Genomic DNA, 72,089 nt, shown 5'->3' with positions numbered 1-72,089 from the left:
TTGGAAGTTTTTATTTGGTGGTAGTTTATGAATTGTCACAGGAATATTTTTGGTAGTTTTTTTTTTTTTTTTTTTTTTTTTTTTTTTGTAGTTATTAGTTATTATGCATTTAATGATAATTACCAAATGACATTATTGAAGGAAATCATTAGTTTAATCTTCTTTTGGAAGTTTTGTTTTTTAATTATTAGTCAATTAATGCATTTTCAACAAAAATATTAAATAGAAGTTGGAAGGGGGATGTATAGAAAATGAATAATAGTAGAGACACAAACTTTTTTACAAAAAATTTTACAAACTGCTAATGTGGTGAGTTGTTGTTGGTAAATGAAAAAGTGATGTTAATGGTAGGCTTAGATAAAAACCAATAAAAAGATGGTCACATCAACAGTTTGTAAAAATGTTATAAAATAATTTGTAATTGTAGCATTATTCTAGAAAAATAATAAGAAAATAACAAATTATTAAAAATTAATGGTTATAAAGAAGAATTAAAATATAAACATAAATACCATACTAAAGAAATGCATTTGCTTCATTCAAATTTTAAAATTAGGTCTAGATTCCAATATTTTTTATCCAACAATATCTCTCATTTATTTAGGGGTAATTATTTTTATACACATGTCTCTCATTTATTAGATTTCTAGTTCAATTTTTTTTCTTTAAATTATTTTTTATTTTTGTTAAACCTGATATGAACTCGCATTGTGCTAATATTTTATCACCGACATGGTGCTAATATTTAGGAAAACCAAATACCTTAAGATGCCATAGTCCACATAGAACAAGTAATCCAATTCCAAGTAGAACTCGTAAAGAGAAACCTTAAAAAGTCATAGTTGTGTTGATTTATATAAGATTGAAGACCCTGATCTCTCAGTCTCTCTCCTAGGTATGAATTTTTCTTGAAGCTTTAACTAGGTCCTTTCAAGATGAGTGATGAGTTTAGTAATTGTGATGATGACTGTACTAGTAATTGTGATTGTAGTTGTGACGGTGGCTCATGTGATTCTTGTTGTTGTTTTGTGGCGATCAAGGAAATTGTTGTGGCGAAAACTCGGTAAGTATTTGTGCTTCTGTTTATTATTTGTATACATAATTTACATTGATCACTAACCTTATTTTTGAAAACTAAGCACACATGTGAAATCACTACAATTTGAGTTTTTTTTTTTTTTTTTTTGTTTTTTGTTTTTTTTAAATAGAGCTTAAATTTGAGGAGATCTTTACTGATTTGGCAAAATAGTGTAAATATAGCATATTAAAATTCTGGATTTATAAAACATGAACAATAAATTGTAGAAACTTTCTTAAAAGTTTCAAAATTTTCCTTTAAACTTAAAATTTGATTTCAATCTTAAAGAACACCTTAAAGCTCTTTAGCGAAATTGTCAAGAGAGCCCTTAAAGTACAAGAGCGTTAACCCTTAAAGTACTTTCTGAGCCCTTCAAAAACAAATTATAGTGAATAATGTTTTAAAGATTTAATTTGGATTTATGAAACTCGTACAATAAATTACTTATCGCTTTTCTTTAAAGCTCCAAAATTTCAACTTTAACCTTAAAAAAGTTTTCAATTTAAAGGCCTAAATTTTTTTTATTATTGAAATTGACAATATCAACTTAAAGAGTTTTTAATCCCGTCAAAGTACTTTTGGACCCCTTAAAAAAAAATTAAATAAAAAAAACCAAAATCAATTTTGCATGGAGCTCGATCAAGTAATGCCTCTCCAACCATGTTAATCTAATCTCTTTTATACAATCATGTATAACTTCAAGGTGGTAAAGGGTAGGAAATATCTATCCAGGATAGATTATATTATTATACAACTCTTTCATGTGATTACATTATTCGCATGCATTTGACAATAAACACAAGAAAAATACAAACTACATCACACTAAATTTATCATGGTCCACCCCAACAAATTTGATTACAAGGGATGAAGTATATTGTTCATAATCAATGACAATGCTTTCTGTGCATCCTATCATCAGTCCTTTCTAGCAACACCAATAACTGCTCCAACTTCAGTCTTTCCTATTGCAAATCAGCATAAAGAAATAACACAAGTTAATAAACAAAAACAGGTCTAGAAATGGACTTACATCTAATTACAAACATCAAGTTTAGATTGAATTAAAACTCAAATTCAAATTGACTCAAGCCAGAACCACTTTTTCTTAATTAAAGTGACATACATATGAAATCAACCAATGGTTAATTCAAGATAATATAGGATACTAAGGATATGGTATGTAGACTTTGGAAAATTTGATCGAAAAGAAAGTTAAACAGAGCAAATACATCAATTTGGATATGATAAATTTTTGGTAACTGTTAAAAGTATTTGTCCACCAAAATTTCGAAAAAAAAAATATATATACATACTCAATACACACACACACACACAAGATTTTATTAGAATTTTGCCCCCTGGCCCTAACATAGATCTGCCAATGCAGATGCCATTGCTTTAGGGACAAAGCACAGGGGTTGTCATTGTAATTTATCCTTTAGGCAAGACCCTTGTCAATTCACAAAGTACAAAGAGGTGCACATTACTGCTCAAAATAGTACATCTCTCTCAAGCCCAATTCATCAGTATGGCATTTGGATAGCCCCTAGAACGAGTTCAAATGCTCTGCTCTATTGAACATAGCGAAGTCCATCCCCACCCCTCCCCCCCAATAGTACATTCATTTTGTTTCTCATAGCATTTGGAAGGACCATTAACTATAAATTTCAAAATTAATGAGAATTTGGTACAAGAAATGGAAATGATAGCGAACATTAATTATTTTGTGATGACTACTACTCCTATTTTGATAATGGACTGGTGCCTCCAAATGCTATGGAATATGATATGGATTCATTTGATTCCAGGAAAGCCCAAAACCCTTTATGAGAAGAACTTATCAAGCAAAGTTTATATATCTAGACAAAATAGTTGTAAATGGAATACGTGAACACAGACCTGCAATTGAGGCCAAACTAAATGCAGTAGGCACACTGGTTTCTGCCTCAACAGCAGCTTTGGTTGCCGCAATTCCAACTGCCACACTCTACATAAGATTTAAACCTGCGCAAATGGAAGCAAGCATCCCACCAACCAAGCAATCACCAGCCCCTGTGAGCCTAACAACTGATGCAGGAAGTGCTGGAAAATGCACAGCAGCGCGCAAAAGAACAAACACAGCAGTGCAAGACTGGGGATAAAATACAAAGAAAAACCCCAAAAAGAAGAATAACAATGACATTTTCTTAGAGAAATAGCATAAGTTCTTCAGAGCTTAGAGTAGCTGAAAGACATGCCAAAGCGTAATTGATATAGATTCAAGCAAAGCGTTACTATGGTTAAGTAAAGCCAAACTTATGATAGGCTGAGTTCCATAAACAGATAATTACAGCAGGAACTGCACATTATTTCATGAAAGAATGGTTTTTTCTTATAGTAATTTTCCTACAATTCTACTATTTATCTTCCTGTTTATATTTGAATATTTTGGTTTTATAGTTAACTGTGATAATTTCTTGATCTAAATTGGCCCTTATTATGAATCACCCAAATAACAATGACATTTTCTTCTGAAGCAATAGAAGCTTGACAATCCAAAAGCTTTAAGGGACATGTAGAAAATAAGTATGTCACTCTGATGGTTAATATCACCAAAGATCTCAATGCAAACATAATATATGATTTATTCATGTAAGAACTTGAAATACTAACTAAATAAATCCAATCAAAAGAACAAACACAACAGCCAAGACCGGGGATAAAATACAAAGAAAAACCCCAAAATGTTTCTTCCTAAAAAAAATCATGATTTGAAACCCAAACAAAATTAGCTGGAAAATGAAAACAAGATTCTCATAATAGACAAATCAGATTTGTTTAGGGTTGAACTTAACCACTTTGGAATCCAATCAAAAGGCACCAAGGTACCAAAATACAACAAAACCCATACCAAAGCAAGTGATTAACGTCCAAAAAACCAAACCCATCAAAATTTTGAAACCTAAATATTGGGGAGAACACTAATCAAACTGTAAGGTTGAATTTATTCAACCATCTAATTGGCTTTATTCCGTGCCAAATTTGCTTGTAATTCAGCATTTAGTAACCCTGTATTTAGGTGGGATTGTTGTAAGGGTAGTGAGTGAGATAGTGTGAAGATTGCTCAAGAGTGTGCAAGAAAACAGAGTGTCGCGGCTGGAACTCGCGGTTGGACTCGCGGCTTCAACCCGCCAGAATCTGCACACGTGCCAAGCATGCTGGAAGATGAACAGTCATGCTAGCTGGAGCACTACAGGACAAAACAGGACAACTGGCCATACGGTTAACTCGCGACTGGAACTCGCGACTTAGTCAAGCCGCGAGGTCAAGCCGCGAGCCACCCCTGTTTTGGAGAAAAACCTGACGTTTCGCATTCCTCTTCACTCCAGTATAAATACCCTTTTAACCCACAATTGAAAGAGAGCTTCCAGAGAGAATTTTGAGAGAGAAACCCTAAAGAAAAACCAGATTGTTTCACCCACAATCTCTACCTTAGAGTCTCATCAAAATCCCTCACTCTCTTCCTCTCCATTGTCAAATCCTTGAGAGGCCATTATACCAAACCTGGTTCTCACCATTATCATCTCTGTGAGACAGACGTTTGGAGTTCTGGGAAGCAGTTAGGAAAGAGCCAATCTTTATTGGTTGATGCTACGGTGTAGTAGCGGAATTCGGAAAGCTAGAAAAGAAAAAGGTTCGGCGCAACCTCGTTGGAGCAAGAAGCTTGGAGGGCTTAGGTGCATTGGGTAGATTAGGCTTGGAGGGTCTATTGCTGTCCTTGTATCCCAACTGTATTTTCTAGTGGATTGATTACCGCTTGGAGGGCGGCGGAGAGGTTTTTCGCCGAGGTCTTCGGTTTCCTCTTCGATAACATATCTGGTGTTATCGCTGTGTTTGCATCTTCCTTCCTCTCTATCTCTGCCTTTACATTAATCTGCTGTGGTTTATTTTGATGTGGCTTAGATAGTTGTTTAATCAATTCCATGTTATAGCATATGTTAAGTTTCCGCACACTAGTTGTTTAACATATTGCTTGTATTGATTAAATTGGTTTTTGGGGGTCTAAACGTTCAAAAGTGTTTTTGTACACGTTTTTGAACTTTCAATTGGTATCAGAGCGGGTACACAGCTGTTTGGTTTCATTACCATTGTGTGATCCTTGACTCCCTTTCTTTTGAGATGGATAGGTCTCAATCCCTTAATGCACCTCCATATTTTGATGGAAGTAATTATGCATTTTGGAAGGTTCGTATGAGAGCCTTTTTATGCTCTATTGATGAATCCGTGTGGGATGCTGTTGAGATTGGTTGGGCCAAACCTGAGGCAGCCAAATCCACATGGGATAAGGCAGCACTTACTGCATCTAATGCTAACAGTAAAGCACTAAATGCTATTTTCTGTGGTGTGTCTCCAGATGAATTTCACAGGATTTCTCACATTATTATTGCCAAAGATGCATGGGAGATTCTGGAAACAACTTATGAAGGCACGAAGAAGGTGAAAGATACCAAGTTACAAATGCTGACCACTCGGTTTGAGGAGCTCAAGATGAGTGAGGATGAGTCTTTCGACTCGTTCTATGGGAAGTTAAATGAAGTGGTTGTCAGCAAGTTTAACTTGGGGGAGAAGATGGAGGACTCTAAGATTGTAAGGAAGATCCTTCGATCATTGCCGGAAAGCTTCCGTGCCAAAGTGACAGCCATTGAAGAGAGCAAGGATCTTGACGACATCAAGGTACAGGAGCTGGTTGGATCTCTACAGACCTATGAGATGTCACTGCCAAATCAACGGAAGGGAAAATCCCTTGCTCTAAAGACTGTCAATGAGAAGGTGGAAGATCAAGGCTCTTCGGGAGAAGATATGGTGGACAAGGATGTAGCCTATCTTGTTAAAAATTTCAAGAAGTTTTTGAAATTCAAAAACAATGGAAAATTTGATGATAAGAGAAAATTCCAAAATTCTGGAAGGGAGAAAAGGGAGTTCCAAAGGAAAGATGGAAAAGAATCCCAATCAACACAAGGTGTTACTTGTTTTGAATGCAACGGGCATGGACACTTCAAGAGGGAATGTCCTAATTATTTGAAATCAAAAGGCAAGGTGTATGCCACGACCTTAAGTGATTCCGACTCATCCGACTCAGAATCTGAAGAGAGCTGTGATGGAGAAGGGAACTATTCAGCTTTCATGACTATTGCTCATGTTGAGTCTTCGGATGAATTGAATTTGCTTGTTCAAGACCTTGGAGAACATAGTGAGGATGACTCACTAGGTATTGTTGAAGAATCGGAAGCTGAAGAAGAAGAAAGCACAGCTACTCTTCAAGAAAATTACAACTCACTTTTGGAGAAATCTGGTGAATACACAAGGGTGGCCAAGGCTGCTGTGAGAAAGATGAAGAAGGCTGAGGAGGACTACAAAAGTCTCCTAATCCGGTATAGGGAGGCCAAATGCGAGATTGAAACTTTGAATGGCGAGCTCTCCGAAGCTTACACTAAAGTTAGATTTCTTGAAAGTGAGGTTGTTCAAGCAAATGCAAAAATAGAGAGGGTCACCACCAAGAAGCTTGATGATGTTATATCATCTCAAAAGAGCTTCTCAGACAAATCCGGACTGGGATATACCGGAGGAAGTAGCTCAACTGGAAATGTCACTAAAGAAGTGAAGTTTGTGAAGTCCAAAGATCCAGTTGTAGCTGACTCTACGAGTGTGAACCTCGAGGTGGAGAAAAAGAAGAATGTGGTGGACCAACGGATGCTGAATCATCGGAATCAGTCTATGGGCAGGTCCGAGTCTCGTGCCAAGTCACGCCCACGACCACAAAGAGGTCCTAGAGGAATGTATGTGTGCCATTATTGCGGACTTCAAGGGCACACTCGACCAAATTGCCAAAAGCTGAGGGCAATGAACAGTGCAACTCCTCAAAGGTCAGGAGGACCAAGAGTTGATAGGAGAACTTGGGCAGGTGATCAACCTAGAGAGCAACATGGAGATCCCGGAATGGTGAACGTGATGAAGATGATTGGTGCATTCACCAACTGCTTGGAAAGCTTCTCACGAAGGTTTGAAAGCCCTAACTCTCGTACCCAATCCTTTAAGGAAATCACCCCAAACGCAAGTGACGTGTGGGTGAAAAGGGGTACTCATGCATAAGCATTACAACATGTCCATGCATTAATACTTCCTATGCTTTGTGACTATGTTTGTTTGGTATGCTTGTTGTTTTTGATTTTGGTTGTTTGTTTGCGAATATTTCTTAATTGTGTTTTATCAATCTTTTTGTTTTTTTTTTGAGTCAAAAATCCAAAAATTACATAAAAATTTGAAAATCAAAAAGGCTTGTTTGACTTTGTTGAGTTTTGTCTTAAAACTCGTTTTGCCGTGTACCTTTGTGCTAATGGCTTTGTGCATTGTCGAACATTGCTTGTCTTCATGCACTCATATCACTATGGGAAAAATCTTGAATTCTATGTGATTGTTGTAAATAGATCTTCGAACTTGTCATGAATGATTAGTGAATGGTTATGTTGATCTTGAAACATGCATAGACTTGTGTCTATATCTCTTCCCATTTTTTATTTTTTTTGCTAAAAAGAGCTCACTAAATGTAAATCTCCAAATGAAAAGAGATATTGAGCTGCAAAAGCCTGTCGCACATTCTAGTATTTGACTAGGAAAAAGGGTAAGCGACCTTATATCAAAAGTGAAATTTCTTTCAAAAAGGCCAAAGGCCTGTTCTTCAAAGAAAAATGTTGTCTATACCTCTCACAATGAGAGATGATTGCCTCAAAAGATCATATGTTATGGCTGAAAGTGGAGTCAAATGAAAGGCTCGAAGTTATGTTATCAAGTTGTGTGGGAAGTCATATATTCATATTTCTATAATTGAGATTGGTCACATGATCTAGTGCTAATTGTGTATGCCTTGGTTGAATTGATCATTGAAGCTTCACATTAGACAAAGGACTATTTCATTGTTGATATCCACACACAACACACAAGTTTATGTTTGATAAATGCCGTATTCATTTGTGTGATTGTACTTGATAAAATGTGTTTTCACATGCTCAATCTTTGATAATTCAAGCACAAAAAGATTTTTGAGTGTTTTAGGTGTTTTTGGAAAGTATTTTGCTGGAAAAATCTGAAAATTTCAAAAATACAGTTTTGCCCTGTTTTGGCGGCTCAGTCGCGGGTGTGTCAAGTCGCGAGCCTCAGTTGCATCTTCGCTGGTCAGTTTTGGCGACTTGTTCGCGAGTGGAAGGTCCAGTCGCGAGATTCACTCAGAGATTTTCGCGGCTCGGCTCGCGACTCACTCGCGGGTAGACCTTCCAGTCGCGAAAAACACTTAGAAAAATTTTTTCAAAATTTTCCTCGACTGTTTTGGCGGCTTGAGCTGGCGACTGTGTGGCGACTTGAACCAGTCGCGAAAATCGCGTGTTTTGCAGAAACAGGAGCAGTTTTAAACCTCTTTCAGTTTTCCCTCGAACTTTTGTAACTGTTCATTTTCTCTTAAAACTGCTGTTTTCTCCCAAAACTCGTCGTGAATCCATTTTTCAAATCCTTTTGGTGCTTCGTTTCTTCTCCAAATCATCAAGAAAAGGTATGGGTTTTGCTTTCTCAAATCTCAGTTTCTGTTTCCTGCATATTTCTGTTACTGTTTTGGACTGGTTTTGTGTTTGTTATTCTTATCTCTATGTGTAATGGGTATGGCGTATCCTGTTTTGATATTGTTCTCACCCGTTTTCATGCTGAGCAGTCTATGTGTTTTTCATTGTTCTGATTTTTTTTGCTGATTATTGAATCTGAGGATCTTTTCTGAAATGGGTTTGGTGTTTATGTGACTTACTCATTACACTTGCCTGAATATTGATGTTGGTGTTTGGTTCTGGTTTCTGAGTTGATATGATAACATAATGTTTGTCTTTCCACGTGCTCCAGTGTGGATGTTTGGTTTCTTCATGATTGAAATATTTTCCCCATGTTCCTGTCTCTGATGGAGTGATTTATGTTATCTGTTCTAAATGCTCATATGCTGTTTCTTATTGCATATCATGGTCATGTTACCGTGTCTCAATGACAGTTGTGTTGCCTTTCTTTGTCTTGGTGCACTTTCACCAACTTTGATGCACGTATTAGTTTATGCGTCCTTTGTTGGAAGGATTGGTTGGGTCTGCACTTTATTCAGTCTGGGTTTTTATATTGAAATATTGTTTATACTGAATCTTGTTGACAATCTTTTGTGAGGTATTGTTGCTTGGTTCTTTTCTGTTGGCCTGTTCTCTTGCAGATGTCTCGTCGATCTTCCAGGGGTAAAGACATTGTTTCTGACGAACCAGCAACCCCAGTTGCTAAAAGGACTCGTCTTTCATCTCAAGCATCTCAAGATCCCAATGAGGATAGATTCAGAGTTCCCCTGAACTCACACGCCTACTCAAATGTGTTTGACAAGTCAACAACTATAGTGGAGCGGGTAGTAGAGTTCAACACCTTAGGGACTACTTTCATCCCTCGAATCTTTGAGAAACGAGACTGGGCAAACTTGTTCGGAAACTTTGATGATCCAATGGATGAGCTGGTCAAGGAATGCTTCTCCAATGCATCTGATCTTGGACCTATCCTCATTTTCTGGGTCAGAGGAACAGAGTTTAGTGTTACCCCAGACTCCATCGCAGATCTTCTCGGCATCACCAGACCTCAGAATGTGAACTTAACTCCCTATGATGAACGAAATCCAGAGGTTGGGGAAATTCTACAAATCCTAGGACACGATCATGAGGTGTCTAGTGCAGGAACTTCCATCAGCACCGCAAAGTTTGCACCTGAGTTGACCACACTGAAGTTGATCATGTTCACCAATCTCTACCCATTGTCCAACACTACATTCATCAATCTTGGGAGAGCTATATTTCTGTGTGATCTCATTACCGGAGCCCCCATTGATATATGTGCTCACATCTACTACAACTTGAGGAAGACCGCTTGTCGATCTACAGCTCGAGGAATCATTCCATTTTGCAGTCTCGTCATGAAACTCATCCTTAGTGCTGGCATTATTCCTCCTGCAGATGGTAAAATGTTGACTCGTCAACGTCCCATTTCTTTGTTAACTCTTCAAGCGAGCAGAAGTCACTCCTCCAAATCACTAAGACATGCTCACATCTCTCCGGGTCCTTCATCTGCCCCTGACTCAGAGACACCTGCACATACCACATCTGCATCTCGTGATGTTCCTGAAGCTTCACCGGCTGGTATTCCGCAAGCACAAACTGCTTCTCCTACTGACAGAGTTGGCAGTGTTCTTGAGCATATTCAGAAACGGGTTGATGAGCTTGTGGCACTTCTCTACTCCACAAACAACCATGTCCAAATGCGACTCGAGACTATGGAGAATCAGCTAGATGAGATTCAACGAAAGTTGGACGAGAGTCTTTAGCTATTCGTGACAAAAAGGGGGAGAGCATTCAGTAAGGGGGAGAAAAGTTCAAAGGGAAGTGTGCATAGTGATAGGGGGAGTACACACACACACATAATTTTGTTTTTCGTCTTATCTTCAAAACTTATGGTTATTTTGGTTTTGATACACTGTGTTTTGGTGTATAACTGTTTCTAACTTTCTTCATATACTCTTGGATAAACTTTTATATATGTTTGATGATGATTATTCAGGTATTTGTTGGTTTGTACCCATTTGCTTATGTAAGCTTTTAGGGTTATTGTTTTATGCATAGTTTGTAGGCCTTGTGGTATGTACCATGCTTAAGTGCAGCCTTTATGCTATGTGAAATCAGTATTTTAAATCTAAATGTTCTGCATTGTGGTTTATGTACTGTCACTCTTGTGCCCTTGTAAGATTGTTCCTAGATGCATATGCCATGTGAGCTATGCATTGGTTGAGTGTTGAACATACAAGTGTCTTGCTTTGTGCTTGTTAGCTTGTATGTCCTTGTGTTCATTCCAAGTGTGAATGAACACTGTGATCACTACCTTGTGGTGTTCACTTGGTTGATCAAGCCATGGTTTGTTCATTAACTCCATCTTATGCTTGATCTCTTTTTGCCTGTTTCATATGCATTAATAATTTTCTGCTTACAATGATCATGGTGTATTGTTGTGTTTCAGGAGTTTATGTTCATATGATTCAAGTGCTTCACAGCTTCTAGAATTAGGTGTGAGTGAGTTTTGATCAACTGTTCCCAACTCACATGTTAAGTCTAGAGTCTGTTTTAGGGTTTTGTCACGGAATAGCCAAAGGGGGAGATTGTAAGGTTGAATTTATTCAACCATCTAATTGGCTTTATTCCATGCCAAATTTGCTTGTAATTCAGCATTTAGTAACCCTGTATTTAGGTGGGATTGTTGTAAGGGTAGTGAGTGAGATAGTGTGAAGATTGCTCAAGAGTGTGCAAGAAAACAGAGTGTCGCGGCTGGAACTCGCGGCTGGACTCGCGGCTTCAACCCGCCAGAATCTGCACACGTGCCAAGCATGCTGGAAGATGAACAGTCATGCTAGCTGGAGCACTACAGGACAAAACAGGACAACTGGCCATACGGTTAACTCGCGACTGGAACTCGCGACTTAGTCAAGCCGCGAGGTCAAGCCGCGAGCCACCCCTGTTTTGGAGAAAAACCTGACGTTTCGCATTCCTCTTCACTCCAGTATAAATACCCTTTTAACCCACAATTGAAAGAGAGCTTCCAGAGAGAATTTTGAGAGAGAAACCCTAAAGAAAAACCATATTATTTCACCCACAATCTCTACCTTAGAGTCTCATCAAAATCCCTCACTCTCTTCCTCTCCATTGTCAAATCCTTGAGAGGCCATTATACCAAACCTGGTTCTCACCATTATCATCTCTGTGAGACAGACGTTTGGAGTTCTGGGAAGCAGTTAGGAAGGAGCCAATCTTTATTGGTTGATGCTACGGTGTAGTAGCGGAATCCGGAAAGCTAGAAAAGAAAAAGGTTCGGCGCAACCTCGTTGGAGCAAGAAGCTTGGAGGGCTTAGGTGCATTGGGTAGATTAGGCTTGGAGGGTCTATTGCTGTCCTTGTATCCCAACTGTATTTTCTAGTGGATTGATTACCGCTTGGAGGGCGGCGGAGAGGTTTTTCGCCGAGGTCTTCGGTTTCCTCTTCGATAACATATCTGGTGTTATCGCTGTGTTTGCATCTTCCTTCCTCTCTATCTCTGCCTTTACATTAATCTGCTGTGGTTTATTTTGATGTGGCTTAGATAGTTGTTTAATCAATTCCATGTTATAGCATATGTTAAGTTTCCGCACACTAGTTGTTTAACATATTGCTTGTATTGATTAAATTGGTTTTTGGGGGTCTAAACGTTCAAAAGTGTTTTTGTACACGTTTTTGAACTTTCACAAACAATAAAGGGTTAATCGGAACAAACCGAAGCATTTGGGTGCGTGGGCACCGGCTCCAGTGGCGAGGAGGAGCTCCGTTGGTCAGAGGAGAGGAGGCGTTGGTGTTGGTGCTGTTTTCTCCAGGTAAGGCTTCTGAACACGTTCTGTTTGGTGATTTTGGTTTTATTTGAGCTAGAATTCGTTGTGATAGAGTGTATTGAGTCCTCATTGAATATCTGACGTGGCAGCTCCTCATTGGTGGCGTAAAACCTCTCTTCTCTTTTGTTAAACCTGATATGGACTCGCATTGTGCTAATATTTTATGAGTTTAACTTCTGTCCGGAGGTAACTTTGGTGAATTCTATTTTTCTCCTCTCGTAGGAGTGTTTCCTCTCACCAAGGGTGAGCCCTCCTTCTCTTATCCTCTGACCGTGGCTCTACCGGTGGAGAGTAAGAGCGGACATATTCGTAACTTTTCCTCCTCATACAGTATACTTCTTTTCCCCTCCCTCTCTTCTTCCTAAATGGATTCTGACTTCATTGAACGGATCCAAAACATTTCATTAACATCTGAAGAGGAGGAGCTTATCACCATATGAGCGGCCGGTAGGGACGGGATTCTTGAGGAATACTCCCTTAGCCTCATCGGAAAATTCATGACCACTTGCCCATTCAATGCAAGAGCTGCAAAAAACCTCCTATGGTCTGTGTGGAAAATGGGTAGCAACCTCAAAATCGTAGAAGTTGGGGAAGGACTGTTTCAGTTCAGGTTCTCATTGGAAAGCCAACTATAATGGGTGTGGGACAACGATCCGTGGAGCTTCGAGAACAATATGTTGGTGTTGCAGAGATGGGAGATGGGTTTGACAGCCAGGTCAGTTCGGTTCACGTGTTTGCCAATATGGGTCCAGGTATGGGGTCTGCCTTTCGACCTCATCAACGAGGAAGCGGGGCTGGATATCGGTCGGGGTATCGGGCGAGTGATGGAAGTAGACTGTAAGGAACTCGCGTCGAACCAGGCCCGCTTTCTGCGGATTAGAGTGGAGATACCGCTTGAGAAACCAATACGGAGAGGCGGTCAGGTGGTAAGTCCAGAAGGCGACCAAGTCAAGGTTGCTTACAAGTACGAGAGGCTCGTCGGAATGTGCTTTCAGTGTGGTAAAGTGGGTCACGATGCAAACTGATGCCCTCATCTGTACGAAGGAACCACCGAGAGTAGGCCATACGGAGAATGGCTTCGCGCTAGGATTCGAACAAAACCAGGCAGTCCACAAAGTACCGAGGACAGCCCTCCACGGCACAGACCAACGCTGGCGACTTCGACGCCACTAAGGGACGCACAGGTCACGGAAACTCCAAGGTTGAATCTGAGTGATGTGACCGACAACACCGATTTTCGAGGCACTGTAAACGTAGACACCTGCGAAGGCGGAAAATCCAGAATTCATGGGACTGACAAAGACAATTTTTCTCCACAGATCAAGCAAAAGTTGCCACCAGAACCTAACACCTTGAAACCAAATCCCATAGAAGCCGACCATACACCGAAACAGACCTGCCAACCCCATGACAGCCCACACCGACACTCTATGGTTTCAGACATTCCAACACATGACCTTTTCACTGTACCTATATTATATAGTATGGATAAACAAGAAAGTAAAGAAGGTCACGTGACCCAATCCGTGCCAAAAGTGAAACCACATTCACGTGCATGGGAGAAGGGGTCTACTAGTAATTTTCCACAAAAAGCAACTACGTGAAAAACAACTTCACAAACCCAATGCAATGAAAAGAAAGACAAACCCACCAACTCTTTCACTCGGGTTGGTACTAAGAGAGCTGAACGAGACCACAAGCACAAAGAAGTTTCTAATGCAGAGAAGGAGAAGAATAAGCGGCAAAAGGTTTTGGCCGATGAAACTAAACCAACTATTCCAACGGCGGCGGCTGCCTCTCAGCCCCGCCGAACACCGTGATCATCATGAGCTGGAATTGCCGGGGGCTTGGGAACCGCCGGGTAGTTCAAGTACTTACTGATTTGGTAAGAAAAAAAGGACCGACAATTTTGTTTCTTATGGAAACAAAATTGAAAGTCAGTGAGATGCAGTCCATTAAAACGGAGTTGGAGTTTCCCTCGATGCTAGTTGTGCCTAGTGTGAACCGTAGTGGTGGGCTTGCTTTGCTTTGGAAGAATAAAGTGGTGGTCTCTACCCAGACCTACTCCCCTAACCACATTGACATCCATATTTCTTCCCCATCGCAATTACTTTGGCGACTGACAGGGGTTTATGGGCACCCTGAAGAAAGGCTAAAGTGTGAGACATGGCATTTGATGAGGCATCTAGCGGGTCGGGCATCACTTCCTTGGGTGTGTCTCGGCGATTTTAACGAAATCCTCAACTCTGATGAGAGGAATGGCTGAACCCCCAAACCGCTACGACCCATGCAGGATTTCCAGACCACACTTCTTCACTGCGGGCTAGTGGACTTGGGCTTTCAAGGCTATAGATACACATGGAGAAACGGAAGACATGGGGTTGACTTTGTGGAACAACGACTTGATCGGGTTTGTGCTTCGTAGGATTGGCGAGAGCTTTACCCACAGGCAAAAGTCCTTCACATGACAGCAGTCTATTCTGACCATGACCCCATCTTGTTAACCACTGAGCCCACTGGTTTACGCCATCACCGAAAAACAAAGCTTCACCGGTTCGAGGAGAAGTGGGTGGCCCACCCAGAGTGTGAAGACTGGATTAGAACCTCTTGGACACAAAATCAACCTATAGGTAGTCCTATGTTTTGTTTGTTTGAAAAAATTAAAAGGTGCAGGATGGACCTCGTGGCTTGGAGTAGGAATACCTTCGGGAACACCCGGGACAAGTTAAACACCAAACAGGGTGAGCTGGAGGAGCTAAGGGCAGTGGGTTTCGGGGAAAATTTGGACTAAATAAATGAGGTTCGAAGAGAGATTAATGACCTTCTACACCACAAAGAGGTGTTCTGGCGTCAACGATCTCGGTCCATCTGGCTTCCCGCTGGAGACAAGAACACGAAGTATTTTCACCAACGGGCTAGCCAACGATGCAGGAAAAATACCATCGAGGGCCTGCATGATTCAAATGGGGTTTGGTGCACAAATACAGGGGAGATAGCAGCCATAGCAGAAGCATACTACAAAGATTTGTTCACTGCTTCAACGGAACTTAGCATGGAGGATGTGCTAAGCTCTGTGGATAACGTAGTGATTGAAGAGATGGCAAGGAGCTTGATGTGTTCATACACCGAGGAGGAGGTCCGGGCAGCCCTCTTCCAGATGCACCCCTCTAAGTCACCAGGCCCGGACGGTATGTCTCCCTTCTTTTTCCAAAGATTTTGGCACGTTGTAGGGCACGACGTCACTGCAGCGATTTTTTCTGTCTTACACTCAGGGAGGTACTTGCATAAAATGAACTATACACATATTATGCTAATTCCTAAAAAGAAGGATCCTCAACTCATCACTGAATACCGTCCTATAAGTTTGGGTAACGTTGTCTCAAGGATTATCTCAAAAGTACTTGCGAATCGGGTGAAACCTATATTATCTAATGTTATCTCGGACTCCCAAAGTGCATTTGTACCTGACCGGCTTATCACAGATAATACTTCTGTTGCATATGAAATGATACACAGGATGCGGAATAGGCGGAGAGGGAAGGTCGGGCACATGGCAGTCGAGCTTGATGTTAGCAAGGCTTACAGTAGGGTGGAATGGGAATTCCTTGAAAAAATCATGTTGAGAATCGGTTTTCCAATGCAGTGGGTGGACCTCGCAATGCTGACAGTACGTACAACCTCTTACTCCATCATTATTAATGGCGAACCTTGCGGATATGTCTCCCCCTCTAGAGGCATCAAGCAAGGGGACCCATTGTCTCCATACCTCTTCCTTTTTTGCGCTGAAGGGTTCTCGTCCTTGCTGCGAAAGGCGACTGAAACCCGCCACTTGAAAGGACTTACTTCTTGTCAGGGTGGGGTGCGTATCTCTCACCTTCTTTTCGCTGACGATAGCCTACTGTTTAGTGAAGCAAAAACGGATGAATGTCGTCGGTTGATGGACATGCTAGCCCAGTACGAAAAGGCTTCAGAGCAGGTTATTAATCGCCAAAAGACTGCATTGTTCTTTAGCAGGAACACACGTCGAGAGGTTCAAGAAAATATTCAGTCTATGTTTGGGGCGCAGGTAATGACAAGCTGCGAAAAATATCTAAGTTTACCCATAATGGGGGGCAGATCAAAAGTCAGTACCTTCAAGGATCTTCAGGAAAGGATCTCTAAAAGGGTGATGGGGTGGAAGAAAAAAAAAATCTCTAAGGCTGGGAGAGAAGTCCTTATTAAGACGGTGGCCTAGGCAATATCTACGTACTTGATGAGCATCTTCAAAATCCTTAGAGCTGTATGTGATGGGATGAACTCAGTATTGGCAAAGTATTGGTGGGGGCAGACTCGAAATGAGCAGAAAATTCACTGGATCAACTGGGGCAAGCTGTGCACTCCTAAGAATAGAGGGGGGGTGGGCTTTCGCGATATTCATGCGTTTAACCTTGCGATGTTGGCTAAGCAGGCGTGGAGACTCATCCATGGGACACACTCGTTGTTCTACCGAGTGTACAAAGCAAGGTACTTCCCCACATGCTCATTCATGGAGGCCGAACTTGGGTGCAACCCCTCTTACGTGTGGCGTAGTCTCCTCAATGCTAGGGAGCTAATTAGGATGGGATCCATATGGAAAATCGGCGATGGGAGCTCGGTTGGTATTCAGTCTCACAAGTGGCTACCTCACACCCCGACTTTTCATGATGGGGTGGACTTGATGTTAAGGGTGGTGGACTTTATAAACCCACAAACTAAACAGTGGGACAGGGGGAAGGTCAATGCTTGGTTTCAACCACCGTCGAGAGATGAAGTTCTGCGGATTCGCCTGGGGAGTTTAGAGGGTCGAGATACACTAATATGGAATGAAAATAAGGCCCAAACGTTTTCGGTTCGAACTGCTTATCAAGTATCACTCCGGATGAATGGGACAGGGAACGACGAACACTCCAGGGTGCAAGAAGACAAGCCCATGTGGAACTGGCTGTGGCAGTTACCTATCCCTCCTAAGGTACGAAACTTCGTGTGGGGGGCTAGCTCAGATATCCTACCTACTCGAGCAAACTTAGCACGTCGGCGAGTACCCATTGACCCTAAATGTGCGGTGTGTGGTTCGAGTGATGAGACGGTTCTCCATATCCTGTGGCAGTGCCCTTTAGCACGAAATGTATGGGCTCTTGTCAAAGGAAAATTGCAGAAGAGTGACTCCTCGGCTAGGACGTTCTTCAGCTTAGCCCAATCTTTAAAGGGAAGGTTGTCCCGCAAAGAATTTGAGTTGTGGGCCATGGTGACATGGTCCATATGGAACGCGTGAAATAGATTTTACTTTGAAGCGTCTCAAACCCCGCCGCATGCAATACTCAAGAGTGCAGAAACGTTATTGGACAAATACCAACGTTTCACTCGTAGCAGGCCTACCATCTGAGCACCTGAGTGTGCTACCGTCACTTTTGTGATTCTTGCATACATTTTACTTTATAGTTTTATTTTCCTTTTGATTTATAGTTTTCTTTTCCTTTTGATTGTATTGACTGTTGGGGTCTGGTCTGTGGGAGCCACCCCTACAGCAGACTTTGTACTCCTTCAGTTTTTTTAATATACTTCTATCTATTTTCAAAATAAAATAAAAAACTTCTCTCCTCCTCTCTTCTTAGCACCGGAGCTCTACGCCGCCACATACACCGCCGCACGCGTCCTTCCTGCGTCTGAAAATTATGTCGGAGCCTTCGCAAGTGTGGTGTCACTACCTCAAGGTGTGTTCTTTGAAGATTTGTTATTTCCCCAAATTTTGGATTTCGAAATATTGATTTGTTATTATGTTTTAGCTCCAAATCATGATTCTTGTGTGCTTTCTTTTTAATTTATGAATTTTTTTTTGAGGTTTTCTATGTATTTGGATCCCCTGTATCGCTTTGCCATTGTTCTTTTGAAAGGATTCATTTATTTTTTTTTTTTTTGAAATATGAAAGGATTCATTTAGTTAGTTGAGTTGTTCTTTATGTTAATAGTTAATGCTTACATACATACCATTCATGTTCCTATAATATATACCGTGGGAAATGAGATTTTTTTTTTTTTAATTCTTATATGTTTTAAAAATGTGATATGAAATTTACTTAAACGAGATCAAATAATAAAAATTCGGTAGAATGCTATGGTACTCATCCTTCAGTTTAAATAATATGAATTATTAGTCAATATGTTTGCATCTCTCTCTCATTCTCAATTACACACCTGTGATATTAAGTGTTTAACTATCCCCTGAGCCCATAGGAGTTTTGTAAATTTGGCCCTTAAGTAGTTTGCTATCAAGTTGCATTTTGAACTGCATTCTACTGGAAAGGCCTGGAGAATACAGGGGACTCTCATTTGAGAGGATAACTGAATGAGTAATTGCGCTCAATATGCCCACCTACCGGCCACACTCCCCTCTCCCTGGCCGGATAGTTTTGTTTTTTCATGCCATCTAATTCAGACTTAATTTTCACTTGCTTGCTTTTTCATGCTATCTCTTTTAATTTAATTAAACAATTTCACGGTTTAACATGATGTCCTTGTGGATTTGATTAACGTGGGTCAGTTGATCTGGGTGGGCTTTTACTTTTAGTACTAGTGCCCCATACACTAATGTAGAAGAAATCATGTTTGATGAACTTGTGTTACAAGAAGGAAAAGTTAATGAAATTTTAACATATCCTCAAAAAGGATCCTGATCCTGAAAGTTAGTAAATCATTAATGTGGGTCAATTGATCTGGGTTTAGTACTATGCCCCATACAGTAATGTCAAAGAAATCATGTTTGATAAAATTCTGTTACAAGAAGGAAAAGTTAATTAACATTTTAATAAATATTAAAAATCTGATTGCGAGAATGTCATAACTAAAATTGAAGTACATCGGCAGATGCTAATGACATACTTTTAAAAAACTGCTAGTCTTTCTAAATGTTCCAGATCTATTGGTGAGAGTGTCAAACTAGGATTGATGATAAAAAAAAATTTTAAAAAAAATTGTCAGACTAGATTGATGACAGCAAGTATGACTAAAAGTTCACCATTAGGTTTGATATTTCTGTTGCTTTGTTGTGTAGTTATGCCCTTCGTTTTGTAATGACTTCTCAAGATTCAAGTTGTGTTTAAGTGTTTTTATTGTCTAGATTTTTCTTCTAATTTTGGCTGCAGCTTATTCTCAATTTTTTTTCCCAGCTGTGATGCAGATAGATGGTTTTGAATACTTCAAAGGAAAACTGCCCTACTGTCTTGAATGAATTCTTGGAGTATGTGGCTAAGATTAGTGCACAATCTGTCATCCAACGGCGGCATGGAAATGAATCCTAAAAATCCTGTTTTTTGGAGAGCAATTGAATCATCAAAACTTTCTGAAACTTTCATATTAATGTATTGTGAATTAGAAACTTTTAGAAAGAATTGTGATAGGTTCTATTTAAATATATTTCCAATCGTATGATCCTCTTTTGTATACTGAAACCGCGACAGGTTTTATTGCAAATGTATTTGCAATCCTGTGATCCTCTTTTTGTACAATATATCACGACAACTTTCATTTCAAATGTATTTCCAATCTTGTGATCTTCTTTTCGTACAATATATCATGACATGTTTTATTTGTTTCAAATGAATGTATTTTGAATTAGAGACAGTTAAATAGAATTATGACAGGTTTTATTTTCAAATATATTCTCAAACTATGTGATAGGTTATACTTTAGATTAAACAATAAAATTAAAAACTTTTCAACAATTGTATGGAGTACTTATCAATCTCATGATCCTTTAAATATTAAATTGTGACAGGTTTTATATTACTGGAAAGAAATGATTAAAAGTTTTTGAGATGTGTTGATAAAAATTTAAAGTTTTATTCACCTTCTTGTAAACTAGCCGATTCCTTCAACAATTTAATATGGAGAAATAATTGGTGGAAGTCTATTTTAGTGATGTCGAAAGATTTAATAGAGAAACAATTGCCATTTGCCACTAGATAGATCTCTAAGGCTTTGTTTGGATGGGGGAGTGGAAAAATGGGAGGATTGAAAATTGTGGGGCGATGGAAAAGTGGGAAGATGGAAAATATTTAGTTTTCCCTCTTATGTGTTTGGTTGGAGGGGTGGAAAAGTGGGAGGGTGGAAAACTCTTTTGTTTGGTTGGAGAGAAAAATGGAAGGATGGAAAATATAATTTATATGAATTGACTATTATACTCTTGTTACATAATATATTAGAAGTAAATTTATTTGTACTCATTAAATAATATAAAATTTACCACATCATATATATAAATTTATATTTACATTTTTATTATTATAATGTAAAAATTACATTATAATCTTTTTTCTTTTTTCTTTTTTCCAGATTTCAGCATTTTTTTTTTTTTTCACACGTTTCAGCCAAACATTACACCCTTTACAAAGAATTGGCTGGGCATTAACATGGACAATGGCAGGCAACAGGTAGGCAAGTGTCTTCCCTGACCCTGTTTCAGCAACACCAATTAGATCACGGCACCTTAGAGCCATTGGCCATCCTTGAGCTTGAATAGGACAAAGCCAACTTTTGTAATCTCTTCAATAATATAATCCGTTGTCAAGTGGGTTTGTGGGCAAAAGTCTTCAGCTGGGTAGGTGAGGGTATGAATGAGGGTAGGTGGGTGGGTATTTTGGTAAAATAACTTCTCATGCAGTTTTCCCTCACTGATTTTCCTCCCGTTTTGGGAGGAAGAATTTTGTGGGCCCGGGAGAGAAAAGTTTCTCCCGGTTTTCCACTCTCTCTGATTTTCCCCTCATTCCAAACAGTGGAAAATTAACTTTTCCACCCCATTTTCCCTCCCCCATTTTCCATCCTCCCTATATTCCACCCATCCAAACACAGCCTAAAAGATTACATCGCGATGCCAAAGGTACTATTTACACAACTTCTGTAATAAGTCAATTACCACTTGCAATATGCCAATTGCATGATTTATAAATTCAATTGTTCTCAAAAATACAAGGTTTTGCTGTGAAAAGAGCAAGAAGTAGAGAAAGTTCAAATATAAAATTTCCTCATTTCAGGGCTTTATCCCCTCCACAGTTATTTAAATAGAAAACCAAATCTAGGAAGTGACTTTTGCTGATTCAATTGTTCTCCAAAATACATGATTTTTAGGCTTCATTTCCATGCTAGCATTGGATGACAGAGTGTTCACTAACTCTAGCCTCATACTCCAAGATTTCAATCAAGATAGTAGGGCAATTTTCCTTAAAATATTCAAAACCACCTGTCTGCATCATAGTTCAGAAAAAAGAAAAACATAATAAGTTGCAGCTAACATTAACAAAAGAAATTAGACAATATAAACACTTAAAAACCCACTTGAATCTTGAGAAGTCATTTAAAAAAAAAAAAAAAAAAAAGAACAAGAAGTCATATACATCTTGAGAACACTCGTAACCATCAACAAAAACTTTGTTGGCTAACTCGTGAACTTAGCCGATACAAAGCCATATGATAGCACCCATTTGGCAGTTCAATCTATAATTTATCATTCATGGACGTTGATAAGCTAACACACTCAAAAGTTAGCCTTCATAAATCTTTATGTACAAATCTAGAATTGCATTTGTAGAAACTAAAATGAAGTGATAAAGACATCCTTTTTATGAAAGTATGTTCAATGCAAGACTATTTTGTGTTAGCAAGACAGATATCAAATGTGATTGTTATGCTCAATAATACAGGCAAGTTACCCAACCTTAAATATACTGCATTATTTGCATTCTACCAATCTCGATACCCTTCGTTGCCCTGTGGTCTAATTTTGTTTCATTGTTCTTTTTCTCCAACGATTTAAACGTGGTTATAGAGCTGAAACAAAATTAGACCAAAGCTGGTGCTACCTTGGTTTTACTTCATTGCATTTAATCAATCTCACTAACTCACATTCCCTCAGCAAATTCCCACGGTATATATTATAAGAACATGAATGGTATGTATTAACTATTAACATAAAGAACGATTCAACTAACTAAATGAATCCTTTCAAAAGAACAATAACAAAGCAATACAGGGGATCCAAATACACAGAAAACCTCAAAAAATTTTCATAAATTAAAAAGGAAGCCCACAAGAATCATGATTTGGAGCTGAAACATAATAAGTAAGAACCCAAGCTAGCTGGAAAAAAAAAATGAAGAACCCCAATCAGATTTTTTTTAGGCTTTGAACCTATAACTTAATAATCCGATCAAAACCCATGAAAATACAAAAACCAGGAAAACCCATACCAAATCAAGTGATTGATATCCAAAAAATACCTCAAACCCATCAATATTTCGAAATCCAAAATTTGGGGAAATAACAAATCTTCAAAGAACACACCTTGAGGTAGTGACACCACACTTGCGAAGGCTCCGACATAATTTTCAGACGCAGGAAGCGACGCGTGCGGCGGTGTATGTGGCGGCGTAGAGATCCGGTGCTAAGAAGAGAGGAGGAGAGAAGATTTGGGGTTTAGCTCCGGTGCTATGATTGTGTGTGCTGGGTGTATTGATTTGTCTATAAAATGATGACGTGGCTTTCATTAATTGGGTGAGGTAAATCACTTCTTTTTCGCCACCTCCGCACAGAAGTTAAACTCAAATATCACCGACGTAGTGCTAATATTTAGGAAAACCAAATACCTTAAGATGCCGTAGTCCACATAGAAATAGAACAAGTAATCCAATTCCAAATAGAACTCGTAAAGAGAAACCTTAAATAGCCATTGTTGTGTTGATTTATATAAGATTCAAGACCCTGATCTCTCAGTCTCTCTCCTATGTGTGAATTTTTCTTGAAGCTTTAACTAGGTCCTTTCAAGATGAGTGATGAGTTTAGTAATTGTGATGATGACTGTACTAGTAATTGTGATTGTAGTTGTGACGGTGGCTCATGTGATTCTTGTTGTTGTTGTTTTTGTGGTGATCAAGGGAATTGTTGTGGCGAAAACTCGGTAAGTATTTGTGTTTATGTTTATTATTTGTATACATAATTTACATTGATCACTAACCTTATTTTTGAAAACAAAACACACATGTGAAATCACTATAGTTTGAGTTTTTTCTTTTTTTTTTTTTAAATTGAGCTTAAATTTGAGGAGTTCTTTAGTGATTTGGCAAAATAGTGTAAATATAGCATATTAAAATTCTGGATTTATAAAACATGAACAATAAATTGTAGAAACTTTCTTAAAAGTTTCAAAATTTTCCTTTAAACTTAAAAATTGATTTCAATCTTAAAGAACTCCTTAAAGCTCTTTAGCAAAATTGTCAAAAGAGCCCTTGAAGTACAAGAGAGTTAACCCTTAAAGTACTTTCTGAGCCCTTCAAAAACAAATTATAGTGAATAATGTTTTAAAGATTTAATTTGGATTTATAAAACTCGAACAATAAATTACTTATCGCTTTTCTTTAAAGCTCCAAAATTTCAACTTTAACCTTAAAAAAGTTTTCAATTTAAAGGCCTAAATTTTTTTATTATTGAAATTGACAATATCAACTTAAAGAGTTTTTAATCAATTTTGCATGGAGCTCGATCAAGTAATGCCTCTCCAACCATGTTAATCTAATCTCTTTTCTACCACCAATGTCCTTTGTTTGATTGGTTAACCATATGCTACTGTTGGTTTTGTGCAGAATAGTGTCAACAGCAACAACGAGAACGATAATAGCGGTCAGTCTGACTCTTGGTTTTTATTTTTATTTTGGAGAAACAAACATGATGATGGTAAACCATCAAAATCATTTGAGCCTTCATTCAATTCATCAAAACAAAAGAAAGAAGAATTTGAGCCCAAAGCCAAGGACAAAAAAAGGCAGGAAGGAGAGAAGGCAGCACAACAGGGAAAGCAAGCATCAAAAAAAGAAATTTGTTGCTCATGTAATGGGCCAAACTCGTCCAAATATAAATGCACAGAGTGTTGTTTGAAAGCTAAAGCCCATATGTTACCTCCAATGCCACAAGAATTTTCGCCCCTGGATAAAGAGAAATATTTACGCTATGGAATGTATTGAACATATTTCAATTTGGTTTTCTTCTCAAAGAAAAAATATTTCAATTTGGTTTTTCAATTTAGAAAATAAAATTCAGGTTTGATTCTATCTGATACTTTTGATCAGTTTTATATATAAATGGATTACAATTTGTCAGGTTTGGTGCATGTTTTCCGTCTCTCACTTTTTTTTTTTTTTTTTTTTTTTTTTTTTTTTTTTTTTTTTAATGAAGGTGATTTTTTTTTCTTGAAAGGGAGATAGTTTTTTTATATGTATTAATTAAAAAAGAGATTAATTTATTTATAAATACATATAGTAGTGTCCACTGGGAGTTCCTTAGAGTTTAGACTACCCATGCCATAAGGTCCCATACAAAATAAGAGATACAAAAGTGGCACTGTAATCACATTAACACACTATTGACTAAACCAAAAGCGGATTGGCTTCAGAGTTTTAAATTATTCTCTCAAGTCAGGTAAAATCTATAATGCAGTTATTGTATTAGTTTTTCTCCGAATATGTGCTACTTATTGTTAAACTAACAAATGGTCTTGTACAAAGCCTACCGCAACATTTTCACAATAAATCCTAAGTGACAGGTTGTTACATGTTATTAGTGGTGAGGCAAAATAGTAATTTCAATGACAAGTTCAAATTAGAACCAATAACAATGAACCACCTATGATTTGTTGTAAAAATGTTATGGATGTAGCACTTTTAATTACAAACCATTTTACAGCATTTTTACAAAATGCTATTATGGCCAACTTCTTATTGGTTTTCATTTAGGCCAACACCTAAATATCACTTTATCATTTATAAATAATCACTCACTACATCAACAATATATAAAAAAATTTGTAAAAAAGTTTGTATTTCTAGCATTACTCTATATCTTATTTATTAAAACAAGATGCCATAATTGAAAAATACCACATATATGAAATTAATTAGCATTGACTTATAAATAATGAGATTGTTGAAGTTGAAAGCTTGCAAAACACTGAGGTGCATTTGAAAAAAAAAAATAATTTTCAAGATGGAGTGGTTTTCAGTTTTCTCTCTTCTTATGGCGTTTTTCTTATTTTGTTCAAATGGTAATTCATTTCTCAGTCTCTCATTTTGGCAAAGGAAGTTCTTTCTATTTTTGAAGTGTTGGGCGGTAATATTTTATAGTCTATATATGATTGTGGACAGGTCAAAATTTAGAAAACAGGTATAACATTTAATAATAAGAAAGAAAATGTTTGGAGTGTTAAAGATGTTATAATTTTTTTTTTCTAGGCAATCCATTGTCTTCATCGTGTCCATTTGACATTTTTCTGTAAAAAAGTAGAGATTTTATTATAAAGCTTTTGAGAAACAGAGTTTTATGTAAAAAGTTATTTAGTGTTTTGAGTAGGACTATCCATGGGTCAGGTGGATTAGGTTTGAGATCATACCGCCTCTTGACCCGCTTAGATCGAGTGGAAGAAGTGACGACTCGCAACCACCACAGGTCGAGTTGGATCGGGCTCTAGTAGATGATCGGTTGGTTCGGTTGAACCAATGGAGCTATGGTGGTGGTAGATCTTCACTGGATCTGAGTAGAGGAGAGAAAGATTCGGCTAGATTTTAAGTGGATTTGAGCTAAACCTCACTGGATCTAAGCCAAACATTGCCAAATCTAAGCATATCTAAGCAAACATCGCCGAATTTGAGTGGATCTAAGCGGAGAAAGGACAAACGTGGTCAGATTTGAAAGGTGAAGGTTTAAAAGTTGCTGGATCTAGGTAGAATTCGGTAGTTATGAGGGTTCGTTTTTTGGTCAGGTTGGGTAGCTCGAGTTTTGGTGGAGGACACTCGCCACTTGACTTGCAAGAGTCGGTTTTTAAGAGACTGGACCCGTAGCCGACCAACGAATGTATCGGATCAGGCTATTGGCAGTTTTTCTGTTTTGTCAGGTGACTAGTTTGCTTGGACAGCCCTAGTTTTGAGTATTTGACAAATTATAGTAAAACTGCATTATAGGCTTAGATTTATAAAGCATTAATAATTAATTCAGCTTTAAGAATTTGCATTTGATAATTTTAAATAAAAGTTTTTTTTTTTGAGAGAGAAATTTTTTTAGTTAAGAGAGCTTCCCTTTAAAAAACAAAACCATATAGAATTGAACACCTTTTTGAGTTAAACAATAAAATTATGGGATTCCGTTCAAACTTATAAATTACCATCAAGTCAAACCTATAATGTATAGTATTAATTTTTCTTTTCTTAGAATATGCTACTGTTTGGCTGATTGTTAAATTACCTAATGGTTTAGTACAAAGCCTACATAAAACTTCATTTTCTTAAATTTTATTTGGCCTATCAAAGAAACAAATATATATATATATATATATATATATATATATATATCTGGATTTTGAAAACATGGGTGTACCAATTTAATGGGCTTTCCTTTTATCTTGGTTTTGAAAACAGGTCCTATGAGAGAGGTGCTGAGCCAGGAATGCCCTTCCGATATTATTGTCAAGATTGTGAACTGTTTAAGGTCAGAGGACGCATGCATCACTAGCTGCATTGCACTAATTGGTGAAAGTTTTTCTGGTTATTGCATCGATAAAAACACTTGTTGTTGCCATTACCATATATAGAGGATATGAAACTATTAAGATGAGATGAAAATCCTACCTCATGTTGTTATGTTGAAATGAATATGAAAAAATAAAATTAGTTCAACTGAAACCATGTTGTGTGCTATGTTTTGAGTTTTTAATTATTGATGGAGTAGCCTACACTACGAATACTTTTTTTTCCCCTAATTTTTCTATATATAAAAAAGATAGATGTCTTGAAACATTGGTTATAGAATTTCACTTAGAGCAAATTTATGTTAACAATGTAAATTTAGTCATAGTCTAGAAGTCTACCACGGTGGAAGTATGCCGTAAATGGTTTTTATTTTTTATTTTTATTTTTATGGAATGCCGTATGTTTTGATACTTCTTCTCCAAAAAAAAAAAGTTATTGCCGATTATGTTAATACACACAGTGCTAAATTTAAATAAAATCCAACATTCAAAACATATGCTACACGCAATACATTCTTTTAAAACTTACCATAGCTTATAAATGGAGTTTGTTGTGTGCCTTTGTATTATAACCTCTTTCTCTCTCTTGTGTGTATGTTTGTTTCACAAAAAAAAAAATGCAAACTAATAAAATATTTTAAATTGAATAATAAAGTATATAATAAAAATTGCACTTAAATATATTTTTGCTCTCTAGCTTTAAGATTAGCTTCATTTTGGTCTAGTCAAAATTTGACTAAATTACAAATCATACCATCTAAGTTTGTCCAAATTTCAATTCAACCCTTTAAGGTTTTTTGTTTTGATTTTTTACTACGTGACTAGGAGTGACGAGCACAGTCAACTGGTCAAGCGGTACCTTAATTGGTTCTTTTTAGTTTTTTTTTTTTTGGTAAGAAGGAAAATATCATTAAAAACTATACAACGATCATAACAAATCCCAGCATAATCTAGACTAAGCAACAAGGAGACTTCTACTGGAGGGTCTAAGAAAACAACAAAATCTTGGGAAAGCAAGACCCCCGTCTAGCTAGAGCATCGGCGCATTTATTTGCCTCTCCATAGCAATGCTGAATTTGGACTTACTTTTTAGTATTTACATTTTAGCAATTGTACCATTTTCCTTACTTTTAGTGAGTCTGAACAATCATTTGAAATTTCAACGTCTGTTTGGATACCGCTTATTTAACTGAAAACTGAAAATATTATAACAAAATAATTTTTAAATGTGTGAATAGTGCTGTGAAACTCATTTTTAATGTCTTTTTTTCTGAATAAAGTACTTGTGGGTCCCGTGAATAGTGCATCTATATGCCATTTTGAACATGACAATGGTATCAACCAGAGAGGGCTTGCTTAGGTTGGAATTTTTCGGCTGTATATGTTCCAGTTATTTGATTGTGATTAGGATTTTTTATATACTAATATTCAACTCTGGAGTACTGTCAGAAGTGCACCTGTGGTTTCACTTTGTTTAAATAAATGTTTTTATATTTTGGTGTTTGATTATTTTTAAAACTTGAACTAACTATTTGGAATATTTCTAAACATCTTGTTTAGGTACTTTTACCGTTTGCTCTCTGGGCCAGCATCTTTGTCAACCTTTGAGAGAGACCGAGCATGGCACGTTCCTGAGGAATTGGAACTAGAGAGTTGACAATTGCAGATGGTGATCTACCTTTCTATAGCTCTCTTTATTTTGTTTATTTTAATACAGATTGAAAACTGTTTGCTTTCTTCATTTGGACTGAATTTTTTTTCTTTCTTGTACCGAATAATTTCAGTTGAGAGAATCCTAAATGCAAAGACTGTGACTGCTGCAAGTCCCATGGCACCTGCATGCGGTCTCTACCTTGGTCATGTGAAATATGATCTGCCCTGATAGTATAATGGATTTTTGGTTTCATCAAAACATGCCATGAACTTCTGTGTCACCAGAATATACAGTACAGCAAATTTTCCATCAGCAACGTTGCCAATATTGGTGGTTGACATGGGATGAAGACAGCTTACAGATGTATAATCATTTATTTGCACTTATGCTATGACAGATTGGTGGTCACTGAGGCATGAGGAGAGCAACTTTACTGCAATGTAATTGTCTGGAATTTTTAACTGCGATGTGCCCATTTTTTGTTATAGAAGGTTGGATCTTGAAAATGAATGACATTGATTGAAAAGTAATCTTCTTTGGTCGTAGACCTCTGCATTGTATTATTTATTTATTTTTGTTAAACTAAAAAAATAAAAAAGAATACACTTAAAACTAAGTTTATAAAATGATTATATAATAAAAATCTATATTGCAAGCTAGTTTACTTTATACGGGCCGAATGGATTATAATGAAAAGTGAACATGACACTGTTAGAAGAATTAGCACGCACAAAGAGCTTCTGCTTACAAACTCTTTGCATGGGGAGATCATACATCTAAATAGAGGTATTGGCTGACATACGTTTTGCCTTGATCTAAGGTACAAGCTGTTTGCATGACTCCTGTTTCACTACAACACTATTCTAAAAGCGACATTAGTTAGCCTGGTTGTCAAGTACAGACTATGGAAAAAGCGCAGGATCCAAGCATTGCCATAAACCATTCGCAATCTAACTCATCATAAAACATAAACTGAAAATGTGCTTTTGCAAGTTAGAATTGTCATTTGCAGATACACGGTGAAGAACCAAATTCTTGAATCTTGCTAGATCATGTACAATCTCACATGTAATATTATATCCCTCCTCCAAGTAACTCCTGAAAACCATTGCATTGATGACTCGAAACTACTTTTGAAATCATTTGGCAGCAGCTTTTGTGAGAGAAGTAATTCTAAAACAAGCGTCCAGCTGTGCATGCTCATTCTCCTTTGACACAACATGCATCCTATAGTAAGTGCAAGGAGAAGTACACTTCAGCATCAAACACTGCAAAAAGGGCATCCATGTCATTCAGCAGTTTTTCAATTTTGCTTTGATCCTGTACTAGGTAATAACTATACAATAAAATTTTTAGGAGTGTAAAATGGAAAACAAAACAACACCTCAGATCTATGCAACCAGTGTACATGCATCAGAACAAGCACCTATTTCATGAAAGTTGCAATAGCTGCATGGATGGAACTAGTACGAGCAGAACGATGATGCTGATTCAGTGAATGGGGTCCACTCCAGACAGACTTATGGTTGTCAGGGAAGAGAATTCCGCATAAGTCCAAAAGCATGGGATTTTCTAGCTCAAGGTTCTTACACACTTTAGATTTTTTGTGCTTTTCTTGTAATTCCTGTGACAAAATCAAACTGTAAGTAAAACTTGCATATAAAAGTGTCCAGCATTTAAAAGGTTCAGCATCTAATTATGAAGTTCTAGTCCAGTGTAAGTTAATGAAACAAATACATAATTAAATAAAATTCAAATCTTTGGGTCTATCTTGAGCTCAAGTCTGTTTATAGCTTGAAGAAAGTTCCATTGCATCCTACGTGAAATTTTTGTGTTTTAACAACACCTCCCATATAAAGCAAATATTTTAATATTTCCTTTCACTACTAGGTCAAAGTCAATTAATTTTGAAAAAAAAACTTTTGAGCCTGCTAAATTGCATGCATAGAATCTTAAATTCCAATTCAAAGTAAGATTATTGATATTTTACAGACATGCCCACTTGACAAGGATATTTTATAGATATGCCTGCATTAAGATATCTGTTTTCATAACTAAGGAAGGATTCCCCCCACAACAGAAATTTGGGTGATCTAGCATTAATGTAAGGTACATTTGGCTAATAGCAAATACATCCTTATTTTTTAAGCATGCCTGATAAGCTCGAAGATTACCCAATAATTATAAGGCACATTCTGATATATATGCACCAACATTGAAATGATTTAATGATGATACCTCTTATAGTTTAATTCTGTACTTTTGAAATAACAGGTTAGTGGCAAGGTAAATTGGTGGTAAAATGAAGGAAAGCTATGCCATTCTCCATCATGAATTTGCAGAACAAGTTGTTATGTATATTTAAATTAAAGATCACACAATTGATGCCAAAACGATTTTTCAAAATACCTTATGTTTCTGTTGTTGAGCTGCAGCAGTTTTGGCTTCCTGCCTCATTAATATATCCTCTTTCTGAGTATCAACTCGGACTCCAACTCCTGACTTCTCCACAATTCTTAGCTTAGGCTGTCTCTCATGCTCCTCCTCTGATCTATCACCAAACTGTGGCTGCTCTGGAGTTTCATTCTCGTGTTTCTTTTGAGTCTCCAACTCATTCTCTTCCTCCTCCTCCTCTTCTTCTTCGTCTTCTTCCTCCTCTTCCTCCTCCCCTTGCTTCTCCTCCGAAGGACCATGCTGCTCCTCAGGAACATCCAATTTCACCTCATCTACTTTCTGTTGTATCTCAGCATCTGCATCTGGGTCTAGTGATTCATCATTTGATGATGGATCTTCAGCACTAGGACTTTCCACATGTTGACCTTCCTTTAACAGCCAATGCAAAAAAAAGTTCATAATGTTATACAATAACTAAAATAATAATAATAATAATAATACATCTATTGAAAAAAAGAAAAAGAAAAACATAAAACTTTCATATATGTCGTCTCTGTTAAATTTTTCAAAAATCAGAAACCTAGTAGTCATAAAAGAGCATATCAGATCTGTCAAAAATATTTGATAGCCCAAAAGTTGCTATTTCCTGGGATCCCTTTCAAAATATGTATACCTATACTGCGTGTATGTGTAATAAGTAAAAACTTCTCTACACCTACAAATAACATTTGCAAGACTACAAAGTGAAAATCCAATCACAGTCAAGAAAAAGTTGGATTAAGTCATTAGTCAAACTCATTCATTGTACCTCTTGCTGGGTCTCCTCAGTATAATTAGTATCAGTAGCTCCTATATGGCCTTTTACAAGACGAGCATTCTCCTCACGCTCCCTCCTACGACGCTTTAGAACACATATTGCACATAAACAATCATTTTTATGGCGCCTTCTGCAAATGAGAACTTCACAATATAAGAAAAAATTTTGAACCATTTTTGTTAGAATAATAAGCCAAAACTCTCCAATGTGCATGTGAGCACACACAGCACTCTAATGATGCGCACAGGCACCCACACAGAATTCCAATGACACACACACACACACCTCCTACTTAAGTTTCAAACCACTCCTTTATAAACTCACTATAAAAAGCAAATGAAAGCATCCAGATGCACCTGATATCACTGTCAAGCATCTTAAAGCAATTGTAAAAAATGATGACAATGATACCTGCTATGCTTCACAGTGCTTGTCACAAACCTTTACTTCTTTTTGGGGTTATCTCATTGGGATTTCTTGGTATTTTGACAATGAAAGTAATCACTCTCAAAATCCAGAGAAGTAAATCCCCAGTTCCCTTACTGAATTATCATTTTTAATTACATAAATATATACACACACAAGTAATTTTTAGGAAAAAGTAATTACAGGGAAAATACAAAAAAAAAAAAAAAAAAAAAAAAAAAAAAAAAAAAAAAAACTAAATTCCTGTCCTCACACTATCCATTGTCAAGAAGTGGCAAGCTTCTAGTGCAAACCACATTAAGCATAAAAAAGAGGTCCTATATGGGGCCTGCTGGCAACCCATGGGTCCTATTGTAGACGTCACACAATAATAAATTTCCTCTGGTTTTTTATAAATTAACAAAGTACTAACAGTCTAAAAAACATTAAAATCTGAAGATAAGGGGCACATTTGATAATTTTACTGATTCGAGTATTTTCCTTAGTCTTATTTGGGTTATTCAGTATCTAAGTTAGTTGATGATTTGGTAGAAAGCTATGAGTTATCAATTGATTTTCAATTTGACCTAGGCTGACTGTAAATTATTATAAAGTGCTCCACTCCTTCAAATTTCCATCACTTATCTGAAATTCCTGTTCATTTGCTTTTGCACAAATACAACCTAAAAACTACCAGAAATGATAGCCTTTATCAAATGTGCATCCTAACATTAACTCTGCTTTTCGCTCAATAAACCATATGATACCCATGCTGATGATTTGGCTGTAGACAGGCCCTACAACCAAAATTGTCAAAAAGACCCAAATATTATTTATTGCATTTTTCCATTTACGATGTTTCTATGCTGCTATTTTACTAGTTACTCCATATGGAAATTTACCCTTGGACGGGGGAGTATCTGGGGAGCATTCCCATATGAATATAATAGCAACTAAATGCAAGAAGTTATAGGCATAAAAATACCCATGACGTTTTCCTGTCTTCTGCTTTGGTTGACTGCCTTTTACATGCACTTTTCACTGGACACAGAAACATCCTCCACTTGAATGCTTTCAGCCCCTATCACAATGGAAATAAATAATGCTCAGACTGCTGTCAGGAAAATGAGAGCTGGCATCTTTATACCAGCAATAAGACAAGATGATTGCATAGTGGGCCGTTATTCAATATACATAACTTTTTTTTTGATAGATAGAATTTCAATCTATGATATCTGCTTTATAATAATTGCTCATTATCATCACACCAAAACACCAGTAGACAAAGTTCAAACCGCAGATTTCTTATTTAATGACAAGAGACTTTACCATTTGAGCTAATTGGAACCCACCATTATACATAACTCTAAAGTTCATATTAACTTGGCAAGCAAGTAACTACATCACAACATAGTATAAAAAACGGATACCATATGCATCAGCAAGAACATATATGCATAAAAAAATCAGCAGAGGCTTACTGCAAGAAAAAAGTACCTATCAGCTGTGTGTGCAAACCTAGTCATAAACACTTTGCCTTAATCACCAACAGTTTTTCTTCTTCCTCACTTGATTTTCTAGACTGTGTGAATATTAAACTACAATTTTTAAACAGTATGCTTCCTGTGTACTTAAGTGTGCCCTTTTTGTAATAAAGCTCCTATTTATCCAAAAAGTCTAAGAACAACAACATTAAGATCACTATTAAGGAATAGACCATGCAAGAAATTTGGATGCACATAATTCAACACATATTTCAAGGTAATTAGTTCCTGAATACCCAAGAGAAGGCAAAGATATTTATAAAAAAAAAAAGGCAGAATTTTTTCCAATGACCACAATCATAACACACATGATAAGGAAAACTCATCAATTGCATTGCTCGTCAAATTTTTATCTATATTCACTAGACTCACAGAATAAGAAATGCACAAACCAAATTCAGCTTGATGAAGAAAATTGAAAGGAATTAACCGGAAGAGAGCATAATCACAGAAGTCTCACCCTTAGTTCCCCATTGTTGTTCACTGTATAACCCAGCAGCTGTCCAATACTTCATAAAATTCTTCTTCACCCGCTTCATAAGGTCCAAAATATAGTCACCTTTATTGTTATACTTATTGCAGTTCTCCCAAATGTACTGTACATCCTTATAAACATCCTCCGAGTTCATATACTTCACACCATTTTCAAGATTGCCACATATCGTTCCAAAATCCATTGGTGTATCTATGACATCAAAGTAATCCTGGTTCCAAACAAACACCACCCACCCCAAGGGAAGAATTTTATTAGTCAAATAAAAGAGATAGGGTACGACAACATGATGGTATAACCTAAGAAATTACCATCCATTGTGGACTATAAATAATTTTAGTGTTTGACCCTAACTAAATACCGTATTTGTGCATATTCATACTTACAGGAATTCCCAGAGCTACAGGATCCACAGGGACATTGAAGGGTTCTGCTGCATCCATTTTCATTACCTTCTTTATCACCTGTGGAAGGATAAATGAAGACAAGAATATGCTCATATGCAGATATTTAAAAAAGAAAATAGCAACAAGATGTTAAAAAGTTTGCATAATCAGAAGTTTAAACAAAGATTCATCTTAAACAATCCAACATACCGTCAAGCAATCATCAAGTTCTTGCTTACTAAATTGAGCATCCTGATGAGGTATCTTTAGCTCTTTCTGGTGTGGACTCTCACCCTGAGCAACAGCAGCACTACCACCACTTTGATAAACACTTGGATTACCCAAGATCATCGACGATTTAATCTTGATACTCCCAGCTTTCTTAGCTGGATTTCCTGAAACACCAATAGGCAATGAGTTTGCACTATCTTCCATTCTCTCCAGACCTACACCTTGCCTTTCAAAACCCATTTGCTGGCTACTCTTATCAGTGTCACTGTGCGTGGGTGCATCGGAAGAAGTATGTTGAGATTCCAACATCTTACTTGTCCTCAGTTTCACTTTCACACGCCCAACTGACTTTCCCATTGCCTTATCAATGGAACCATCGGGATTAATACTTGCAACATTGTACGGCTGGTCAGTCCCCGTTGAAGAAGGTGTATCAACCTCCATTCCAGATTCATATTTGTTATCATTCCCAAAACCATCCAAACCCGAATTATCTTCTGTATTTGCACTCACCAAATTTATGGATACCTCATTCTTACTCACCACAGGAGCCCCTTTTGGTTTTCCTTTCTTGTGCCCCTCGCTTACGCTTCATATTCTAACCCCAAAAGTAATTTATTGTTTCCTACACTAACATCATCCAACAATAAGTTTCACTACAAAAATACTAGCATTCCATGTCACATTACAACAGGGCATAACCAGATTCTATATATATAAAGAAGTCCAAAGATACACATTCATTATACCTGCAATCAAAGTAGTATGCATATTTTACCATTGGATTCCTAGCTCCAATTTCATAACCCAAAAAAGGAAAAGAAAAATTATTTTCTTCTATATCTTACATGCCACCAAACATTGAGCATCATTATTACAGTTGTCCTATTGATTAGTTGAGCAAAAACCAATTCTCTTGAAGTAAATTAAACCCAGATTCTAAAAAGAAATAAGCTCAAAGATTACATATTCATTATACCTGCAATCAAATATTGTGCATATTTACCATTTAACCCCCAGCTCCAATTTCATAACCCAAAAAGGAAACAGAAAAGAAAATCTTCTAAATTACAAGCAACCAAACAAGGAGTTGAATTGAAAAACCTTCTCCTTTTAATTCATTTGAACAAAAAACTGATTCTTCAGAAGAAAACTAAACCCAGATTCTAAAAAATAACAATTTCCAAGAAAATATATATATTTGACAGGATTCTTTTTTCTTTTTTCAAGAGAAGTTAAAATTTAATAAAGAAACTTTTCACACCACAAATTTAGAATATAGAACAAATTCTTAAACCCCCAAAACCCCAACCCCAACCCCCCCCCCCCCCCCCCCCCCCAAAAAAAAAAAAAAAAAAACCCAATGTGTAAATTTTTTCATTTAAAGAAGGAAAATTTAAAAAGAGATAAACTTTCGCTGAACCCACTTCATAAATCAATAAAATTATAACTTCTATAAAGTATAAACCCTTGAAGTGGAAATTTTTTTTCCCAAGAAACTATTTTCCGTCAGAACAAACACGGAATAGAAAGCAGAGAAACCCTAAAAACGAGTCTGAAACATTTAAAAAAAAAAAAAAGAATTAGATTTAGAATGATTATCATAAGATTCATAACTAATATGGGATTTGGGTTTTTATTAATGGTGAAGAAAATCTAAAATTTAAGTCTTTCTTAGATGTTATTGAAAAACCCGATTGGTCTGTCAGAAAACGAGAATGGCAGGCGTTTGTTAATCAATTATCATATAACAAAAATTTACACAATATTGAGAGAGAGAGAGAGAGAGAAAAGAGTAAGAGTACCTCTGATAAATCTGAGCAACAACGTTGTTTGTGTTTACCAAAAAAGAAACGACGTTGTTTGTGTTTTCAAAAGTGTTTTTTTTATATATAAATGTTTTGGAGCGGGAGTTAGAGAGAGAGTTTTCACTTTACACGAACGGGAGACAAAAAATCACTTAGAGCATCCACAGCAGATGTGGCAAAAAAAATGCCATTTTACCACATTAAACACCTACTTTATTATTTTACCACATCATTTTACAACTCCTCATTTATCAGATGTTTTATAATCCAATTCTATACATTAAAATAATATTTATTACCCATTAAAATAATATATATCATCATCAGCGACGGCACAACCACCTATCCAACCCAGTCACAACCTCACCGAACTAGCCACGGCAACAGCTCCGCCGAATTAGCCAGAGCCACCACCCACTGCACATCCCAGAAAAACTGAAGCCCACCCACTACACAAACCAAAACCCACACACGACACAAATTGAAACCCACAAAAGCCACACAAACTGAAACGCAAGCCACCACACACGGCACAAACCGAAACGCACCTACTGCATAAACCGAAACCCAAGCCACCACAAACGACACAAACCGAAACCCACCCATCGGACAAACCGAAACCCACCCATCGGACAAACCGAAACCCAAATCAACCAATAACCAAACACAATAAGAAAGAGTGAGATCAGAAATCAAACTAATTAGCCTTCACGCTTCTGATTTCAACAGCCACCACAAGCTCACCAACTGCCACCACGGCACCACCACAATCTTAGCCGTTCACCACCATGGCAAACCCAACAAATCAAGCTAATTAGTCACCATCATCATACAACTGTGAACCCACAACCCAACAAATCAAGCTAAAGAGAGAGATCAGAAATCAAAAATCAAATCCGCTCCGTTCTGCGAATCCGACGCCGCCGCTGCCGATTTTGACGAAGTCGCGGCTGCCTTTCCTCCTCTCTTGGCCGCCGCCGCCGCCTTCTTCTGCGTCGCCTTCTTCTTGCTCGCATCCGATTGTGAGAAGAGGAAGAATGGGTTGGGATTCTTGGGAACTTGGGAGAGAGAGAGAGAGACAGATTCTGAGAAAGGAAGAGATAAAATCAAATAAAAAAAAAGAGAGGAGAGAGAAAATTCGAATAAAATATTAATTTTTGGTTTACAACATTTGTCCGTACCGTTGCAAATTTGCAACGGTACGGACATAAGTGGTATAATTTTACCACGTTTACCATATCTGATGGGGTGCTGTTTTTTTGGTTTGGTGTGGGATATGTGCCAAATATTTAGCATTTGGCACATATCCCACATCTACTGTGGGTGCTCTTATAGTGACGTTTTAAATACAAAATTGAGAAATAATAATAATAATAATAAAACCTCCCAAAATATAATAATAATAGTAATAATTAAAAGTAGGTTTAATTTGATCATATCAAGTGAAAGGGAACAAAACTTACTATTAATTAATTAGAAACAACATCTTGACCCTGCAATTCTTCTTGTATGGTAGTTAGATTTGGTCAAAACCGATTAATGATGGAAATAAAGAGTAGAAGCAACGGGAAGAGACAGGGATTGGTTTCCACAAGATTTGGTTGGAGATTTTAAGTTCTTTGCTAGATCTAGTTGGAGAACACCATATCTCTGCTATATATGGGTAGAGAAATAGTGAAAAACACAACTAGGTTTGGATGACTTGATTTTGTTAGATTTCTAAGCAATGTTGTCAATTCTGTACTGTACCGGCCGGTACGGCCGGAATATACCGTACCGGTCAGTAATCCGGTACGCTAAACCCCCCTGTTTCGTACCGGAAAAAATAACGGCCGTACCGGCCTCATACCGACCAATTTCAGGCAATATCGGCCGGTATTGGGCGTACCGGCCGGTACAGAAAAAAGTTTTTTTTTTTTTTTTTTTTTTTTTTTTTTAAGTTTTGTAATTTTTGAATTTTTGTTAGGAAAGAATGGTAACTTATTTGCATTAACTTATTAGTATTATTTGTTTTCTTAGTATGCAATGGTAACTTTTAAGCTTTCAATTTTATTTTTTTTATTTTTTTTCCCTTTTAATTGATACTAAAGTTTAAAACCATGAATAATTAGTTCTGAATTGAGGAAATGTTTTATGGTAAACTTTTATATTTATTATAATATATATATATATATATACACACAAACACATACATACATATATATATATATATATATTTATTTATTTATAAATATAAAAAATAGCGGTAAACCCGAAACGGTACACCGGTATTGACCGGTATCCGAAATATATCGTACCGGTGGCCAAACCGGTACGGCCTCCGGTACGGTATTGACATCCTTGTTTCTGAGTGGGGAAACCGACACTCGACTCGTTTGAGTGGGGTTTTGAAACATTCGAACTGTCATCGCTTGCTACTTGCCTTGCCATTGAAACCACTAGAATCCTAGTGGGTCGGCTCAAGCCAAGTGGATTAGTTGGTTTAACATGTCCTTGGAAAATTTGATTCTTAATGTTTACCTAACGTGTTAATTTACTTCCTACCCTTTTGGTATTGTTTCAAAATAGTTGTTGCAAATGTTTTTTTCATAAAGAATAGTTGATGCAAGTTGCAACTACGTATGTGTCAATTCTCTCTTCTATTTGCTCAAAAAATACAACTTCATGGAAAATATGGGCCTTAGAATTTGATCATTCTCAACCTAACATTCTTTCCGCTACCATTATCGGTGCCAATGCCCCATGTCATCACTCATCCTTCAGACCCACGATTTTATTCTTCTTCTTTCTTTGCGTGGCCTTTGCATAACTGTAATTTTTCAACTAGTTGGAACTTGGAACATTGGTGTGGGCTCAACGAGATAAGCACTTCAAATGTCATGATTCTCTCTACCCCATCATTTTTGACTTCTTTTCTATAATAATAATGATGATGATGATAATAAAATCTATAAATTAAGTACTGTTATTATTTTTAATGACAATGGGTTGGTCTCCTGTCCTCATTTACTTAAATTATTATGTATACTAGCTAGTATATTATATCTTCCTTTCACGCAAATGTTAATCTTATACATGATACGTACATATAAAATTCACCTTTATGCAAAAGAAAAAATAAGTAGTACATTGAGTACACCGAATAATCTCATCATAATTTTGTAATAGGCACAGTAATGTATTAGTTATTTTTAAGATTTAGCTATTCTTTAATTTGGTAGTGTTTTTATTATAAGGAATAATCATTCTATATCAATAGCTATTCTTCAAAATGAGAAAAAACTAGTCATCTCTAAAATGGTTATATTAGTTATTTCTTAGTAGGTGCAATAATTTCTAAAATTAATATATTTTCAAAAAAAAAAATTCTATATTTATGTAACAATTATAAAAAAAACACATATTTGTCTCAAATTTTAAAAAATAACCATTTATGGAAATATAATTGTATGAGTAAGATAGTTCCTAAAATAAATCTTAAATTTTATTTTAATCTTATAACTCAGAACCAAATTTATGAATAGATTTTCCTCTAAAAAAAAAAAAAAAACTTATGAATAGATTTAGTTATTACATTACAATACATTATATTCTTAATAATAAAAATTACTACAATTCCTGTTGTAATCCTCGTTCAATGTACCAAACATACCCTTAGATTAGCCTAGAGTAAAATTTCTATCTTATATAATATATATATATATATATATATATATGTTTTTTTTTTTTTTTTTTTTTTGCTTTTAATGCATCAATGTGATTTCCTAATAAATGAACCTCATTAATTAAATAACACCTAAATAAATGGGAGCAATTTAATGAATAAATGAGCCTCATTTCATTCAATATGAATTTTCTTTTGAAATTGTTTTTTATTCCTTGAAATTCATTTCAACATGACTACATAACTCATAAGGTAGCATTTCCAAGTCTACTTAGTTTCATTTGTTCCTTATATAGCCGCAACAGCAAGCGGTGTTGGAAATGCAATTAGGATATAAAATATGTTGATGTGCTTTTTTGCTGGCTGTGATACAGTTATCCGTTGTACAGGGAGGAGCAACAGTGACTTTTCCAAAGCACTGTTGAGAGTAGACCTCTCCAAACGTAGGATCTGTTTATGTAGTCTATGTACTATACCATTATGGTGTGTTTGAATGGCAAGATTTGGTTGATTTGGTCAGAATTCCAGAAAAATATATAGCAATGAAAATTTATGCAGTCTATGTACTATACCATTATGGTGTATTTGAATGGCAGGATTTGGATGACTAAAATTCAAATACTTTGTTTGCATAATTTAAAAAGGGTTGAGGATTTGGATTTGACAAATCCTCCAAGAATTTTAAATTTTAAAATTCTTGAATTTGAAACAACTTCTAAACCTATAGAATTTTAGAAATCCATATGACATACTTGAATATTTATAATTTGGAATTAAGGTATTTCAAATCCTTCATTTTAAAATTCAAATCTAAATTCAAGTATCCAAATGACAAATTATACTTTCTACCACACTGACAAATAAGCACAATGAAAAATATTGGATAGCTTTGAAGAAAAAGAAAAACTAGGACGTGTATACAATTAGAACATTATTAACTATTTAAATAGGAGGTATTTTTTTTTTTTTTTAAATTGAGTTATCAATGATTATATATAGATTAAATATATTTAACACCCCAAACTTCAAAATTAGAAGGAACTTCGTTGGTTAAAACGAGAGGAGTAAGAATCGACTTACCACTTTAAAAAACTACCCATGAACAGAGCGAAAGGCGAAAAACACTTCATCTTAAGCAAGAAATGCACCTTGGTATTATGCAGACTTTCAAGTTTCAACACCAACAGTCTCGTTATTTATAAGCCAATGCTAATTTAAGCCAAATAAGTAATACTTATGAATTTTGCCAAATTAGGTAAGGCAAATCTAATCTAAATCTAACATGATATATGTAAAGTTGACAAATCTTATCTAATCTACTGACAAAGTAGACAAATCTAAAGATGAAAAAGGAAATTAAAGTCTTAATCTTATGAAGTGTTTAAAGGGGGGTTAAAGCCTTTTTATTTATTTATTGAAATTACCACATGTTTGGAAATTTTACTAAAGTGCTTTAGGGGGTCTTTAAAAGTTGAAAACAATCTTAAGATTATAGTTGAAAATTGAAGAAATTAGAACTAAGCTTTGAAATACTATTTATATTTTATTTTTATTATTATGCATTTTATGAGTTTTTCTATCGTTCATGATTTATAGATCCAAAACTTTGTTGCACTATTAACTATCCGTTGCCAAACACTTAATCGATAGGAAAATTCTTAGTTTACATTGTACGTGCAATATAAGATTTACTTTCTTAGTTTTTGTTGTTTTAAACAATCCCCCTTTCTTTTTTATTGCAATCTCTGAATTATATTATATGAGATCCCACAACTTTATGGGTTTGACCCCCCCAAAAAAAAGGTGTTAAAAACACTTTAAATGCCCATTTGGTTTTGCTTTTGGAGAGAGAGAGAGCCATTCTCCATGCTCCGAAAGTACCTAAAAATTACTCGAGAGAGAAAGAAAAGGGTGGGGTTAAAGTTAAAACTCTTTTAATTGAGCTTACAAAAATATTTGACAATTTCGCTAAGAAGATTTAAGAGGATCCTTAAAGCTGAAAATTCTTCTAAGGTTAAAGTTGAAATTTAGAGATTTTAGGATGAAACTTTATGATTCACTATTCATGATTTATAAATTCCAAACTTTAATTCACTATTCATTATAATTTGCTAAATGCGGAAAACAAATATCTTTTCTGTTATAGCTTCATTTCAAAAAAGCTTTACTACTAAATTAAGCTCAAAGGTTAAGATTCTACTTTCCACAAAAATGCCCAATAAGCAAGAAGAAGGCTAATGGAAAGCCTTGAAAAAAAAAAACATATAGAACCATAACATATTTACACTCCAAACATTTTGGTTCTTTTTTTTAATTATTTTTATAAGCATTTTGGTTCTTGTTTGTTAAATGGAAGGTCTATTTCTAAAATGGAGTCATCCAAAATCATATATGGACTATAATATATTAACACCCAAAACTCCAAAAACATAAGTAACTTGACTTACCAAAATGAGTGAGAAACGAATTTCCACTTAAAAAACTAAGACCAACAACATAAGCAAAGGGGAAGTAAAAAAACACTTCATCTTAAATAAGAAAAATGCACCTCAGTATTTTACTGACTATCAACCTCAGCAATCTTGCTACTTTTTTTTTTTTTTTTTTGGGTAATTGTTTATTGCGGGGGATAGAACCCCACACTAACGGTTACAAGTGGAACTGGGTATCACTAGGCTACAAGGCCCAGTGGTCAACAATCTTGCTATTTATAAGGCAGTAATAACTAATAATGTATGTCATCATATAAGTAATTCATATAAATTTTACCTAATTAGACAAATTTAATATTTTTTTTTTAGAAACAGACAAATCTAATATTTATATATACACACAGATACAAGTAGAAATAAATGTTGAGGCGTTGCCATTTGTGATTTGCATATTTGGAGTTGGAGGTTCGAATGCTTGACAAGTAGCAGCTACTTGTCAAGCACTGGAACCTCCAAATACGGCAAGTGGCAAAGTATATATATTATCATATTAGCATCACTCTTGAAAAATTTTGCTACTTGTCAATGTCAAGTACGGGAAGCTCCAAATATGCCAAATGGTACATTGCTAGACTCTCAATTCTACTTAATTTATATGAGTGATGGTAGAGATACTAAAATTTTTACTATATTAAACTTACAAACCGATGACGTGTTACTAGTCATTAAAAGGTAATTCATATATTTATTTAATTATTTTTTGAAGTGACATCGATCACAGTGCTTGCTTGACATGCTTTCCTCTTTATATCTATCCACCAAAAGATTTGTTTCATCCACCAAAAGATTTGTTTCAACCCATTTATCAAGTAGAATGGCATTTTCATTCTCAATCCTTCTTAACCTCTTTTGGAATATTTTAGCTTGATTTTGCCAATTCTCTAAAAATATATAAACTCATTCCATACCAAAAAATTAATATTTGGCCTGCACGCATAATTAATAAACTCCATACACATGAACTAAGTGTCAATTAGTTGAGTTTTATAACTCAACTAATTGACACTTTCTAGTGTTTCAAATGTAAACATCTGGCGTTTAAACCTCCGCTCCTCTTATAACTATCCAATTATCAAAAAAGAAGAGAAAAAAAAAAAAAAAAAAAAAAAAAAAAAAAAACCCTATGTTTATGACATTTACATTAAACCCTAACTCATAAAGGGATATAAACTTATTCCATACTAAAAAAAAATCAATATTTGGCCTGCACGCATAATTAATAAACCCCATACACATGAACTAAGATGCATCAAGCCCAAAAACCAATAACTAATCACAAAGTTGGGGAAAGGCTGTTGAAGAATACCTAAGATAATGTTTCTTCTTAGATTATTTGAAGAATTAATGTTGCTAATAACATTAGGAATAGAATTTTGTGTTGAAATTGGAGAGTGGTCGTGTCTTAGTAAGCATAAAAAACTTAAGAAAAAAGAAAAAACATAGGAAAAAGAAACTAAAAAAATGTACACCCCTTTATATTTTTTATTTTTTCCCAAATAATATCGTGCTTCTTAAATTTTCATATATTTTAGTAAAACTATTTAGACATGATGTTGCTTAAATATTTTTCAACAAGGGTTGGAATTGCTAAAAATAGTTGTCTGATTAAAAATATTTTGTTATTAAAAAAAAAAAAAGGCAAATCGAAAAAAAAATAAATAAATACTGTCATGACGGTTGTAAAAATCTGAGAAAAAGATATCATTTCAAAGGAGACTTGAATAAAATTAAAAGCTACTATATATAAAATTTCGAATGAATTATCTGTGCAGCATTGGCAGTTATGAAGTTTATATGGAGACCTTATTCATTACATTCTGATCATAATCTTAAAAGAAAACCATATTCATGAAACTTGTTTACAACTCAAGCATTATTATCAACAAAATCCAGTAAGTTCCAATCAATTCAATAGGACAGTTCCTGCTAAATGGCTCCATTGGTTTCAACCATCACTGCCACTCTGTTCATCCTGCAAACAGAATGAGAATGTAAAAGAAACTGAATTAAGATCTGTACAGTTAAGATTTTGGTTAGTGGCATAACCGCACATGTGAATAACTAGCAAAGCTAAGCTAATGTATAATGAAACAGGTTAGTAGACGACCAAGTCACATCTTTAATTGCTTCAAAACATAAACAATGTTAGACAGTTAGACATCTTTCATGAAATTGATACATCAAACCACTAAGAATACCTGAGCAAAAATGCAAGAAAGTATGAAGCTTTAAAAAAAAATAATGTCCCTATACACTACCCATCATTGAGTCAACAATCAGCAAATCGGTACAGATTTACAGGCATGAGAGGCCACATTTCAGAATGTATAGATTGATTCATTCCTCACAGTGTCACAAATTGAACTAGAAGTCTAGAACACATTTTCAGATCATTATAAAGCAAATCATCAAATGGCTATACAAAATGGCTATACCAAACTTTCAAATCATTATAAAGATGTTTTTGCTTCCACTAATTAAAGGGGAGCAGGAGCGGGAGCAGGAGCGAGAGAGGGACAGCAAGAGGTACAGGGACATGGGGTGGGAGAGGAAGAGGATTTATGAGCTGTGAAATCTGCTTTATCTACAATCTGGACGAGGGATAAACTGACGGAGAAACTGGATGATGGCAACGCTTAATATCATCCAACCTAAGTAGCCAATGTTGCTGAGAACAAGGATAAACAGAACTCTGAACCACTTTGACCGATAAAAACGATTGACAGCTTCAATTTTCTCAGTTATGCAGCAGTCATCTATGTCAAACTCAAGGTGTTTACTGAGACTATTAAGAAGATTCACCACTTCCTCATTGCCACCCTTCACTTGTTTGATAATCCCAGCCTCACGAAGAATATCGATATCTTCTATCGTGTCCACTAAGCTATCCAAGAGAATTGCAAGACAGGAAAAACATGGAGCTGGATATCTGTCGCTCTGTTCATAAGCTATCAAGTTCCTCAACAAAGGGCCAGTACTATCATCGATGAATAGAGTGGGAATCTTCAACTTTCCACTTTTAAACTCCATACCAAGAGGGTTACCAGATTTTTTGCGGAAACGAACACCAGCATGTTTTAGTGATGTGGCATTATGTACCCAACCCTTGCCAGGAAGTTTATCATATTTTTTCCATTCTTTAACCCCTTTTACTGGTGAGGGTTGTTTTTTGTGATCCCTAGAAATGAAAGTAGAATGAAACAAAGCCAAAAGATGTGGATACTTGCCTTTTGTTTCAAGTATATCTGTTTTCAATTTGTCCTTCCCAGGTCTCAACGGTTCAAAAAATTGGAGAGCAAGCATGTTCAGAGTAGCTTCTCGCTCGATGATAGTAAGCTCAAATATTTTCTGCAGCACGAACATAGGAAGCTGGTTCTCAAGCATAAGCAAATCATGAGCAATTGTTGGCAACATCCAACGCGTTTCAAAAATGGGCTCCTCCATATCTTTTCCCTTAAAAGAGAGAAGAAAAAAAATCAATTCATATAGTATAACTTCGCATGGGTCTATTGAGTTCTAAAAGATAATAAAACAGACAAACCATATCTAAACATAGCTGATTATCAAAATAAAGAATAAAAAAAAATCTAAACATAGCTTGATGCTGCATTCCTAAAATTACCTGGTAACTCTGCAAGAGCTCTACAATGAAGCAGCCGTCGAGGGTCATCATCTTGACAAAATCATGACTATTTATATTCTCAAAATCCTCCAAATAGCATTCTCTGGTTTTTCCCTCCAATTCTTTCATGGCATTTTCAAGACTTTGTTCACCAGTAAGCCCTCTTATTTTCTGTAAGAGGCGATTGTAAAACCGCAACTTTTGAGCTTCCATGAATCTCAACCCTGGTTCATCATGATGAAATGGACCAATGGAAACAACCTTGGGGTTGTAAGCTCTTTCGTCAACTTCACGAACATGTGCAGGAACCTTGAATATTAAACATTTAAGAGGCTCTTTGGCCACTGCATTAGTAGGAGTTTCTCCTTCGCTATCTTGCACACTTGCTTCAGTTATACTTTCACTTCCTTCTTGACTGGATGCAATTGACAGCCCTTCAATAATGGTTCCTTCTTGACTGGATGGACTTGACAGCCCATCAATAATGGTTTCTTCAACAATATCCTGTACCGCTCGTTCCATATCTTTTAACAGCATTTTTGCCTTTTGGTGCTTATTGAGTACAAAAATGCGGCAACTTGCACAGTAGCTGTCCTCTGTACTCTTTTGATGAATAAGAGATCTTATAAACACAAATCCAAACACCCTATAGCAACAAACACTAGAATTCAAATAGAAAATATGAACACTAAGCAAAAATATTACTAATCGTATGTGAAAGGCTAATTAAGATCTTTTGCAGTCTAATCTCTACATGCTTAATTTTTTTTTTTTTTTTTTTTTTTTTTTTTGACAAAACGATAGAAATATATTTCTTATTTTTAAGTGGTTAATCTTTTTCCTAGTTTTGGCCCCCAAAATTTTAATTCGGTCCCATCCCTTTATCAACAGTATTGAATCTATTGATACAATTACAAAACCGTATAGGGCTCAACAGTATAGGGTTCAATTTTCTGAAATAATGCTACAATTACAAAACCGTACATACTTTCGTCCAACAAAATCTGTAAGAAGAGAGACTATAGAAGAAATAAAAGATGTGAATGCATGCATTACTATTTTTGTGTGTACTCTAATAAGTATTACTGTTTACTAAATATATATACCTACCTGAAGAATGGCTGAAGTCAAATGGATTAAGGAGCTTCCCTCTGGATAGACCACCAAATGTTGTTAATTCTTGAAGGCAATTTCTCTACACTAGAAGAGTGGAATAATTGTTGAAGGGAAGAAAAGTTTGAGAATCAATGGAATGGCGGATGATTTGCAATGCCATGAAAAAACCCAAAACAAATCATTGAAAGTACCATGAAAAAAGATGCACAAACAAATCAAACAAAACCCACAAACAAATCAAATGAAACCGAAACAAACCCACAAATAAAAAAATCAAATAAAACCAATACAAAAACCTGAAGTTGAGAGAAACAAACCTGAAATTGCCGAGACAGTGAGGGCAGGGGTTGTGGTGAGTTGCGGCTAGGAAGAGAGACACGGAGAGAAGTGGGTATAGTGGGGTTGGGGTTGGGTTTGTGATTGTGTGTTTGAATGGGTCGGTGGTGGCCGGTGGAGTGGAGATGGAGAAGGGAAATGGATCGAGAGCGAGAGTTTTTTTCAATTTAGAGTTTTTTTCAATTTAGGTTTGTGGGTATTGAGCTTTGTTTAGACGCTGACGTGAGGTTGAGAGCTTCTTCTTTCTTCTTTCTTTCTTTCTTTTTTTTTTTTTTTTTTTTTTGAGAAGGCGGGAAGCTTTTTTTGAAAGGTCTGTGAGTATTGGGTTTTGTTTAGTGGTCATTCTACCGTATCCCCTCAAAAAAAGAGGGGGTATGGTATCCCCTAAATTTGAACCCTTCATTTAGTATTATTTTAATCTTGATCGTTGATGTAATTTCAATGCGTTTTGGTTACCGGCTAAACAAGTTTTATATATAAACCAAAAATTAAAACATTTATCAAACTTTTCTCCTCTCACGTTTGCTTCTCTACCTTTGCTTTGTTTCAGTTTGCCTTTCTAAACAAAACCCTCAAATCACAGCTAAAACCATACAAGAACAAAACAACCGCACACCCACAACCTCAAACCAGCGGCGCTTCTTCTCATCCAATCCAACTCGTTGACATTGCTCTCTAATTTCGTCTCTTCCAATCCATCCTCAAATTGGCAGTGCACTTATATCCAATCCAACTCGGCGGCGCTTCAACTCTTCCCGTACGACTCAACGGCGCTTCTTTTCTGCCATTCTAAATCAGCGGAACCATCCACTATCTTCAGGTTCTCTCTTTACATATGATTAACGCTGATTTGGGTTTATATTATTTCTCTAAACTTTGTGGGTTTATGCAATTATTGTTTTGTTTGAGTTTCGATTCTTATATATTTGACAAATTAATCTTTACACTAAAGGGCTCGATAGTCCACCATTGATTGCCTGGATCACTACTGCCATGCGAAACGAAATTGTAATAAGGTTGCCAATGCTTTGGTAAAGAAATCTTGGGTTGGGCTAGAACTTCAGGTTTGGGTTGAAGACTTACCTGGGGACATTATCCCCCTTGTTCTATTTGATGTTCATAGTTTTCTTATGTTTTAATAAAAGCATCGGTCTGTCTCACAGACTGATTTCTAAAAAAAAAAATAATAATAATAATCTTTAGTAGCTGATTTTGTCCAATTTTAAGTTTTTTCTTTAAATGCAAGTATCTTCTTCTCAAACCAAAAAAAAAAAAAAAAAAAAAAAACATTTTGATGTTTCTAATTAATGGAGATATTTATAATTTGAACTTCCCCTCCCGTTAAAATATTATCTAACCAATTTGGTTAAACTCTCCAACACTTGTGTAAAAAAGCGAGTTGCAAGTTGTGAAAATTTTCGTAATTTTTTTGTGATATCTCTCTGGCGATTTACATTTGATATTCACGAATGAACACTCTTTTTAAAGGAAATTGAAATATCTACACTCAGACCAACATTCACTTTGATAGGACCATCGAATTTATGGGTCAAACTTGGCTAGATATTGCATTTTGCTATAAAACTTCTAGATTTGGCTTAATTTGACTATTATAACCAGTTGTTTTTCCGACTCAAATTTGATTTTTCTCGATTTTCTTGTCTATTCGAAGAAAAAATATATTATTTTAGGTAGAGAGTGTAAAAGGGGTAGTGACACCGACAAACCAAATTAGAGTCCTATCCAAGCATTAAATAGAGATCAAATGAAATCTTAAACGTACAGTTTAATCTCGTTTTATATGGAATTATGATTAACAAAACTGAGGGAAACACTAATATTTGGCTTACCGGGTTGGATTTGGCAGGGGAAGAAGGTTTATGTATCATACATTAATACATACACCTGTTATATATCAGCAATATTTAAAGATTTTGTGTTGTTTAGATACTTCAAGTAAGCATTGAGCCAAAAAATAAAATATAATTACGAAACTGTATATAGTATATACATGCCAGTGCCATCCAGCTTTAATTAAGAATACCCGAATCCTAGTACCACAAACTAAAACTTTTCAAGCTCATCTAGATTTAAGAATGACTTAACTTGAGAGAAGTGATAATCTTTCGTATAGTATAATACCTTTTTTTTTAAACCGTATAGTATATTACTTTATTCCTCCAGCCCCAAGAAAAAACAAATTTTATATATCCATACGAATATAATGGAGCCTGCAACTTTGGAATCGTTTACCAATTTTTTTTAAAAAAAAAGAAAAAGAAAAAAAAAAGTGAAAGCCCGATTATATTATTCTGACATGTTGATGAATAAAAAATTATCACTTCGAAAAAGAATTCTGGGCTTCCCCAAAGTTTTGTATTAGTTGTGATTTGTGTATACACTACGGTTGTGTTTGGTTCGTGTAAAAGCATTTTCGGAAAATATTCCATTTTCTGGAAATGCTATTTTCCGGAAAGGAAAATGTTTTCATATGTTTGGTTGCATTTCAAAAAATTTTCCGAAAAATATTTTCTGGTGTTTGGAAAAGAAGAAGGAAAAGACAAACCTAGAAAAACAATGACAAAACCCAGAAAAAAAAAAAATCATCAACGATTGATGCTCTACTGGCTAGTTCGACGAGGGGCGAGATCGCGATCGACTGGGTTCGACGGCGCGGTGCTTCGCGATCGGCGTGAAGGCGAGATCGCAATCGATGGCGCGATCTCGCGAAGCACCGCGTCGATCGACGTTTCGCGAGATCACGATCGGCGCGGTGCTTCTCGAGATCGCGATCTCGGATCGTGATCGACGGCGCGGTCGTCGAACTGGAGCTCGCGAGATCGACTGGTGCGTGCGATTGGCGCGGACTGGAGCTCAAGGTTCGCTGGCGATCGTCGGACTGGACTGGAGCTCGCCTTCCTCTCGCGTGCTCGCTCTCTCTCTCTCTCTCTCTCTCTGGAATTCATTTGAAGTGAAAAAGGAACGAAAATTCATTTCCATAATCAAAGCCTTTTTTTTTTTTATCAACAGAAATCAATTTCTGGAAAATTCTATTTTCCGGACCAACCAAACACCCGCATTTCCGGAAAAGTATTTCCGGAAGTGATTTTCACCCAAAACAAACACACCCTACACCTTTTTTTGACGGAGAATACATTACACCTTTATTAATTGTATGGGTTGAAAAAGAGAATATCCAAACCAATTATGTTGCAACTCCTCTCTCACACACACATATATACTAGCCTTTGAGCACATTTTCCAATCACGAAAAAAATCTAAGAGCGTAATGAGAGTATTATGTGTGGTGAAATAATTTTTCAGAGGCTAGTCATGATTAACAATTATCTTCTAGCTTGTCATATATTTTCTCTTTCTACTTTTATTTCTTTTATTAAATAGATATTTTTCTCAAAAAGAATAAGAGATTTTCTCAAATTATCATATTATCCGAACAAAAAAAAAAAAAAAAATCCCTCTTTTTAGATGTGGAAAATGAGATTGAATTAATAATTAATGACTGCATATTTATGAATACCTTAAATAAACCATCGCCACTCATTCTTGATAACGTGAATATTCCAAGTTTCCAACCCTTCCCTACCAAATCCATCAAACTCAAAATCTATCTATATTTGTGTCCCCAAGAACCCCACAACCATTTCTAGCTACTCCCCTTCTCCAAAACTCTCAAAAAAAATTCCTTAATTCACCTTCTCTCATCACACACCAAACTACATCTAGATCGATATTGATCAAGAAGTCACATCATCAGCACCACCACCACACCATCATCAGCTATAAGGAAAAAAAAGGTTTGTAACAATTGTGACAATCTCATCAAATTGAAAATCTCATATCATCATTGCCACCAAAATAACCATTATCTATTTTGAAACCCAAAATGGCTACACCTACAATTAGATCAAGAACTACCGTGCCCACCAAGGAACCATCAATAAAGGCCACCGCGGCCGCCACCCCCAATGTTGACCAAGACGCCCTAAACCCCCCACTACAACGCCAACCATCTAAACAACAACGAGCAACACAAAGCCTAACAAGCACGGTAGCCAACCTACTCCCCACGGGGACCCTTCTAGCATTTCAACTTCTCATGCCAGTCTTCACACAAAATGGATCATGTGACTCCGCCACACGCGCCATGACGCTCGTCCTCCTCGCCCTCCTCGCCCTCTCATGCTTCCTCGCTTCCTTCACTGACAGTGTCAAGGCCTCGGATGGACAAGTCTACTATGGCCTTGCCACCTCCAAAGGGTTGTGGCTGTTTGATTGTCCAGCCTTACTTTTAAAGCCTCGGCAGCAGCTGATGTAAATAAGAAAAGAGAGTTTCGTGATTGGCTTCATGCTGTTTATCTGTATTGGTGTTTGGTGCTGTGGCTTTGAGAGATAAGAATGTTGTGCAATGCTTTTACCCAACGCCTGGGAAGGAGACTCAAGAGGTTCTAAACATTGTTCCAATTGGTATTGGGATCATTTGCAGCTTGTTGTTTACAGTAATTCCCACCACAAGGCATGGCATTGGTTACCCTGTTACACCTGGCAAATAATTCTTCATTTTTTTTCTATAATTATTTTTATTTTCTTGACCATTTTAATTTTGTATACTTGCTTTAGTTGGAAGAAAGTGTAAGAGATACGATTACTTTGTTTCATTAACAACAATAATTATTAGTTCAACTAATTGAATTTTGTATTCTTGTCCTTGTTTTATATATATTTGTCATTCATAAGTTTGGCTGACTTTGAGTTACTTTGTTTATGGTCAACTAGGAACGTGGGGGAAAAGAAATCATTAAATTGCATTTTGCCTGTAACAAATAAAAAATCAGCCAACTGTTCCACAAGGAAATTATCAATCAAAATAATGAGATGATACACCTCCAAATTAATCGGGTCAAATGTTGTCTACAACACACATTTCCATTTTTTAAAATGATAAATTAATTAGTTCCCACTAGCCGGTTCAATTTATTATTTAATGAGCCACTTGTTAATTTTTTACTAGTGAAATCTTTCTTAATGCATTTCTTGCTACAATTAACAATGTTTAAAGATATAGCATTAAAATAGTTTTTTTGTGATTGGAGTAACAGCACTTTCATTTGAATTCACTTCTGACATCACTTTTATTATGCACCAATTACATCAGACTATATCAGTAAGCGTGAAGAAAATAAAATTGATGTCCTCAAAACTTCTTGAAATATTTTTGTTTGAATCATTGGAAGAAGCTGAAGACTAATAAGAGGGATGCATTATCAAGCAGTGCAAGAAAGGGGTCATTCTTATCCAACCCCACATGAAGAAGCAGTTTCTGTAGCTTCAATGGCAACAGAATCTAGTGACAAAGAATCTCAAGGCACAAGCTTTGGCAGTACTACTGATTCCCAATACAATCCTAGTGATGTAGAAACCGATAGTACAAGCTCTAGTGGTACTGATGATTCAAACAACAACGTGGCACATAGCGTCTGGTTAGTGATGCCTTTTGGCTCACTAATGCCCAGCCTTAGTACCTTCATGAAGGTCATGACTTAATTGTTGCAGCCACACCTAGGGGTTTGTGTGGTTGTATCCTTTGATGATATCCTCATCTACAGTAAAGCCTGAGAGAACATTTGCATACTGCATTTGACAAAAATGTTAGTTTGAACTTTGAAGTGCTGAGAAAACAAATATTCTATGCTAATTTGTAGAAGTGTATACTTGCAACCAATAGGGTAGGCTTCATGGGCTATGTGATCTATGATTTATGGATTCATATGGATAAGGCCAAAACTATCCTTAAATGGCTTAAACCACATAGTGTGCAGGAAGTAAGGAGCTTTCATGGTTTAGCTATTTTCTATGGAAGATTTATCAAAGGCTTAGTACTATAACATCAACCCTGATTGATTGTTTTAAAAGAGATTATTCTGAATGGACTGATGTAGCTAGCAAGAGTTTCAAGGACCTAAAACAAGCCTTGACTATAGCTCCCATATTGGTTGTTCCACGTTTTGAAAAGGTCTGTGAGTTTGACTGTGATGCAAGTGGAGTTGGCATAAGGTGACTGTTAATGTTAGGTCAGGATAGTATATCTCTAGCCTATTTCTATGAGAAGTTGAATGGTCTTATGGCTCGAATATTGGACCTATGACCTAGAGTTTAATGTGCAAGCCATTAAGCACGGGGAATATTATTTAGCCTACAAATGAGTTTTTATTTTTTATTTTTTTTAATACAGATCCCTAGGCCTTGAAATTTGAATGGTTGCTTTCTTGCAACAATTCAAATTTTCAATTAGGCACAATGTTAGGGTGCATACTAAAGTTGTAGAACATAATGGTGTGCCTTTTAAATTTAATGCATTCACAAGTGGTAGGATTTGATTTCTTTAAGAACAGCTATAGGCATATAACAAATATTGGAAGATCTTGCAAATATTGATTGAATGACATAAACTGCTTCTCTTGAGCTACTTGTATAAATGATCTTGAACAGTGACCTGTTATAATAGACTCATTTGATAGTAATTCACCATCTAAATTCTAACGCACCTTGTCTGATATTATTAGATGGTATCCCTTTTCTCAAATGTAAAAGGAATTTTGTATAGAAAAAGAAAAAAAAGTCAAATTTATATGCTATAGATATCCTATCATAAAAGATTTAGGAATGCTCTTATGCATACCTGCCAATAAACATAATTATTTCTATCAAAATGCAGCGGAACGGATTGAGATTGGCCACGATTCATCAACAATGAGGTCAAGGATCTCACTCAAGAATTTTAATCTTAACTAAGTGAATTTAACTTTGATACCAATTGAAAGAATCGGTTTAGACTCCAAAACAGTTATGCAGTGGATCAATTCACCAATTAATTCAATCATGTGATCTCAATTAAAAACAATGGAGCAATGAAACTAGTAAGTCACCAAAGCTATAAAGCATGTAAGGAAGGAAATAAACAAAGTTAAAAACCAATAAAAAAACACATATCCAAAAGAATGACCACTACAACTTAAACTAAAGAAATCCACTATATGGAAAGAAGTTTACAATCTAGTAAATCATTTATGCCCAAACTCTAGTGACTTGCTATAGCTCTAGAATCTCGAATCTCTAAACCTTACGATACATGGACGCTTTCATAAATGATGTATCCAAATTCATAACTAGAATTTTTGTTTGATTCCAAAATTTTCTTGAATGTATATATTTTTTAAAACAATGACGCATTGGACTCTGTGATTTTATTCTCGATCAGCTTGAAACCAGCAACTCCCTCTTGTGAATTTAACTGTGAATTCATGGGTTTTTTGAAAATTTAGGTTATACACCTGGTGGGATATTAGAGGATGGATATTCCCTTTTTCAAATGTAAAAGGAATTTTGTAAATAAATAAATAAAAAGCAAAATTTATATACATGTACATCATTATCATATTACTTATCACAAAACGTCACGCTGACATTACTTATCACAAAAAGCCACCTTTCAAGTCACGAAAGTAACCACTCTTCTAATTCCTTAACGCCAAATAGCCTTTCTCATTTCATCACATCTCACATTTCTCTTCCTCCACCTTCATCATTCACCAAAAACTCTCATTTCACTTCTACAATCCACCTTGCCACCACCACAAAAATCACCACCTCTAGTCAAATTTTCCAAAAATTTAGTACACAAAGCTTTAACTTTTGTAAGGATCAATCTTCATTCGTGGCAAACTCCTCTTGGCGGAAAACACTTGTTATCGCATCAAGATCCAACCTTCAATCTTAAATACCCACTTTATCATTCAGCCTCGCCCATTTTTTCCAAAACCCAAAAAATGTCTAATCTTAGGCCAAGATCCACACCCACCACAAAGCCACCGTCCACACCCAAAACCCCCAACACAACCACCAATACAGATCCTGATGACACCCCAAAGCCCCAACTCCAACGCCAACAATCTCTCTCACAAAGAGCAATCTCCCAAACCTTATCAACCACAGCCACCTTAGCCAACCTTTTACCCACAGGAACCCTCATGGCTTTCTAACTCCTCATACCAGTGTTCACACAAAACGGCACATGTGACTCAGCCACATGCCCCATGACACTCGTCCTCTTAGTCATCCTAGCTCTCTCTTGCTTGTTTCACAGACACAATCAAGGCCTCAGATGGACAAGTCTACCATGGCCTTGCCACTTTCAAAGGGCTTTGGCTGTTTGACTATCCCGGCACTGAAACTCAAGGCTTGCCTGATCTGAGTAAGTACAGTATAAAGTTCATTGATGTGGCTCATGCTGCGTTAACTGTGCTTGTGTTTGGTGCTGTGGCTCTGAGAGATAGGAATGTTGTGAGGTGCTTTTATCCAACGCCAGGACATGAGGCTCAGGAGGTTTTGGACATTGTGCCTGTTGGTGTTGGCCTAATTTGCAGCATGTTGTTTGTGGTTTTCCCAACTAGAAGGCATGGCATTGGGTACCCCGTCACACCGGGCAAATAAATTGATCATTTGTTGCTTGCTTTTTTTGTTTGATGGGTCATGGGTGTCATTATTTTTCATGATCTCCCTTCCCTTTGTTATTTTGCTTTAACTTTTTTTTCTTTTTCTTTTTTGGATTGAAAGATTGTAAGTTTGAATTGGGAGCATAATAAATTAGAAGAAATTTCAGTCATTTTATTTTTATTTTATGAAATCTGCCTCTGTATTGTCCATAGTCATAGTCTCCGAATTGTCCATTTGTGGTTGAAAAAAAATATTGATTAAAAAAAACAAAAACAAAACAAAAGAAGAGAGAGAAAAAATTCAGTGTAACTTGTCTTGCTATGGGCCCGCCTAAGGCATGCTCTGTCCTTCTCTATTGACTTTGTTTTATATAACATAACCACCGCACGTCTTGTGAATTGTGGGGAACAAAATTCGAGGTTGAAGTTTTTAAAAATGAGTTATATATATATATATATATATTTTTTTTTTTTTAAAATTATTCTAAAGTAGAATTTTTATTATATATATATAAAAAACTTTATTATATATATATATATATTTTTTAATAATAGATAAAATATATATGATACATTAAAAATAAGTGTAAATATAATAGGTAACCAACTAAAATGAGGTAGATATTCATATATCATTGTTATAAAAAAAAAAAAAAAAAAGATATTCATATGTCATTTTACATTAAAAATAAGTGTGTATCTGTCTTGTAGGGGTAAAGTTCCCAAATCAAACAATGGGTCTTGGGCCCCATACAGAGTCCAGCCCCGTCCGAGGAGAAAGTGGGGCGCCAAAAAGACTTCCAGCCCACCTCTTATGAGCCCAAACTTATTTAAAAGGTGGTGCCAAGAGGAATGTCTCCTCGGACGTGCCAAATATGGACCAAAGATGCATCCTACTAGCAATAAGGAATCACTCCAACGAATATTGGTAGCAAGGACGAGCCTCACAAGCCCGGGAAAAGGAAGAGAGTATAGGATGTCAAGGGAGAGATTACAGCTGCCGCATTAAATGCAGGGAAGCTACTTTTCTGGCCACATTAATGTGGAGAGGACAGGCGAACAGTGTTACCTTGGCCACTACAACTCACAGAAAGGTAGAGGAGATGTCCGATGGGACGGACACTCAAGTGAAGGTCTAGATGATCAACAAGTGTAAAGTTCTGATGACCTCAAAGAGGCTATATAAGAGAAGGGAATCCCCATGAAGAAGGGATCGACAAAAAAAGAGGAAGAAAGAACAGAAGAGAGAGAGAAAGACTATAGCCTTTGATCAGGAACAGAAGTGCACCCACACGTCTCCTCGGACCGAGCATCCAGTGGACATGAAGGAGATATTCTTACGTTTAATCGTTGCATGGCCCAAAATTAACTAACACTCACTTCGTTAGGGCCTAGTTCTATAACCCGCTCTCTACAAATTCATTGTCTAGGGCTCTTTAGGCCAGAATCACCGACCTGCTGGGCCTGGGCCCCAAAAATTGACCCTACAAGTATCATAGAATGACTATTTTATCTTATCAAAATTATTAATTTTAGAGAATATATTTCACAACATTTTCATAATATTTTTACAACAAATTTTAATTAACAGATTATTACAGGTTTTTAATTTAAATCTGCTATTAGAATTATTTTTTTGCCTACTAATAATAACAAATAACAATTTATCATATAGAATTTGTTGTAAAAATGTTATAATCATAACATTTTTTTTTAAAAAAAAATTTAGTCCATTTCAATTAAAATGGTTTGAACATATTGTACCTATTAAGCCCCTTATCAAATTGATATATATAGCATAGTTATCAAAAGTGTACCAATCCGATAGTTGTACTCGGCCCAACTCAAGGCGTCAGAGTTGATTTCATTGAGTGACAAGTGGAACAAAGACCTGCCCAAACTCAACCCATAGACACTCATACATATATCAATTCTTTTTCAAGATCCAAATGTTAAATTTATGAAGCCAATGGAGTTACAATCCGATGGCACCCTCTCTTCTTTTTCTCTCCTTTGTCGTGGGTTTGATCATGGAGTCATGCTTCTCACCCCACCCCCAAAGAAGTGTAATTTATATAACATATATAAGTTGAGTTTTACACGTGGGCTTATGGGTCTTTGTGCTTAATTTGTTTTTGATTAATTGTTCAAATTTCCAATTTATTTTTCGTAAAAATAAATTCACCAGAGAAATTATTTACTCCCACCTTTTTTGTTGTAAGTAAATATTATGAAACATGACATCTTATTTTCCCATCATCTTCTCTTCTCTTTCATTCATTTACTTTCTCTTCCCCTATATTTTACCAATCAAATTAAACTCTACGTTTCTTTCAATTTTTTTTTTTTTTTCTTTCTCCCCTCCATTTCGTCAAAATATTTTAACTCAAATTTTGAAATAAATAATGTTTTTAAAAAAAAAAATTTCAAAATTTATTAAGTCATAAATTATGATTTAAGCAACATCACATCATCATTTTGTCTTATTTATATAATTTTTATTAGGGTTTTATTAACGTATATTTTAGAACATTCATTAATAAAATATTTTTAAAAACTTTTTATGAAAAAAATAAAAAAAATAAACTAAAATTTTTAACAATTTTTTTAATCTTTTATAAATAAATTCATAAAATTAATGACTAATATATACTCTAACAGGGTAAGGAGTAAACATTAACCAAATCCATTTTATTATCAACTAATTACAACATTTCATAGTACGCAGTATCATTTTGCATTACATTGCATGGACTTCTGTCCGTTCTTTGGAATATTGTAATTGTTACTATAAGCCTTTGTTAATCTGAACAGTTTCAGGAAATTAATTAAATGGGAATACGTTATTGAATTGAATATTTAATTGGGAGATAAGTCAGCCAACATATTTTCTGCATATAGTTCCATAAATACTAATGCCTAAACTCTTTTGCTTGTTTTCCTTAAGGCTGCATTTGCATTTAAGGAAATATGTCTAGTGATACAAAATTTTCCACTACTGCTGACATGTTATGATTGTTGCTTAATAACAGTGATATTAGTGGTGGAGAGTCATGTGAAACTGGTGTCACACCAATCCCAACTTGCCACCTTAACAAGTTGTAAAAATATTTGTCCCCAGGATTTACTCATTTAAAAAAGTTAAAAAGGACTTGAAGAATAGTTACTAGTATAAATTGCTTGATATGAATTTTAACAGTATATGATGTGTTTGAGCTATGAGGATTTGCTCTGACAAAAACACTTGTGATGTTATAGATTTGGAATAAAATCTTATACCAAAAAATTTCAAATCCATATATTAGTAAAGCTTAAATCCATCCGTGAATTTCATCAACAGAAAAATTTGTCATTTAAACTAAAAATCAAAATGCAAATCGATCACTTCAAATGCCTCCATCTAAATGAAACCTTAGATCATTGCATAATCAGATTAAATTTTTTTTAAGTGCTCATATATTCTTATTGATGGCTTTCATTGATTTCTTAAGGAGTGTCAAGATTTTAATGAAGCACTAGCTTGATGTCTGTTCTTGAATATGATTTTCCAGTTTCTGAGTTTGTTGCTTTGACCTTTTGTTCAGATATTGTTCGGTTGTGTTGCTCAGTATACAATTATGCCAGCCTCTGCATTTGCTATTAGTAAAATCTTGGGGCTTTCACCTTCTCTTTCAGTTGGTTTAATATTGCTTGGTTGTTGCCCTGGAGGTACCGCCTCCAACGTGGTATGATTACCTTTATTTCCATTACATTGTTCTTTTTCTCAACTTATATACTGAAATTTGTATGCAAAGCTGTTTTACAGAGTCATTTATGCCCTAATTAGGAAGATGTGTTTTAACTACTTTCTAATGATCATTCTCTTTAGATTCTAGCACATTCCAAGAGGTAGAATTTGAGGCAGGAGAAACTTGATAGCCCTTATGGGACTTACTTCCCAGTTAGGAATGTTATGTAGCTAACCATAGATTCATTAAGAAAGTCAATGCAAATCCTTTACATCTCCAAGACTGGTCGTTCAGATAGAGATATAGAGGGCAAATGGTCATGAGATGAAAAGATATTGGCCAGTCTTTTTATATTGATTTTTTTTTTTTTTTTAAAAGGGCCTGCCATGGTTGTGGAATTAGCAATTTTCCACTATAAAAAACGTATTTACTGTTAGGCTGAGTACCTGCTGGTTGTCTGTTTCCTGTATTTTCTTTATGGAGTACTTTAAAGAGCATTGGGCCCTACAATGAAAGCCTGGGTCTCACAACTCTAGAACACTCACCAGATATAATAAAATTTAGGTCTTCAGGAGGTGAATTGTTAGCCAATAGCCCAATCAAATGGTTGAGAGTAGTATTAGCAAACGATTCGGCACAAAAGAGCCCTTGTCCATGCATATTATGGGCTTTAAGCTCTCCCTATCATTTAACAAAAGCTCCTGAGGCTTGATCATGCTCCAACTCATACAAGAATCACAAACTTCCATGATTACTATATTAACCCCACCTCATAATCTTATTCAACAAGAGTCTTCTGCATCTATATTAAGAGTACCAACCTGTTTTTTGTTATTTTTCATGGCTCATTTTCAAGTAGATATATTCTTTTACAAATGGGCTTTTAATAAAATTTAAACCATAGCATCAGGCATTGTGTTAGGGTCACCTTCAACTACTATAGAAGTATACAGATATCTGTATAATTATGAGTATAAAATCAAGCTGTTAGAGTTCTACAAGATTGTAAACTTTATCGTTGGGAATAACATTTGCCATTTGAAGAAGTTTACTGATGTTTGTACCCATGCTTTTAAGGTATGGACCACAATTTCAACTTTTAGCCCAACTAATGCTTGTTCCAAATGTTTGGGATCGTCTAGTCCTTTCTATGTCCTTAATTTCCTGTAGGTTTCCAATGTTAAGTTCAATGGATGGTGGGGAAATAATACTATATATTGTGACAAACACATGCATCACAAGGAAAATTGATGTTTATCGTTATCCCATTTGTTTACCGAGTATTAATGTCATAAAGCGGCAAAGCATTCCTGTGATAGAACTGATATTAATCTTAAAATTTTTTGAATTTATGAATACTTTTCTTCACAGTTCTAAACATAGGGTAGCAAAGCTTCTATTATGGATCTCAAATTATAGTGGGCTTACATGTATCTGACTTGATGGATACACGTCTCTGTCAATTCTTCTTGGGAGTGCATGTTTAGCTAGGTATCTTACAAATAGAAGCAGAGTGGAAACTAAAGATGTATTTTCAAGTGGCTTTTATATCTAAACAACTAAAATACTTTTTCCCCCTTTTGCTCAATCTTGAGCATATGTTATGTAGTGGAATATGATATCCTTTCCCACAGTTAGTTTATATTGTTTCTGAACTTCCTATATTTTGAGTATGATGTCGATCTGAAACATATCACTCCTTGCTGGTATCAAATATAGATTTCTTAAAGTCTATATTTGATAGGTAACATCTGGTCCAGGCAGGAAACTTAGGTAGAGTTGCCATACTTATTTGTCCGAATCCCAATTTAAATTGGAATTATGTTGAACAATTAACCTCTTTCTTTTAGAGAGCAAGATCTGACAATTTTCTCGAACAAGTAGAGTGGTGAGCTCAGTTTGATGCTTTGATAGCTTGCAATCATTGGGATGGTTATAATTGATACAAGTTCATTTTAAAAGACTTAAATCCACTACATTACTTGATTTTATTTTAGTAGTAGCCCCCCCCACCCCCCCCCCCCCCCCCCCCCCCGGCTTTCAAGATCTAGATACTTAGAAGCTTGACAAACTGATTGTAGTGTTGTTGAAGCCAAATGAATTGAGAATCCATTATAATTTGGTAATTCAGTTAAATGGATGGGGATTTTATTTCTAATTGATATGGAAAGTTAAATAAATTACGTCTAGAACGCAAGGTCTTCACTTTTATGAGATTCCAATTTACTTCTGTTTGTGTATTGTTTCAGGTGACCTTGATTGCTCGAGGGGATGTTCCATTGTCTATTATCGTGACAGCGTGCACTACTCTTGGAGCAGTGCTTCTGACTCCTTCTTGACAAAGATACTATCAGAAACTTTAGTTCCTGTAGATGCTATTAAACTTTCCATCAGCACCCTGCAGGTGAACTGAAATCTAAATAAGCTTCAATTATATAAAATCATGTATGGATGACATAGTGGTCTTTATTCATCCTGTCTAGGTGGTGGTTGCACCTATTCTGTTAGGTGCTTATATACAGAGTGCATTTCCTGCGGTTGTGAAAATTGTGACACCTTTCGCCCCACTTTTTGCTGTTTTGGCTTCATCATTACTCGCATGCAGGTTTTGGTTTTTTACACTTAACCAGTTGTCTTGAAAATACTTCGTTTTAGATGTGATCCCTCTGATGCATGTAACCATGCTTTTTCGGGGGGCAGTGTATTTTCAGAAAATATTGTTCTGCTCAATTCAATGGTTGGTGCATCATTGACATCTGATCTCTCTCCACTACGCCAAGCTCAAGCAATATTATCTGGTGAACTGGGGGTTGTAATGCTTGCTGTGGCATTATTACATTATGTTGGTTTCTTTGTGGGGTAAGTGTTACCCTTCATTTGGTGACTTTAATCTGTTAATGTACACTTCGTTCGTCAATATGATAGTGATGCATATATTTGTTTCAGTCAGTAACAAGTGCAGGTCTGATTAGTTTTTTTGAGCTTTGTGTGTGTGTGTTTTCTTGGCATAACATATGGTTTGCTTCATGTTCATGTTAACTATAGTTTCATTGAGTACAAAAATGTCTCAGGAAAAAACCCACTATTTAATGAATTTGAGTACTCCAATTTACTAAAACCAAATAGTCTAGACTTGCGATATATCCCTGTGAAGTGCAACATCATTGCAATAAAATGCAAAGTTTAATTAGATTCATGTTATATCTCTATCCTTTTCTTCATATGTGCATTTCTTATTTGCCATTAAATATATGATGCAAGATATAGATGGTGTTTTTGACTACCATAGAGGTTCATAAATTCGGCTAATATAGATAACTTAAAATTATTATTTATCATGTAAAATTTGTGTTAGTGTTAACCACCTTTGGTTGCTTCAATGGTGATAGCATACAATTGATGGGGCTTTTAACTGCAGGTATATATCGGCAGCTATTTGTGGGTTTAAAGAACCCCAACGGCAATCAATATCAATTGAGGTATATGCAATAGAATATCAAACCGGTTGCATTTAAAATTCTTGCTTTTGTTCCCTGCTCAAGATTTATAATTTTAAATGTCACAATATTTTCCTTGTGTTCTTTTATGGAACAATTTTTTAAACTTCATTTCAAGTCTTCAGTTTTTTTTTTTAAAGATCAGAATGGAATGTCTAAGTCTAATGAAAAAAATTGTAATTAAGCAATGCCTCCAGTGTATCTGTAATGGCAATAGCTTATGGTAATACCAATCAATAATTTTCATTGATTGACACTTCCTTGCAGGTTGGCATGCAAAATTCTTCCTTAGGTGTGGTTTTAGCAACCTCCCATTTTTCCTCGCCAATGGTTGTGGTACCTCCAGCTGTGTCTGCTGTGATAATGAATGTGATGGGTAGCAGTTTGGGTTTCCTTTGGAGATACAAGAACCCCTCAGATTCTGAAAGTAGTCCTAAAATTGATGATAAGTGACTATGAGACTCCTTTTGAGTGTACTCCATTGGAATTGTTAAAAGCTTAAGTTTACTCATCAATTAAAAGTGTGTATACAAGATGGCAAAACTTTGATACAATTCCTTAGATGTTTCCAATTAAGTTTAACTGTGTGGTTGTATTGACTTTTATGCCACACAAATAGTGTTATTTTTGCCAAGGACAATTAACCACATAGCTTGTTAGCAAAACACATGGTTAAATTTAATTAGGAAACTTAACATACAATCTTAAGGAGTTATATCTAAGTTTTTTCCAAAATTTTACCTTAATCCTCCCACAACTCAAAGTAGGAAGTGCTCCTTAAAATTTCAGCGGCTTATTATGAAACTAGGCTGTGGCCTGGATAAAAACATGGATGATACTGGGAGCCTCTTAGTGAATGCTAATTGCTAAGCCCATTTTTCTCATAAGGGCTAAACAATGAGAGCTCATAAATACCCAAAATGTCTCATTCCTTGGTTAAGGGATTAATTCCCCATTCATCAGAGGAAAAACAAGTGATTAATTCGTAAGGGTGTGTTTGGAATAGAGCGGAGGGAGACGATAGGAGAGTCGGGGGAAAAGTGACTAATGTACTAACATTACTATATATCGGTTTCCTTTCATTCTATGCTCTTTTTCTCTATCTCCATCCAAACATCTGGTAAAATTCCGTCTTTTTGAGGTGATCTTCTGAAGTCCATATTCTTGGCTAAGCATTTATCCAAGTTCAAGTTGGGAGGTCAGCCTGAAAGCAACTTGATGAATGGTCCACATATTTGTATAGGATTGTAGGGATTTATTTTTAAATCTCTACTATCACATGCCCTTTTCATGACTGGAACGAAACTTTCATGAGGCATCTTAATTTCCTAGCTGATTGTGTATTGTTATAGAGTGGGCTACAGAACATAATGATTAGATGATCTTACCAGTTTTTATTTATTTATTTATTTACTATTTATTTGTTAATGGTTTTTTTTTTCCCTCTTCAGCTTGATTTAGACCAAGCTAAGTTGGCTTGTGATCCTTCAAGACACTGGGTCAATTTTCAACCTTTTGCTTATGGTGATTGAAAATGATAGGCCATATTTTTTTGGGCAAGTGTAATATATGCAATAGGCATTCCAACTATAGGTAGAATTTCTGTAATTGCCATTGTAACAATCTTAATTTTCAATGGAATTAACTAGGCCCTATCAAAAAAGAAAAAAAAAAAGGGAATTAACTAGGTATCATTTGTCACTTTGGTTATCTTGTGTGCTCTTGAATGGGTTTGTTTTTATCAGTTTATAACAGCTTATTTAGTTATTGTGTAAAAGTACAATTATATTTTTAAAGTTCATTCCATTTTAAAATTTATATATATCAGGGGCATTCTTGAATTGCCCGACATGAATTCCTTGTGCATTGTCATTTTTCATATAGATTTTTTTGGGAAGCTGTCTTCATATAGATGAAGCCAATAAAATACGCCAATTTATACAAACTAAGTTATTATAGATTTTAGGAGGTGTCTTTCTCGTTGGCCCTATGATTATGGGGACATGAAAAACACATTTGAATTTCACGTGCGCGTTCTTTTCAATACCCTCAAAATCAAAACGGTTCATGGATATTAAATTCTCTCACAATTACCTCCCAAAAGCTAGAATTGCTGCAAAACATGACAAGGAATTTGTTTTTCTCACTAGGAAATGCATTGGACCTTCTAGTGTGCTTTGGAGCTTTCAATGACATAGAGAAATGTCAAAAAGGCGAACATTTACAAATATTTTTCACAACCTATTGGCAGAGAAGATATCTCATTAGACTGTTTTATGAAACATCTTTTTCACAATATGTGTGAGATCTACACAGTCTAATAAGATATCTCTCACAATTTGTGGAATTTACATATATTGTGAGAGAGATGTCTTGTAAGACCGTCTCATAAGATAATTTTTCCTGAAGAGGTAAATTATTAGTGATGCAATATCACATTTACATGATCTACTACTAACATCATTTTAATTTGATTTTAATTGACTCAATTAGTAAAGTTTGTAAAAAAATCTATCATATTTATAAAAAAAATTATAAAGTCTCTTATCATTGAATAAATGACCATGGTTGGAATTTTGCTTACACCAAAAACCAATTATTATCTTAACTTGATGATAAAACGTAATTATCAATTTAGAGTAAACATCAACTTATATATTAAAAATTAATTTTATTGTAATGTATACCAGTCACAACATCTCACCTTATTAATTTTAAAAGATTTTTTGTGCTCATTCCTCATGTACTAGACTTATTGTTATGGTAAATATACCCTTCTGTTTTGTTGTCTACCCTTTAAATTACATGGAAAAGGGTGGACTCAGAGGTGACTAGTGACTACGCCAAGTTTCCACATTGATACATCTATATGGGTTAAATTTGATTAGAAGACATCGAAAGCATTCTCAACCTATATTATTGATTTTTCCTGGACGGAATTCCCAATTAAGCTTACTCTCTTCCTCAACATACACGTATTAATATACAGACACACACTCACATGATCCTCTTCCAGTTGAGCAAGAATTCTTAGCACTGGGACAACTTGTCCTCCAACTTGTTCAGGTGCATTTCTCTCTGTCTCTCCTAACTCTCTATCATTTCCTTTCATAAGAACCATTGCATACTTACTGGCTCGATGAGAACCATGGCAAAAGGAACATGTAGGCATCAATAGGGAAAATGTTATATAACATGTGGTCCAATTTGTATTGCACTGCCTTTTGGTAAAGCTGAATATTCTTTCAATCATTAATGTCAAGGAGCTTAGGAAGGATTTTGCTTCCTATGACTTCTCTAACCTTATGTTTGGATGATGGGAGATAATGGAAGGAGAGAAGAGGAAAGGGATAGGGGGGCTGGATGATCTTTCTCATCTTCCTCCGTTTCAAACATATGTTAAAATGTATGGTGGCAAATTTAGCTGCTCATGAGCTTGGTCAATAGGCCTCAAGATTTTTGTATTTTCGGCTAGTTAACCCAACCCATTTTTCTAAAACTATAGACCTTGTTTTTTTTTTTGGTTGGATAAATAAGGATTATATTAACTAAGAGAAAAAAAGAAAAAAAGAAAAAAGAAAAAGAAAAAAAGAGAGGATTCAAAACCATCTTTAGAGCCCAAAGAAGAGACCCAATCAGGAAGAGAAGAGATGTTTATAGGCCCATCCCACATCTCACACAGTTATGAGATTTACAAGAAAGATGCATATATTTTATAATAATGTTATAATAATTGAAGTAGGCTTCTATAATACTTCATTTTGTTATACCTAATAACTTTTTAGAGAGAGAGAGAGAGAGAGATATGTCTAATAAGTCTTATATATTTTTCTTATAATAAAGGAATTTCAAAAAATAATATTAATTTAGAGGTGGGGTGGGAGTGGTGTAACTCTTGAGTCCAAATCTAATTAGATATATATTTTCTTAATTTTTCTTTCAAATATTTTAGAAAAATTACTTTTATTGAGTCTTCAAATTATCCGTTGGATGTAATGGTTGTACTAGAAGCTGTCTACATACACGCAATTATGTAAGGGGGTGAAGGAATTTAAGCATACTGCATATGATACCAAGTCTAGTCTTCTTCACTCTTACTGCAATTTATAGATGTCTTTGATAATAGAACTTCTCTCTGGCATATATTTTTGAGCCATCACATCTCTCTCTTGCTGAACTATGGTATTACAATTTAATCCCAAGTGATCTCTGAAAGTTCAAAAACGTGTATAAACACCTTTGAACGTTTAGACCCCCAAAATACAACTTAACCAATTCAAGCAATATGTCAAACAACTAGTGTGCGGAAACTTAACATATGCTATAATATGGAATTGGTAAAAACTATCTAAGCCAAAACAAAATATAATCCACAGCAGATAATAAAAAGGCAAAGATAGAGAGGAAGGAAGATGCAAACACAAAGACAACACGCGATGTGTTATCGAAGAGGAAACCAAAGTCCTCGGCGTAAAACCTCTCCGCCGCCCTCCAAGCGGTAAACAATCCACTAGAAAATACAGTTGGGATACATGGACAGCAATAGACCCTCCAAGCCTAATCTACCCAGTGCACCTAAGCTCTCCAAGCTTCTTGCTCCAACGAGGTTGCGCCGAACCTTTTTCTTTTCTAGCTTCCCGGATTCCGCTACTAGACCGTAGCATCAACCAATGAAGATTGGTTCCTTCCTAACTGCTTCCCAGAAATCCAAACAGCTGTCTCACAGTGATGATGATGGTGAGAACCAGGTTTGGTATAATGCCTCTCATGGATTTGACAATGGAGAGGAAGAGAGTAGAGGAATTTGAAGACTCTAATGTATAGATTGTGGGTGAATCAATCTGGTTTTTCTTTAGGGTTTCTCTCTCAAAATTCTCTCTGGAAGCTCTCTTACAATCGTGGGTAAAAGGGGTATTTATACTAAAGTGGGAGAGGAATGTGAAACGTCAGGTTTTACAAAACAGGGGTGGCTCGCGGCTTGACCTCGCGGCTTGACTAAGTCGCGAGATCCAGTCGCGAGATAACCGTATGGCCAGTTGTCCTGTTTTGTCCTGTAGTGCTCCAGCTAGCATGACTGTTCATCTTCCAGCATGCTTGGCACGTGTGCTGCGTCTGGCGGCTTGCAGCCGCGAGTCACCCGCAAGTCCCAGCCGCGAGTCTCTGTTTTCTTGCACACTCTTGAGCAATCTTCACTCTATCTCACTCACTACCCTTACATCAAACCCACCTAAATACAGGGTTACTAAATGCTGAATTACAAGCAAATTTGGCACGGAATAAAGCCAATTAGATGGTTGAATAAATTCAACCTTACAATCTCCCCCTTTGGCTATTCCGTGACAAAACCCTAAAACAGACTCTAGACTTAACATGTGAGTTGGGAACAGTTGAACAAAACTCACTCACACCTAACTCTAGAAGCTGTGAAGCACTTGAATCATATGAACAAAATACTCCTGAAACACAACAATACACCATGATCATTGTAAGCAGAAAATTATAAATGCATATGAAACAGGTAATATGTGATCAAGCAAAGATGGAGTTAAGAAACAAACCATGGCTTGATCAACCAAGTGAACACCACAAGGTAGTGATCACAGTGCTCATTCACACTTGGAATGAACACACGGACATACAAGTTAACAAGCACAAGGCAAGTCACTTGTATGCTCAACACTCAACCAATGCATAACACACAAGGTATATGCATCTAGGAACAATCCTACAAGGGCACAAGAGTGACAGTACATAAACCAAAATGCAGAACATTTAGATTAAAGTACTGATTTCAACATAGCATAAAGGCTGCATTAAGCAAGGTACATACCATAAAGCCTACAAACTATGCATAAAACATTAACCCTAAAAGCTTACAAAAGCACATGGGTACAAAACACAAAAACATCCTGAATAACAGTTTACAAAACACAATATATCAACTTAAAGTGAAAACTTAAACTGAAGAAGAATGTAAAGACACTCCCCCTTAGGTAATATCCTCCCCCTCTGATCATGCTTATCACTCCCCCTTTTTGTCATGGAATAGGCTATTCATCCTCTTCCAGCTTTCTCTGAATTTGATCCAATTGAGTTTGAAGAGAAGTAAACTTCATATCCCATCGAGTGCTTTGATGGTGTAGAGAAGCTGTGAGTCCAGACATCTTTGTATTCAACTCGTGGACAGAGGATACAATGCGATCAAGTTTCTCATCTAGGGAGAGAGTGCTGAACTGAGATCCACTGTGAGATGCAGAAGTTTCTGGTTTGGCTCTCTTCCGACTATGTCCAATGCTTGCATTGAATGTACGCATGTTGATTGGACTTGGTTTGGAGATAGGAGATTCGTCTGCCGTTGGATAAATTCCCTTGAGCTTCAAGATCCGTGAAATGAGACTGCAGAAAGGAACGCATATCCGAGACTCAGTTCGAAGAACCGTTTTGCGCAGAACATGAAAGATGTGAGCACAGATGTCTATTTCCACATCAGAGATTAGATCATGAAGAAACAAAGCACGTCCGAGGTTCATATACCCAGTGCTTGATAAAGGGTACAAATTGTGAAACATCACAATTGTAAGCACTCTCAGTTTTGGAGAAAGAGAGGAAACACTGATGGATTTTCCATTGGGTGAGAACTCCAAGTCTTGACCAAGACTTTCTTTGAGAAGCTCCTCATCAGGACAGAGATCATCATAAACCGGTGAATGTCGGAAAATTGGTCTGTTGATGTGAAGAATTTCTGCCAGATATGTAGGAGAGACAGAAAAGTTCTTTTTCCGAACCCAGCACTTAAGTTCATCTCCTTCCACAATTGCGTTAGCATAAAATTCTTTTACCAACTCTTCATACGCATCATCCGGATCAGAGAGAAGGTAATTCCAATCCTTGTGAGCAAACCATTTCGGAATGTCAGTGTCATGAAGTGAGGACTGATCCAAAACTCTTTCTAGTAATGGTTTGGCATGTAGAAAGAAATTCTCATAAGACTGATAGGCTACATATGATCTGAACTTGTTGGGATCGAAACTCTTTGATGAGGAGCGAGTCCCTTTTGTTTGAGGTGGGTAATCATCAACATCAATTACTGGTTCCTTCCCTTTGGAACTACCTCCTTTCACAGCAGCTTTCTTGAATGGTGACATGACTAGTCTGTATTATGAACAAGAGAAATGGCAGAACACAATCCAACTTACTTTATTAGCAGTGGGTTAGTGGAAATTTAGGGACAATGAAGAAACCCTAATAGCTAGATGAAAATAGCCCGAAAATAGCAATAAGGGACACAAATGGCCCAAATTGAACTACACAGTAGAGGTAGACAAAATGAAACCACACAATCAGCTGAAAAAGAACCCACATTCAACAACACATCAGCAGGATACCACACAGGATCATTTCGAAACACCACATCAACAGCAGATCAGACAAAAATCGCTAACCCTAGCTAAGCACATGATGAAGAACAAAATCAGCAATATAAAATAGCTCAAAACAGAAACAAAAGTTTCCATAAGCTAAGCATGGACAAAGATTAGTAGCTGAGCTAAAAACCCATTTCAAAATCACAATCAAATGCGAATAATCTAGAGGGAAAACCATAACAACAAGTAGAATAGACTTCAAAGCAGAAAACTATACCTGTTACTCGATGATTTTGAGCTGAAAAGAGACAAACAATGGAGATCGAAAATGGAGGCACGGTGTGAATGGGTAAGAGCAGATGAGAAAGACAATGAACAGTCACAAAAAGATCGAGGGAAAAACAAAAAATTTAAAAAAAAACTGCCCCTGTATTTCCAAAACACGCGATTTTCGCGACTGAAACGAGTCGCCAAAAAGTCGCCAGATCAAGCCGCCAAAACACTCAAGGACAAAAATTTGAAAAATTTTTCTAAGTATTTTTCGCGACTGGAAGGTCTACCCGCGAGTGAGTCGCGAGCTGAGCCGCGAAAATCTCTGAGTAAACCGCACGACTGGACCTTCCACTCGCGAACAAGCCGCCAAAAATGACCCGCGAAGACGCGATTGAGGCACGCGACTTGACATACCCGCGACTGAGCCGCCAAAACAGGGCAAAACAGGATTTTTGAAATTTTCAGATTTTTCAAACAAAATACTTTCCAAAAACACCTAAAACACTCAAAAATCTTTTTGTGCTTGAATTAACAAAGATTGAGCATGTGAAAACACATTTCATCAAGTACAATCACACAAATGAATATGACATTTATTGAACATAA

At 36.1% G+C, this 72,089-nt stretch overlaps 2 protein-coding genes, 2 long non-coding RNA genes and 4 pseudogenes across 12 annotated transcripts in view; 5 read left to right on the top strand and 3 right to left on the bottom strand.

Annotated features, from left to right (window-relative positions):
* The window catches only part of LOC126715975 (ion channel POLLUX-like), a 37,107-nt gene extending 12,488 nt beyond the window's left edge, over positions 1-24,619 (top strand). For all 3 annotated transcript variants that reach the window (XM_050416859.1, XM_050416857.1, XM_050416858.1), the window contains one exon: positions 24,220-24,619. In XM_050416859.1, coding sequence (XP_050272816.1) covers positions 24,220-24,597 — 378 coding nt within the window. In that variant the 3' untranslated portion in view covers positions 24,598-24,619. The remainder of the gene's footprint in view (positions 1-24,219) is intronic.
* On the top strand, positions 18,094-20,120 carry LOC126715994 (uncharacterized). The gene is made up of 2 exons (XR_007651984.1): positions 18,094-18,303; positions 19,756-20,120. It is a non-coding gene; the product is annotated as an uncharacterized LOC126715994 (long non-coding RNA).
* Positions 21,489-23,302, bottom strand: LOC126715997 (uncharacterized). Its single transcript, XR_007651987.1, has 2 exons — positions 22,925-23,302; positions 21,489-21,828 (listed from the first exon to the last, which is right to left on the bottom strand). It is a non-coding gene; the product is annotated as an uncharacterized LOC126715997 (long non-coding RNA).
* A 5,126-nt stretch (positions 24,620-29,745) lies between the features above and the next one.
* LOC126705713 (uncharacterized) lies at positions 29,746-37,487 on the bottom strand (annotated as a pseudogene).
* Positions 37,488-44,759: 7,272 nt separating this feature from the next.
* LOC126715982 (UPF0481 protein At3g47200-like) lies at positions 44,760-48,383 on the bottom strand. Of its 7 annotated transcripts, none has more exons than XM_050416890.1 (5): positions 48,093-48,383; positions 47,770-47,859; positions 46,660-47,320; positions 46,265-46,490; positions 44,760-45,009 (listed from the first exon to the last, which is right to left on the bottom strand). In XM_050416890.1, the coding sequence occupies exons 3-5, from the start codon at positions 47,194-47,196 to the stop codon at positions 45,005-45,007; spliced, it is 768 nt and encodes a 255-aa protein (XP_050272847.1). In that variant the 5' UTR covers positions 47,197-47,320; positions 47,770-47,859; positions 48,093-48,383; the 3' UTR covers positions 44,760-45,004. The 7 variants fall into 7 exon arrangements, with proteins under 7 accessions (XP_050272847.1, XP_050272845.1, XP_050272846.1 ...); XM_050416888.1 differs by having other exon boundaries at positions 46,660-47,305; XM_050416889.1 differs by having other exon boundaries at positions 46,660-47,262.
* A 3,378-nt stretch (positions 48,384-51,761) lies between these two features.
* On the top strand, positions 51,762-52,865 carry LOC126715990 (protein DMP3-like; annotated as a pseudogene).
* Positions 52,866-55,638: 2,773 nt separating this feature from the next.
* On the top strand, positions 55,639-56,791 carry LOC126715988 (protein DMP3-like; annotated as a pseudogene).
* A 3,405-nt stretch (positions 56,792-60,196) lies between these two features.
* On the top strand, positions 60,197-64,344 carry LOC126705705 (probable sodium/metabolite cotransporter BASS1, chloroplastic; annotated as a pseudogene).
* Positions 64,345-72,089: the final 7,745 nt, after the last annotated feature.

Source organism: Quercus robur, chromosome 2 (assembly GCF_932294415.1).
Source record: "Quercus robur chromosome 2, dhQueRobu3.1, whole genome shotgun sequence".
NCBI lineage: Eukaryota > Viridiplantae > Streptophyta > Magnoliopsida > Fagales > Fagaceae > Quercus > Quercus robur.
The sequence above is the reverse complement of the archived record's forward strand: the minus strand, read 5'-3'. Positions and strand labels throughout refer to the sequence as shown.

Excerpts from the sequence above, each read along its gene's own strand:
- LOC126715982 (XM_050416890.1), bottom strand. The coding sequence starts at position 47,196 with ATGCTGTTAAAAGATATGGAACGAGCGGTACAGGATATTGTTGAAGAA. Across the intron at positions 46,491-46,659 it reads AGCTCTTGCAGAGTTACCAG|GGAAAAGATATGGAGGAGCC; the intron begins GTAATTTTAGGA and ends CTCTCTTTTAAG.